The sequence below is a fragment of the Tachyglossus aculeatus genome, chromosome 3 (genome assembly GCF_015852505.1).
Source record: "Tachyglossus aculeatus isolate mTacAcu1 chromosome 3, mTacAcu1.pri, whole genome shotgun sequence".
Lineage (NCBI taxonomy): Eukaryota > Metazoa > Chordata > Mammalia > Monotremata > Tachyglossidae > Tachyglossus > Tachyglossus aculeatus.
The window spans coordinates 11,064,779-11,136,867 of record NC_052068.1 but is presented as its reverse complement, the minus strand read 5'-3'; the positions used below and the strand labels follow the sequence as shown (position 1 = coordinate 11,136,867).

General features: G+C 47.3%; 2 protein-coding genes across 2 annotated transcripts in view; one reads left to right on the top strand and one right to left on the bottom strand.

Annotated features, from left to right (window-relative positions):
- VENTX (VENT homeobox) overlaps window positions 1–2,596 on the top strand; it is an 11,728-nt gene extending 9,132 nt beyond the window's left edge. The window contains exon 2 of the mRNA XM_038743318.1: window positions 1,798–2,596. Within this exon, the coding sequence (XP_038599246.1) occupies window positions 1,798–2,219 (422 nt within the window). The 3' untranslated portion in view covers window positions 2,220–2,596. The remainder of the gene's footprint in view (window positions 1–1,797) is intronic.
- Window positions 2,597–43,095: 40,499 nt separating this feature from the next.
- On the bottom strand, window positions 43,096–70,161 carry ZNF511 (zinc finger protein 511). The gene is made up of 6 exons (XM_038743956.1): window positions 70,045–70,161; window positions 58,934–59,007; window positions 53,288–53,489; window positions 51,141–51,265; window positions 46,086–46,280; window positions 43,096–43,585 (listed from the first exon to the last, which is right to left on the bottom strand). Exons 1-6 carry the CDS (start codon window positions 70,159–70,161, stop codon window positions 43,507–43,509), a joined length of 792 nt encoding a protein of 263 aa, XP_038599884.1. The 3' UTR covers window positions 43,096–43,506.
- Window positions 70,162–72,089: the final 1,928 nt, after the last annotated feature.

The following is a 72,089-nucleotide window of genomic DNA, read 5'->3' as shown; positions in this document are numbered from 1 at the left end:
CTGGGGCTGGTCGCTTCACATCTCTGGGCCTCGTCTGCAAAACGGGAATTAAGACGGCGAGCCCCACATGGGCCAACCTGATTAGCTCGGATTCCCCCCCAGCGCTTAGTACGGTCCCTGGCACGTAGTAAGCGCTTAAGAAATACCATTTAACAAATTGGACTTTGAGAAGCAGCGTGGCTCAGCAGCAAGAGCCCGGGCTTTGGAGTCAGAGGACATGGGTTCTAATCCCGGCTCTGCCACATGTCTGCTGTGTGACCTTGGGCAAGTCACTTAACTTCTCTGGCGCTCAGTTCCCTCATCTGTAAAATGGGGATGAAGACTGTGAGCCCCACGTGGGACAACCTGATCACCTCGTATCCCCCCAGCGCTTAAAACAGTGCTTCGCACATAGAAAGTGCTTAACAAATACAATTATTATTATTATTATTATCTCCTCGTTTTGTTTCGTTGTCTGTCTCCCCCCTTCTAGACTGTGAGTCCCTTGCTGGGTGGGGATTGTCTCTGTCTGTTGATGAATTGTACTTTAGAAGCAGCGTGGCTCAGTGGAAAGACCCGGGCTTGGGAGCCAGAGGTCGTGGGTTCTAATCCCGCCTCCGCCGCTTGTCAGCTGTGTGACTTTGGGCAAGTCACTTCGCTTCTCCGAGCCTCAGTTCCCTAATCTGTAAAATAGGGATTGAAACTGTGAGCCCCGCGTGGGACAACCTGATCTCCTTGTATCCCCCCCAGCGCTTAGAACAGTGCTTGGCACCTAGTAAGCATTTAACAAATGCCGTCATTATTATTATCTCCTTGTTTTGCACACAGTAAGCGCTCAGTAAATACGATTGATTGATTGATTGATTGATTGATTGATTGATTTCGTCGTCTGTCTCCCCTCTTCTAGACTGTAGTGTAGGGGTTGTCTCTGTTCATTAATTCATTCATTCATTCAATCGTATTTATTGGGCGCTTACTGTGCGCAGAGTACTGGACTAAGCGCTTGGGAAGTCCAAGTCGTCAACAGATAGAGACGGTCCCTACCCAACAACGTGCTCACAGTCTGTTGATGAAGTGTAATAATAATTAATGATGGCATTTATTAAGCGCTTACTATGTGCAAAGCGCTGTTCTAAGCACAGGGGGAGGTTACAAGGTGATCAGGTTGTCCCACGGGGGGGCTCACAGTCTTCATCCCCATTTTACAGAAGAGGGAACTGACGCCCAGAGAAGTGAAGTGACTTGCCCAAAGTCACACAGCTGACAAGCGGCAGAGTCGGGATTTGAACCCATGACCTCTAGAGACGGTCCCTACCCAACACCGGGCTCACAGTCTGTTGATGAAATGTACTAACCTCCCCAGCGCTTAGAACAGTGCTTGGCACATAGTAAGCGCTTAATCAATACCAACGTTATTATTATTATTATTACTTCCCAAGCGCTTAGACCAGCGCTCTGGACGCAGTAAATAGAGAGGAAGGAAGGACCGTTCCCCCCTGAGGGAGGGAGCTAAGGATCCCGGCCAGCGTGGCTCAGTGGAAAGAGCCCGGGCTTTGGAGTCAGACGGCATGGGTTCAAATCCCGGCTCCACCACCTGTCAGCTGTGTGACTTTGGGCAAGTCACTTCACTTCTCTGGGCCTCAGTTACCTCATCTGTAAAATGAGGATTGAAACTGTGAGCCGCCCCCCATGGGACAACCTGATCACCTTGTAACCTCCCCAGCGCTTAGAACAGTGCTTTGCACAAAGTAAGCGCTTAACAAATTCTATAATTATTATTATTATTATTATTATTATTGTTATTTGTGTGCCCCGCAGGAGCCCCCAGCCCCCCGGCCTGCACCCTGCGCAAACACAAGACCAACAGGAAGCCCCGGACGCCCTTCACCACGGCCCAGCTGCTGGCCCTGGAGCGCAAATTCCGGCAGAAGCAGTACCTGTCCATCGCCGAGCGGGCCGAGTTCTCCACCTCCCTCAGCCTCACCGAGACCCAGGTGAAGATCTGGTTCCAGAACCGGCGCGCCAAGGCCAAGCGGCTGCAGGAGGCCGAGCTGGAGAAGCTGAAGCTGGCGGCCAAGCCCCTGCTGCCCTCCTTCGCCCTGCCCTTCCCGCTGGGCGGTCCCCTGCAGGGCTCTCCGGCCCTCTACGGACCGTCCGGGGGCTTCCCCCGGGGCCCTCTGCAGCCCGTGCCAGGCCTCTTCACCACCCCGCTCACCTATGGCATGTACTACCTGTCCTAGGCCAGGGCGCCCTCCGGCCTGGCACCAAGGGATGCCCTTCCTCTCTGCCGGCCTGCCACCCTCGGGCCCCCCCACCACCCAGGCGCCAACGAGGGGGGCCCAGAGGGGCCACCCATCCCGCCTCCACCGCGGGATGCCCTTCCTCTCTGCCATCCTGCCATCCTCGGGACCCCCGGCCCGCCAGGGGCTCCGGGGGGTGCCCAGAAGTGGAGACTGGGGGCCACCCCAAGGACCCCGAGCCCTTCCCACCCACTCTCCTCCCAGCCAAGATCCGTCCTTCTGCTCCAGGGGGCCTGAGGAAAACCAGTCCTTGCTTTAATGATGCTGCCTGAGCCCACTGTTGGGTAGGGACTGTCTCTATATGTTGCCAATTTGTACTTCCCAAGCGCTTAGTACAGTGCTCTGCACATAGTAAGCGCTCAATAAATACGATTGATGATGATGATGACAGGAGTCCCCCTCCCCATCCCGAAGCCGGGGCAGGGGCTCTCTTGCCCTGCAAGGCCCAGAGCAGTGTGGCACAGAGGCGTGGATGGTGGGCCCAGGAGCATGGCTCAATGGAAAAAGCCCGGGCTTTGGCGTCAGAGGTCATGGGTTCAAACCCCAGCTCCGCCAATTGTCAGCGGTGTGACTTTGGGCAAGTTACTTAACTTCTCTGCGCCTCAGTTCCCTCATGTGTAAAATGGGCATGAAAACTGTGAGCCCCGCCCCGTGGGACAACCTGATCACCCTGTAACCTCCTGAGCGCTTAGAAGAGTGCTTTGCACATAGTAAGCGCTTAATAAATGCCATTATGATGATGATGATGATGGGCCCGGGGGCATGGATGACGGGCCTGGGCATGGATGCTGGGCCCGGGCACGGATGCTGGGCCTAGCCACTTTCTGCACGGGACCCTTCGGGCTCCCCAAAAACGGTCAAGTGGAGGCCGGCTGGCCGGCAAGACTCGCCCCTTTTCCCACCGAGGCGACCCCCGGATTCCCCCCCTACGACTCGTACGGTGAATTGAACTCCCATCAACGCCCCCCACCCATCGCCCCATTGCGCCAGCGGCACCTTCCTCGAGCTAAGAAACTCCAGTGGGTTTTGGGGTTTTGGGGTTTTTGTTTTGGGTGTTGTTGTTTTTTGTATCGGGCCAATACAGTGTCGCATTCGACGCCGAAGATCCGTCGGTGGGCGTCTCAAAGATATTTAAAAGATGTATTTTAAACCGTGTGCATATCAGACTTAAACCGTTTACGGAAAGACAGTGTACATAGTTTTTGTACAGCGTCCTCGGATGGACTGGAATGAAACTTCCTATTTTGTACAAAGCAGTCAATAAAAGTATTTTAAATTTAATCCATCGACTCGCTTCTGGCTCCGTTTTCTTCCCGACTTTTCGGAAGCGGTCAAATTCTTATCGTCAACGCTTTGGTTTGGGAGGCAGGGCATCAGTTATTAGATAGATAAATAGATCGATCCCTCCTTATAGTTGACCGGAACCACGAGTTCCTCTGATTTGGGGGTTTCTTACTGATGTCCTGAGCGTGAATTCCATATCATTTTTTAAATGGGTGTTTTTTTTTTCTTTTTTCAATTCCGACAAACAGGGCCCTGTGAGCGGCTGAATTACTGGGAAAGATCCGAGAAGCAGTAAGGCATAGCAGGCTAGTGCCCGGGCCTGGGAGTTAGAGGGTCATGGGTTCTAATCCCGACTCCCCCACGTGTCTGCTGTGTGACCTCGGACAAGTCGCTTCACTTCTCTGGACCTCAGTGGCCTCATCTGTAAAATGGGAATTGAGACCGTGAGCCCCACGGGGGACAGGGATTGTGGCCAACCCGATCTGCTTGTATTCACAACGCTTAGATTAGTGCCTGGCACGAAGTAAGCGCTTAACAAATACTATAATTATTATTACTATTATTTTTCATTCATTCATTCAATCGTATTTATTGAGCGCTTACTGTGTGCAGAGCACTGTACTAAGCGCTTGGGAAGTACAAGTTGGCAACGTATAGAGACGGTCCCTACCCAACAGTGGGCTCACAGTCTATGGTTAGCTTCGCAGCCCCCGTACCCGAAGCTGCTCAATGGGGGTCTCTTCGGGAGCCAGGTGGGGGGTCTCTCCCGGGACCAATCAATCAATCAATCAATCGTATTTATTGAGCGCTTACTGTGTGCAGAACACTGTACTAAGCGCTTGGGAAGTACAAGCTGGCAACATATAGAGACAGTCCCCACCCAACAGTGGGCTCACAGTCTAGAAGGGGGAGACAGAGAGCAAAACCAAACATATTAACAAAATAAAATAAATAGAATAGATATGTACAAGTAAAATAAATAAATAGAGTAATAAGTATGTACAAACATATATACATATATACAGGTGCTGTGGGGAAGGGAAGGAGGTAAGACGGTGGGGGGATGGAGAGCGGGGCGAGGGGGAGAGGAAGGAGGGGGCTCAGTCTGGGAAGGGGAGATGGGGTGGGGGTCTCTCCGTGGAGCTGGGGCGGGGGTCTCTCCAGGGGCTGGGGCGGGGGTCTCTCCGGGGAGCCGGGATGGGGGTCTCTCCAAGGAGCTGGGGTGGGGGTCTCTCCAAGGAGCTGGGTGGGACTCTCTCTAGGGAGCTGGGGTGGGGGTCTCTTCAAGGAACTGGTTGGAGGTCTCTCCGGGGAGATGAGGTGGGGGTCTCTCCGTGGAGCTGGGGCGGGGGTTTCTCCAGGGGTTGAGGCGGGGGTCTCTTCGGGGAGCCGGGTTGGGGGTCTCTCCAAGGAGCTGGACGGGGATTTCTCCGGGGACCCGGGTGGGGGTCTCTCTAGGGAGATGGGGTGGGGGTCTCTCCAAGGAGCTGGTTGGGAGTCTCTCCAGGGAGATGGGGTGGGGGGTCTCTCCAGGGAGAGGGTGGGGGTCTCTCCAGGGAGAGGAGCGGGGGTCTCTCCGGGGAGTTGGGGCGGGGGTCTCTCCAGGGAGATGGGGTGGGGGGTCTCTCCGTGGAGCTGGGGCGGGGGTCTCTCCAGGGGCTGGGGCGGGGGTCTCTCCAGGGGCTGGGGCGGGGGACTCTCCGGGAAGCCGGGATGGGGGTCTCTCCAGGGAGCTGGGGTGGGGGGGTCTCTCCAAGGAGCTGGTTGGGAGTCTCTCCAGGGAGATTGGGTGGGGGTCTCTCCGGGGAGCTGGGGCGGGGGTCTCTCCGGGGAGTTGGGGCGGGGGTCTCTCCAGGGAGATGGGGTGGGGGGTCTCTCCGTGGAGCTGGGGCGGGGGTCTCTCCAGGGGCTGGGGCGGGGGTCTCTCCAGGGGCTGGGGCGGGGGACTCTCCGGGAAGCCGGGATGGGGGGTCTCTCCAGGGAGCTGGGGTGGGGGGGTCTCTCCAAGGAGCTGGTTGGGAGTCTCTCCAGGGAGATTGGGGTGGGGGTCTGTCCCGGGAGCAGGGTGGCGGTCTCTCCGGGGAGCGGGGTGGGGGTCTCTCCGCGGGGGCTCTCCCAGGGGTCCCGGGGGAGGCGGGGTCTGCCTGGGGAAAGGGCGCCCCCTGCCGGGCCGCGGCCGCCCCCCAGCCCCCGGCCCCCCTCCCTCCTTCCCTCCCTCCCTCCTTCCCTCCCTTCTCTCCTTCCCTCCCTTCCCTCCCTCCCTCCCTCCCTCCGTCTCCGGCAGCTGGGAACCACCGCCGCCTAACACGGGACGGGAACAATCGGCATCGGCATCTTCTTCTTCATCAGCATCCTCCTCCTCCTCCTCCTCATCATGGACAGAAGCCGCATGGCCTAGTGACAAGAGCCCGGGCTTGGGAGTCAAAGGTCGTGGGTTCTTATCCCGGCTCTGCCACTTGTCTGCTGGGTGACCCTGGGCAAGTCACTTTTCTTCTCCGGGCCTCAGTTCCCTCATCTGTAAAAAAAAGGGGGATGAAGACTGGGAGCCCCATGGGGGACAGGGACTGGGTCCCACCCGATGATCCTCTATCTACCCCAGTGCTTGGAACACAGTAAGCGCTTAAATACCAGCTTTATCACTGTGATTTGTTAGTACTACTACTAATAATGGCATATATTAAGCGCTTACTGTGTGCAAAGCACTGTTCTAAACGCTGAACACTGTTCTAAGTAGATACAGGATAGATGGAATCAGATCAGATCTCCTCCTCCCCATCCCCCCTGCCCTACCTCCTTCCCCTCCCCACAGCACGTGTATATATGTTTGTACAGATTTATTACTCTATTAATTTTACTTGTACATATTTACTATTCTATTTATTTTGTTAATGATATGCATTTAGCTTTAATTCTATTTGTTCTGACGACTTGACACCTGTCCACATGTTTTGTTTTGTTGTCTGTCTCCCCCTTCTAGACTGTGAGCCCGTTGTTGGGTAGGGACCATCTCTATATGTTGCCAACTTGTACTTACCAAGCACTTAGTACAGTGCCCTGCACACAGTAAGCACTCAATAAATACGACTGAATGAATGAATAAATCAGACACAGACACTGACCCCCCTGGGGCAAGGTTTTAGTCCCCATTGTACAGATGGGGAAACTAAGGCACGGAAACACAACATGACCTACAGGAGAGAGCGTGGGCTAGGGGATCCAAAGAGAGACCCTCGTCCGGCTCCCTGGAGTGACCCTCAACCCAGATCCCTGTGTTTTAATCCCTCCTATGCCACTCGTCTGCTGTGACACTTTGGGCAAGTCATTTCACTTCTCGGTGCCTCAGTTACCCCTTCTGTACAATGGGGACTAAGACTGTGAGCCCCATGTGGGACAGGGACTGTGTCCAATCTGATTAGCTTGTATCTTCCCCAGAGTTTAGAACAATACCTGGCACATAGTAAGCACTTAAAAATATGATGAATATAAATATATATTAATATAAATATAACTTTATATATATATATATATACATAAAAGGAAAATCCTGGCTCTGCCATTTGTCTGCTCTGTGACCTAGGGCAAATCACTTCACTTCTCTGTGCCCCAGTAACCTTGCCTTTAAAATGTGAACCCCACATGGGACATGGACTGGGTCCTATCTGATGGTTTTGTATCTACTCCAGCACTTAATAAGTGCCTATCACATAATAAGTGCTTTAAAATACCATTAAAAATACATAAATAAAAGAAATCCATGTGACTTGACCAAGGTCACACAGCAGGCAGGTAGCAGGGCTGGGGTTAGAAGCCAGGTCTCTTGGTTCCAGCACTGTGTCCGAAAGGACTGGAGTCAATTTCCTTCAAAAAATGTTAAATCCCCATCAGAACATTGAGCTTGATCAGGAATAGTAGAACAGACCTCCGACAGGTGCATAATAGGGACTCCTTTTTCCACTGGGATCAGTTGGCCATAAATCTCAATTTCAATATAGGAAGTGTGTGCCATTACCTTTTAATCTACTTTCATTCATTCAATCAATCAATCATATTTATTGAGTGCTAACTGTGTGCAGAGCACCGTACTAAACGCTTGGGAGAGGACAGTAGAATAATAAACAGACATACTCCCTGCCCACAGTGAGTTTACAGTCTAGAGGGGATTTACAGGAGGAGTTAGTTCAGAGAGGGCTATTTTTTAATTCCTCTGAGTAGCATCCCATGCTCCGGAAAGTTGTCTAATTCCTGCTGCTTAACCACTAACTCATCTAAATATCCATTTTTCCTTTGCTTTCCTATCTGAAAATTATTTTAGTGTCTGTCTACCCTGCTAAATTGTAACCTCCTTGAGGGCAAGGACCGTGTCTACTAATTATTCTACTCTCCCTAGTGCTTAGCATAGTTTCTTTGAACACAATAGGTGTTCAATAAATACTATTGATTGATTGATGATATGTTCATTTCGAATATCGCCCCCATAATCCTTATCAGGATCACTCTAGCACTTTCTAAAGCCCTGTAACCAGTTCCTGAGCAACCTCCTGAAAAGGATGTCTTCCCTTTTCAGCATTCATTCATTCAAACATTTATTGAGTGCTTACTGTGTGCAGAGCACTGTACTAAGCCCTGGGGGGAGTACAATATAACAGTAAACAGACATATTCCCTGCCCACAATGAGCTTACGGTCCAGAGGGAGAGACAGACATTAATACAAATAAATAAATTACAGATATGCACATGTGTCGTGGGGCTGGGGGGGGGATGAATAAATGGAGAAAGTCACGGTGACGCAGAATGAAGTGTGGGAAGAGAAAAAGAGGGTTAGTCAAGGAAGGCCTCTTGGAGGTGATATGTCTTCAGCAAGGCTTTGAAGGGGGAAGAGAGTCATTGTCTGTCGGATTTAAGGAGGGAGGGCATTCCAGGCTAGAAGCGAAAGGTCTTAGGCGAGATAGACGAGATTGAAGTAGAGAAGATTAACATTAGAGTAGCGAAGTGTGCAGGCTGGGTTGTAGTAAGAGAATAACGAGGCGAGCAAATTTCAATAATTACAGGAAGTATTGCCCCTAAAATAGAGTGAGCATGATGTCATAATAAGAATTTCATTTGTTAAGCACTCACTATCTGCCAAGCACTGTACTAAGGAAGATGCAGGATAATTGGGTCCCACATGGGGCTCACAGTCTAAGTAGGAGGGAGAAGAGGGATTGAATCCCCATTTCGCGGATGAGGGAACTGAGGCCCAGAGAAGTTAAGCGACTTGCCCAAGGTCTCGCAGCAGTCAAATGGCCGTGCCGGGATTAGAAGCCAGGGTCTCCGATCCCACGCCTGTGTTCTTTCCACTGGGCCATGCTGCTTTTCTGGGAAGTGGGATCACCAGTGGACACTGGTTCCAGAAAAATGGAAGAAGCTCCTATCTGCTAGACCATCGACAGACCCCTAGTAATCATAATTATGCTCAGTTGAGCTTGGTAACAGAAGAACCGAATGTACCTGTAACTTCCTTTCTGCTGCTAATATATGTCTGTTTGCTGATGCATCGGAGGTGGAACTCTCGATGGGAGGAGAGAAAAGCTTGATTTTGTGCTCAGTGTCCTGTTCCTCATATTAATTTTTGAATGTAAATTCAAATCAGAAATTTACAGGATCTTAAGCTAGAAACTGCAGAGACACGTGAAGTGTTGTCTTTCATTAGCAAGAGGGAGGCAAAACAGAAACCCTGGGCATTTGCTGCTGATTCTCCAACATAAAGTCTCAACTCAAATGTCAGGTAGAAAAATGCCCTGAACTTAAATACTTCAGTTTTCACAAGTGGAAGAAAATCTGCACGCTTGAAAAGTACCATGTTAAAGAATTAAGATTAGATGGTGGAAATAGTTTAAGAATAGGCTCCCCTGTTTTCCTAAACCTTAAATTTATGAAAGCATTTCTGGGACCTTGAGAGTTATTTATTCCTTATGCTGCTCTTTTTCAATGAAGTGGCTCACTCTAAAATCTCAGGGCTTTCCACAAATTTATAGTCAGGCAACTCTATACCTAATATTAAGTTGATTTAAAACATTTGAGCCCCACTTCCCTTTCATACTGACCAGTTCGATCTAAGTATGCAAACACTGTAGTGGGATTTACTAGTTCGCATTACTCATTCAGAATGCCTTTTAGAGTAATTGGTCCTTGTAGATACAATTATGCCTGCAGAAGCAAGTTAACATTATAACATCTGATAGATTTGGACATTTTCTGACTCTAATTTGTGTCTGCTGTCCCTTTTCTGAGCAATCTGACGCAGTTAGGGAGAATAAGGACACGGGAGTTAGATGCCGTTCCTGGACTGGAACTCATTTAATAATTCTGTTTTTGTTAGGGGCTCACTATGTGCTAAGCACTGTGCTAAGCTGGAGTAGATGCAAGATCATCAGGTTGGTCACAGTCCCTGTTCCACATGCGGCTCACACCTTTCCCTTCAATCCACCTAATGCTATTCCTCCCCACCTTCAAAGAGCTTCTGAAAGCTCCTCTCTTTAATAATAATAATAATAATAATAATGATAATAATAATAATAATCTGTGGTATTTGTTAAGCACTTACTATTTTTCAGGCACTAAACTAAGCACTGGGGTAGATACAACATAATCAGGTTAGATACAGTTCCCTATTCCACATAGAGCTCACAATCCTAATCTCTTCCCATAAGCCTTCTTCAACTATCCACACTCTGAATCATATCATCAATCATCACTCATCATCACCATCATTATCATCATCATCATCAGCAATGGTATTTATTGAGCATTTACTGTGTGCAGAGCACTGTATTAACTGTTTGGGAGAGTACTATACAACAGAGTTGTAGACATGTTCCCTGCCCACAATGGGCTTACAGTCTAGAGGGGGAGACAAACATTAATCTAAATAATTTAGAATATATAATTTATAAGTATGTGCATATCAACCTGAAAGCTGCTTCTTGCACTTACATGTCTATTTATACCCATCTTCAGAACTTGGTGTATAAATACATTTCAATCTAGCACTACATTTCTCCCAATTACATTGTTTGCAAACGTTTTTATTACGTCTGACTCCCCCTTAGATTGTAAACTCCTTGTGGGCAGGGACTGTGTCCCATGTTTCAGACATACCCTACGAGTGTTTAGTGAAGTGGGCTGCACTGAGTAGGCACTCAATAAATAGCATTTTCCCTATTACTAATACTACAGTCTAACATTTATTTGCTGTGTGACTTCGGGCAAATCAATGCCCTCTCTGATCATTAATTTCTTCATCTTGAAAGAGGGGAGAATTAGTAAACGCATCTTCTTCCTTGCCTGTTAGTGATCAAATACTCTGAAATAGGCCACCACTACAATCCATTCTTAGCGATCTTTAAGGATCTTTATAGATAATCGCCAGCCCTAGTTTAAACCATTAAATGGTTGTTCATTACCTACAGGTAGGAACCAGCCCACAATCCAGATCCATGAATTTATGATATTTATGTTGGGTTCATAAGAGTAATCACTTTTTACATAAGAAAGAGGGGCTGCGGAAAGAAAATGCAGTTAAAGTGTAATAAGTTTGAATCTACATCTTTGCAATCAACCTTCAATTTTCCATTTGGAATTCAGCTCTCCCCATTTTTGCCCTAAATGTGATTTTTCAATCAATTAATCAATGGTGTTTATCGAGTGCATACTCTGAGCAGAGCACTATACTAAGTGTTTGGGAAAGTACAATACAACATGTATGGTGTAGAGAAGCAGCGTAGCTCAGTGGAAAGAGTTATGGCTGTGGAGTCAGAGGTCATGGGTTCAAATCCCGGCTCTGCCAATTGTCAGCTGTGTGACTTTGGGCAAGTCACTTAACTTCTCTGTGCCTCAGTTCCCTCATCTGTAAAATGGGGATTAAGACTGTGAGCCCCCCGGGGGACAACCTGGTCACCTTGCAACCTCCCCAGTGCTTAGAACAGTGCTTGGCACATAGTAAGCGCTTAATAAATGCCATTATTATTATTATTAGTATGGTGCTAAGTGCTTCATTCATTCAATCGTATTTATTGAGCACTTACTGTGTGCAGAACACTGTACTAAGAGCTTGGAAAGTACAATTCGGCAACAGACAGAGACAATCCCTACCCAACAATGGGCTCACAGTCTAGAAGGGGGAGACAGACAACAAAACAAAACAAGTAGAAGGGCATCGCTAATATAGTGCTCTGCTCACAGTAAGCACTCAATAAATACGACTGAAAGAACACGTCTTTTATTAGGCATGCTCCCTGCCCACAAGGAGCTTGCAGTCTAGAGGGGGAGAGCTCTAGACATTAAAATAAATTATGAATACCGGCATAAATTCTCTGGGGCTGAGGGTGGGGTGAATAAAGAGTACAAATCCAAGTACAAGCATGAGGGTGACGCATAAGGGAAGGAGAAATTTGCTTCGTATTTTGTCCTGAAATAAAGCAGCATGGCCTAGTGGAAAAAGCACAGGACTGAGAGTCAGAGGACCTAGATTGTACCCTCCCAAGCTCTTAGTACAGTGCTTTGCACACAGTAAGCGCTCAATAAATATGATTGAATTAATGAATGAACCTGGGTTCTGCCTCTTGTCTCCTGGGTGACCTTGGACAAGTCACTTGTTTTGATGTGTATATATCCATAACTCTATTGATTTATACTGATGTCTGTTTACTTGTTTTCATTCATTCATTCAATTGTATTTATTGAGCACTTACTGTGTGCAGAGCACTGTACTAAGCATTTGGAAAGTATAAGTCGGCAACATATAGAGACGGTCCCTACCCAACAACAGGCTCACAGTCTAGAAGGGGGAGACAGACAACAAAACAAAACATGTGTCAAATCTAAATAATTTAGAATATATAATTTATAAGTATGCGCATATCAACCTGAAAGCTGCTTCTTGCACTTACATGTCTATTTATACCCATCTTCTGAACTTGGTGTATAAATACATTTCAATCTAGCACTACATTTCTCCCAATTACATTGTTTGCAAACGTTTTTATTACGTCTGACTCCCCCTTAGATTGTAAACTATGTAAACTAGTAAGCGCACACCATTAACAAAACAAATAGAATAGTAAATAAGTACAAGTAAAATAAATAGAGTACTAAATCTGTACAAATATATACAAGTGCTGTGGGGAGGGGAAGGAGGTATGGCGGGAGGGATGGGGAGGAGGAGAGGAAAAAGGGGGCTCAGTCTGGGAAGGCCTCCTGGAGGAGGTGACCTCTCAGTAGGGCTTTGAAGGGAGGAAGAGAGCTAGCTTGGAGGATGTGCGGAGGGAGGGCATTCCAGGCCAGGGAGAGGACGTGGGCCAGGGGTTGACAACAGGACAGGCGAGAACAAGGCACGGTGAGGAGATTAGCCGCAGAGGAGTGGAGGGTGAGGGCTGGGCTGGAGAAGGACAGAAGGGAGGTGAGGTAGGAGGGGGCCAGGGGATGGACAGCCTTGAAGCCGAGTTTTGATGTCTGCCTCCCTGCTTCTAGGCTGTAAGCCTGTTGTGGGCAGGGATTGTCTCTCTTTATTGCCGAATTGTACTTTCCAAGCGCTTAGTACAATGCTCTGCACACCGTATGCACTCAATAAATATGACTGAATGAAGTCACTTAACTTCTTTGTGCCTCAGTTCCCTCATCTGCAAAATGGGAAGTTAATACCTGTTCTCCTTTCTACTTAGACTCTGAGCCCCTTGAGGGATCTGATTATCGTTTTCTATCCCAGTGCTTAGCACAATGCCTGGCACATAATAATAATAATAATAATAATGGCATTTATTAAGCGCTTACTATGTGCAAAGCACTGTTCTAAGCACTGGGGAGGTTACAAGGTGATCAGCTTGTCCCACAAGGGGCTCACAGTCTTAATCCCCATTTTACAGATGAGGTAACTGAGGCCCAGAGAAGTGAAGTGACTTGCCCAAAGTCACACAGCTGACAAGTGGTGGAGCCGGGATTTGAACCCCAGACCTCTGACTCCAAAGCCCGGGCTCTTTCCACTGAGCCACGCTGCTTCTCAAGAGATGCGACGAGGATGGGATACGAACCCACGCATGCAGAGCAAAATGGATTAACAGCCCTCGCCCTGGGGCCATAATAAGCACTCAACAAATACCACAATTATTATTATTTTTATGAAGCTGGGAGAATTTTCTTGGAAAGACTTGGTACTAAATGAGTGATGTGTCTAATCAATACTACTGGATCGTTTGGGGGTAGCTACTTCAAATGCAAGGTTACCTAGCTAGAGATCTCTCCCAACTGCTTAGTATGGTGCTCTGCACACAGTAAGTGCTCAATAAATATGATGGATTGATTAATTGATCCTTCGCCTGTCTCCCTCCAAGCTGCTCTGCCCATGGCAGTACTCAGGGTAGCTCCTTGGGGAATTTTTTAGCAATACAGAAGGTGTGAATTTGTCCTCTGCACACAGTAAGCACTCAATAACTAGGACTGATTGATCTGATTGTGAGAAGCTGCGTGGCTCAGTGGAAGGAGACTGTGAGCCCACTGTTGGGTAGGGACCGTCTCTATATGTTGCCAACTTGTACTTCCCAAGCGCTTAGTACAGTGCTCTGCACACAGCAAGCGCTCAATAAATGCGATTGATTGAAGGAGCCCGGGCTTTGGAGTCAGTGGTCCAAATCGCGGCTCCGTCAATTGTCCGCTGTGTGACTTTGGGCAAGTCACTTCACTTCTCTGGGCCTCAGTTACCTCGTCTGTAAAATGGGGATGAAGACCGTGAGGACCCCTGTGGGACAACCTGATCACCTGGGCTTAAAGGCCTTTGCTGCCATGGTCCCGCCATCGACCTCCGGCCCACATCATCCCCTGGGCCTGGAATGCCCTCCCTCTGCCCATCCGCCAAGCTAGCTCTCTCCCTCCCTTCAAGGCCCTGCTGAGAGCTCACCTCCTCCAGGAGGCCTTCCCAGACTGAGCCCCTTCCTTCCTCTCCCCCTCGTCCCCCTCTCCATTCCCCCCATTTACCTCCTTCCCTTCCCCACAGCACCTGTAGATATGTATATATGTTTGTACATATTTATTACTCTATTTATTTTACTTGTACATATCTACTCTATTTTATTTTGTTAGCATGTTTGGTTTTGTTCTCTGTCTCCCCCTTTTAGACTGTGAGCCCAATGTTGGGTAGGGACTGTCTCTGTATGTTGCCAATTTGTACTTTCCAAGTGCTTAGTACAGTGCTCTGCACATAGTAAGCGCTCAATAAATACGATTGATGATGATGATGATCGTCCTGTCAGGTGGACCTCTCCCTCTGGGGAACTCCTCTCCTCCCTGCTCAGTCCCTTTCTCTCAGGCTCCCCCCCTCCTCGCCCTGGGGCCAGTGACCACCCCACAACCCCTGGGGCAAGCCCTCCCGTCCTCTCCGCCCCAAAGAGCATCTCACCTCGCTCTTCCTCACACTCCACCATCCCTGTCTTCCCCCCTGGCACAGGGCTCCTGGGCATGGCAGCCCACATGATTTCCATGACCGTGTTTCAGATCAGCGTCCATCTGGGGCCCAAAGACTGGCGGCCCCAGAACTGGTACTACAGTTGGTCCTTCGGGTGAGGGGCTGGACATCTGGGTTCCTGGGCCAATCAATCAATCAATCAATCAATCAATCAATCGTATTTATTGAGCGCTTACTGTGTGCAGAGCACTGTACTAAGTGCTTGGGAAGTACAAGCTGGCAACATATAGAGACAGTCCCTACCCAACAGTGGGCTCACAGGAGGGGGGAATGGGGTGGAGGCAAACTGCCAGGGTCTCGGGGGGCCAGGGTGGGCCTGACCGCACCCTACCGCCGTCCCATGTGCTCCAGCCTGGCCTGGCTGTCAAGCGTGGCTCAGCGGAAAGAGCCCGGGCTTTGGAGTCCGAGGTCATGGGTTCAAATCCTGGCTCCTCCAGTTGTCAGCTGTGTGACTTTGGGCAAGTCATTTCACTTCTCTGTGCCTCAGTGACCTCATCTGTAAAATGGGGATTAAGACTGTGAGCCCCATGTGGGGCAACCTGATCACCTTGTATCCTCTACAGAGCTTAGAACACTGCTTTGTACATAGTAAGCGTTTAATAAATGCCATTGTTATTATTATTATTCAAATCCCAGCTCCGCCAATTGTCAGCTGTGTGACTTTGGGCAAGTCACTTCACTTCTCTGTGCCTCAGTTACCTCATCTGTAAAATGGGGATTAAGACTGTGAGCCCCATGTGGGACAACCTGATCACCTTGTAACCTCTACAGCGCTTTGAACACTGCTTTGCACATAGTAAGCGCTTAATAAATGCCATTGTTATTATTATTATTCAAATCCCAGCTCCGCCAATTGTCAGCCGTGTGACTTTGGGCAAGTCACTTCACTTCCCTGTGTCTCAGTTACCTCATCTGTAAAATGGGGATTAAGATTGTGAGCCCCACGTGGGACAACCTGATCACCTGATCACCCCAGCGCTTAGAACAGTGCTTTGCACATAGTAAGCGCTTAACAAATACCATCACTATTATTATTGTAACCTCCCCAGTGCTTAGAACAATACCTTGCACAAAGTAAGCGCTTAATAAATGCCATTATTATTATTGATCGATTCTGGTGTGGCTTTTTCATTCTGAACAAAGCAGCTGGTTTATTATTATCATTAACAATAATAATAATGGTATTTGTTAAGTGCTTACTATGTGCCAGGCACTGTACTAAGCCAAGTTAAATGGGATAGGGACTGTGTCCAACCCGATTTGCTTGTACTGATCCCAGGGCTTTAAGTACAGGGCCTGGCACATAATAAGCGCCTAACACATACCATAATTATAATTATTAATTATTATTTGAATTTGGAGAGGGGAAGCAACATGATGTAGTGGATACAGCATGGGCTTGGGAGTCAGAAGGTCATGGGTTCTAATCCTGACTCCACCACTTGCCTGCTGTGCACTTTTGGGCAAGTGATTTAAGTTCTCTGTGCCTCAGTTACTCCATTTGTAAAAAATGGGGATTAAGCCTAATGTGAGATTGTGTCCAAACTGATTAGCTCATATCTACCCCAGCGCTTAGAACAGTGCTTGGCACATAGTAAGCACTTAACAAGTGCCATCATTAATTATTATTATTTGGGGGTGGGGGCTTCACCGGGAGTGGGAACAGAAGTCCAAGATTAAGAGAAGGGAAAGTGGAAGGACAGAGGAACAGAGAGAAGAAAAGAGAAACAAATTGGCACATAGTAAGCACTCCATAAATACCACTGATTGATGGATTGATTGATTGATTGAGCACTTTCTGTGTGAGAAGCAGTGTGGCTTAGTGAAAAGGGCTTGGGAGTCAGAGGTCGTGGGTTCTAATCCCACCTCTGCCACTTGTCAACTTTGTGACTTTGGGCAAGTCACTTTCATTAATTCATTCATTCAATTGTATTTATTGAGCACTGACTGTGTGCAGAGCACTGTACTAAGTGCTTGGGAAGTACAAGTCGGCAACACATAACTTCTCTGTGCTTGTTACCTCAACCGTAAAATGGGGTTTAAGACTGTGAGCCCCACGTGGGACAACCTCATTACCTTGTATCTACCCTACCCTATCTATCCTTCAAGGCCCTACTGAGAACTCACCTCCTCCAGGAGGCCTTCCCAGACTGAACCCCTTCCTTCCTCTCCCCCCATCCCCCTCTCCATCCCCCCATCTTACCTCCTTCCCTTCCCCACAGCAACTGTATATATTTATATATGTTTGTACATATTTATTACTCTATTTATTTATTTATTTATTTATTTTACTTGTACATATCTATTCTATTTATTTTATTTTGTTAGTGTGTTTGGTTTTGTTCCCTGTCTCCCCCTTTTAGACTGTAAGCCCACTGTTGGGTAGGGACTGTCTCTATATGTTGCCAACGTGTACTTCCCAAGCACTTAGTGTGCTCTGCACACAGTAAGTGCTCAATAAATATGATTGATTGATTGATTGATTACCCTAGCACTTAGAACAGTGCTTGGCACATAGTAAGCACTTAACAAATACCATTAGAGAAGCAGTGTGGCTCATTGGAAAGAGCACGGGCTTTGGAGTAAGAGATCATGGGTTCAAATCCCTGCTGCGCCAATTGTCAGCTGTGTGACTTTGGGCAAGTCACTTAACTTCTCTGTGCCTCAGTGACCTCATCTGTAAAATGGGGATTAAGACTGTGAGCCCCCCCGGGGGACAACCTGATCACCTTGTAACCACCCCACTGCTTAGAACAGGGCTTTGCACATAGTAAGCGCTTAATAAATGTCATTATTATTATTAAAAAGATAAAAAGAGCACTTTTACTAAGGACTTGAGAGAGTACAATACAATAAATATATGTAAGCTATTAATACAGCACAGATTTTGATGGGTTATCAGGCAGGCTAAGAGAAAGTGAGAGAGAGAGAGCGAGAGAGAGACAAAGATAAGACACACACCCCTTCTCTTCCTCTCTTTATTTCTCTCTCTCTCACACACACACACACACGCAATCAATCAATCAATCAACCGTATTTATTGAGCGCTTACTGTGTGTAGAGCACTGTACTAAGCGCTTGGGAAGTACAAGTTGGCAACATCTAGAGACAGTCCCTCCCCAACAGTGGGCTCACAGTCTAGAAGGGGGAGACAGAGAACAAAACCAAACATACTAACAAAATGAAATAAATAGAATAGATATGTACAGGTAAAATAAATAAATAAATAGATAGAGTAATCACACACACACACACACACACACACACACATAAACACACTCACACTCAGACCCCAGAGGCTGCTCTCCTGGGTTTCCGTTGCAGCGGCACTTCAGCATGCAGAGAGACCCCCGAACCCCAGAAGTCTGGAGGACAGCAATAGTGGATACAACATGGGCCCGGGTGTCAGAAGGACCTGGGTTCATTCATTCATTCAATCGTATTTACTGAGCGCTTACTGTGTGCGGAGCACTGTATTAAGCGCTTGGAAAGTTCAATTCGGCAACAGATAGAGCCAATCCCTACCCAACAACGGGCTCACAGTCGAGAAGCAGGAGAAGGACAAAAAAACATAGAAGGGGGAGACAGACAAGAAAACAAAACAAGTAGACAGGCATCAATAGCATAAAAATAATAATAATAATAATAATGGCATTTATTAAGCGCTTACTATGTGCCAAGCACTGTTCTAAGCGCTGTGGAGGTTACAAGGTGATCAGGTTGTCCTACGGGGGGCTCACAGTCTTGATCCCCCTTTTACAGATGAGGGAACTGAGGCACAGAGAAGTTAAGTGACTTGCCCAGAGTCATTCATTCATTCAATTGTATTTATTGAGCGCTTACTGTGTGCAGAGCACTGTACTAAGTGACACAGTGACACACACAGTCACACAGCTGACAGTTGGCGGAGCAGGGATTTGGACCCACAACCTCTGACTCCAAAGCCCGTGCTCTTTCCACTGCGCCACGCTGCTTCTCTAACAGATAAATAGAATGATAGATTATATATGCATCACGAATAAAAGAAATAGAATAATAAATATGTACAAATAATAATAATAATAGTATTTGTTAAGTGCTTACTATGTGCAAAGCACTGTTCCAAGTGCTGGATATACACAAGTGCTGTGAGGCGGGGAAGGGGGTAGGGCAGAGGGAAGAAGTAGGGGTGAAGGGGAGGGGAGGAAGAGCAGATTCTGGGTTCTGATTCCGCCTTCACCACTTGTCTCTATATGTTGCCAATTTGTACTTCCCAAGCGCTTAGTACCGTGCTCTGCACACAGTAAGCGCTCAATAAATACGATTGATTGATTGCGGTTGTGTGACCTTTGGAAAGTCACTTCGCTTCTTTGTGCCTCAGTTCCCTCATCTGTAAAATGGGGATTAGGACTATGAGCCCCATGTGGGACAAGGACTGTGTCCAGCCAGATTGGCTGCTGTCTACCCTAGCGCTTAGCGCAGTGCCCGGCGCATAGTGCCCGTCGCCCCTCCTCCCCCTCTCCATCCCCCCGTTTTACCTCCTTCCCTTCCCCATAGCACCTTTATATATGTATATATGTTGGTGCGTATTTATTATTCTATTTATTTATGTATTTATTTTACCTGTACATATCTATTCTATTTATTTTATTTTGTTACTATGTTTGGTTTTGTTCTCTGTCTCCCCCTTCTAGACTGTGAGCCCACTGTTGGGTAGGGACTGTCTCTATACGTTGCCAACTTGTACTTCCCAAGCGCTTAGTACAGTGCTCTGCACACAGTAAGCGCCCAATAAATGCGATTGATGATGATGATAGTAAGCGCTTAACAAATACCATAAAAATAAATAAAAAAGAGCAGCCGCCGCCGAAGGCCGGAGCCGGCTCCAGCAGAGGTAGGGGCTGCGCTCTCCCCCGTGGCGACCCCCTCGCCCCCCTGCAGCCAGCTGTCCCGCGGCCTGCCCTGAAGTTCCCAGCGGGCCGCGTGTTTGACATGCCTGATCTATATATTATGTAGAGAAGGAATAATTCAGAGACACATTGGGAGGCGGCAGTGGCAGACAGACTGTCTCCTCTCCATCAGAGGCTTGGGGAAGAATGTGATAGGAAGGGGCGAAATCAAAAACAGAGCCAGGCCGAGCCGAGGGGCAGCACAACTGAAGAGCGAGGGCCGGCTTTTGCGAGTAGGTAAAGTTCATTTATAACACCATTGTTGTTATATTACCACGATTGCCGCTACTATCATCAATCGTATTTATTGAGCGCTTACTATGTGCAGAGCACTGTACTAAGCGCTTGGGAAGTACAAATTGGCAACATATAGAGACAGTCCCTACCCAACAGTGGGCTCAAAGTCTAAAAGAGTGGGCTCACAGTCTAAAAGAGTGGGCTCACAGCCTAAAAGTACTACTACTACTACTACTGCAACTTATGTCAGAGAAATGAGAAGCGGCGTGGTTCAGCGGAAAGAGCCCGGGCTTTGGAGTCAGAGGTCATCAGTTCAAATCCCAGCTCTGCCTATTGTCAGCTGGGTGACTTTAGGCAAGTCACTTCACTTCTCTGAGCCTCAGTTACCTCATCTGTAAAAATGGGGATTAAGACTGTGAGCCCCACGTGGGACAACTTGATCACATTGTATCCCCCCCCCCCCAGCACTTAGAACAGTGCTTTGCACATAGTAAGCGCTTACCATATGCCATCATTATTATTTAGGCAAGTCACTTCACTTCTCTGGGCATCAGTTACCTCATCTGTAAAAATGGGGATTAAGACTGTGAGCCCCACGTGGGACAACTTGATCACATTGTATCCCCCCCCCCCAGCACTTAGAACAGTGCTTTGCACATAGTAAGCGCTTACCAAATGCCATCATTATTATTTAGGCAAGTCACTTCACTTCTCTGGGCCTCAGTTCCCTCATCTGTAAAATAGGGATTAAGACGGTGAGCCCCCCGTGGGACAACCTGATCACCTTGTAACCTCCCCAGCGCTTAGAACAGTGCTTTGCGCATAGTAAGCGCTTAATAAATGCCATTATTATTATTATTAGACATCGTCCTTCGCAAGCTAACCGACGACTATGTTTAGATCCTAGGTATGAATGGTCCGGCTCCTCGTTTGTTTAAAAGCGTCTCATTTTTTTCATCTTTTTAAGTGAAGGGACCCAAATCTCTTAAGAGTGGAAAAAGCTCTCTAGATCATCTTTTCTCGGGATTTCTCATCAGTTAGATGTATGCGGAGGCTCTGTGTTGGTTACATTCTGTTCTCGTTGTGTTTGTCATGCGATAGCAGGGTTCCCCCGGCGATGGGGTTATTTGCCTTTCCATCAGGGGGTTCTGATTCAAAGTGACCTCGTGAATGTCGAAAATAGATTCTGAGTTGAAAGGTACGCTGCATCTGGACCTGTTTATATCAGCTGGATGTTCTCCTCAAGTCAGCCCTGGTGAAAGGTGAACCGCAAGGTGCATTTTCATGAAAAATAAAAACTGGTTTTGAAGATTCCAAAGGAGGAAATGGCCTTATCACCACCAACCCCAACAGAAATTTCTTTGAAGACTGTCCAGACCCCGAAGAGAAAAACAAGGACCCGGGCATACAGTTGCACAGCGATGCCTGTGTTTCAGGAGCACAGATTTCCTACTCAATCTGTTCTATTTATTGAGGAGGAGGAGGAGAATTAGCAGTAGAAGTTGCAGTATTAGTAGTACTAGCAGTAGTCGTGGTAATATAATAATAATAACGGTATTATAATAATCTAAGTATAACTAGTAGTAGTAGTAATAATAATAACAATGGTATTTGTTAAGTGCTTACTATGTGCAAAGCACTGTTCTAAGTGCTGGGGAGGATACAAGATGATCAGCTTGTCCCCCGTGGGGCTCACAGTCTTCATCCCCATTTTACAGATGAGGGAACTGAGGCACAGAGAAGTCAAGTGACTTGCCCAAGGTCACACAGCTGACAAGCGGCAGAGCCAGGACTAGAACATAGCAGCATAGCAGAGCATAGCAGTGGTGGCAGTAGTAGAGCTTTAGTTGTAGTTGTAGTAGTAATAATAATAATAATAATGATAATAATAATAATGATGGTATTTGTTAAGCACTTACTATGTGCAAAGCGCTGTTAATCATAATGATAATAATAATAATAATGGCATTTATTAAGCACTTACTATGTGCAAAGCACTGTTCTAAGTGCTGGGGAGGTTACAAAGTGATCAGGTTGTCCCATGGGGGGTTCACAGTCTTAATCCCCATTTTACAGATGAGGTAACTGAGGCCCAGAGAAGTTAAGTGACTTGCCCAAAGTCACACAGCTGACAACTGGTGGAGCCAGGATTTGAACCCATGACCTCTGACTCCAAAGCCTGGGCTCTTTCCACTGAGCCACGCTGCTTCTCTAGTAGTTGGGTTAGATACAAAGTAATCAGGTTGGCCCTTGTGGGACTCATAGTCTTAATCCCCATTTTACAGATGAGGGAACTGAGACACAGCAGAGTTAAGTGACTTGCCCAAGATCACACAGCAGACAAGTGAAGGAGGAGGGATTAGAACCCGTGACCTCTGACTTCCAAGCCTGTGCTCTTTCCACGGGCCACTCTACTTCTCATTCAGTTAATAGTAACTGTAGTTGTTGTAGTTATAGTAGTAGTAGCTCTAGTGAGAGCTGCAGCATGGCTTAGTGGAAAAGAGCCCGGGCTTTGGAGTCAGAGGTCATGGGTTCAAATCCCGGCTCCACCAATTGTCAGCTGTGTGACTTTGGGCAAGTCACTTCACTTCTCTGGGCCTCAGTTCCCTCATCTGTAAAATGGGGATTAAGACTGTGAGCCTCGCGTGGGACACCTGATCACCTTATAACCTCTCCAGCGCTTAGAACAGTGCTTTGCACATAGTAAGTGCTTAATAAATGTCATCATTATTATTAGTAGTAGCTATAGTAACAGTAGAAGTTGTAATATTAGTGGTGGTAGTAGTAATAATAATAATAATGATGGCATTTATCAAGCACTTCCTATGTGCAAAGCACTGTACTAAGCGCTGGGGAGGTTACAAGGTGATCAGGTTGCCCCATGGGGGGGCTCACAGTCTTAATCCCCATTTTACAGATGCAGGAACTGAGGCCCAGAGAAGTGAAGTGACTTGCCCAAAGTCACACAGCTGACAGTAGTAGTTGTTGTAATAATAATGATGGTATTTGTTAAGTGTTCACTATGTGCAAAGCAGTGTTCTAAGCGCTGGGGGGATACAAGATTATCAGCTTGTCCCACGTGGGGCTCACAGTCTTCATCCCCATTTTACAGATGAGGGAACTGAGGCCCAGAGAAGTGAAGTGACTTGCCCAAAGCCACACAGCCGACAGTTGGCAGAGTCAGGATTTGAACCCATGACCTCTGACTCCAAAGTCTGTGCTCTTTCCACACTGCTTCTCCAATAGTAGTTGTAGTAGTTGTATGAGTAGCTGTCCATTCATTCATTCAATCATATTCATTGAGCATTTACTGTGTGCAGAGCACTGTACTAAGCGCTTGGGAAGTACAAGTCGGCAACATATAGAGACGATGTAGCTGTTGTAGTAGTAAGGTATTTATTGAGCGCCAAGTGTACTGCACTATACTAAGAGCTCGGGGAAGTAGAACAGATAGAAGAAACAGTTTCTGCCCACATGTTTACCCTCGAAAGGGGAAGACGGACCCAAAAATATTTATAGGATAATCAGAGTAAATAATTGAGTGAACAGTTGAATAGAAGCAGCGTGGCTCAGTGGAAAGAGCCCGGGCTTTGGAGTCAGAGGTCAAGGGTTCGAATCCTGGCTCCACCACAAGTCTGCTGTGTGACCTTGGGCAAGTCACTTAACTTCTCTGAGCCTCAGTTACCTCATCTGTAAAAACGGGGATTAAGACTGTGAGCCCCACATGGGACAACTTGATCACACTGTATCCCCCCCAGCGCTTAGAACAGTGCTTTGCACATAGTAAGCGCTTAACAAATGCCATCATTATTATTATTATTAAATAAGTGCTGAGGGGGGGTAGAGATCGTTACATAGAGTTGGTTGTTGGGTTAATACAAGTTGGGGTGGTGGGACTTAATCAGGAAAAGTTTATTGGAGCAGATGGGCTCTTTGCAGGGCTTTGATCACGGGAGATCACGGGGAGCAGAACACTCGAGAGAGCAATGCTTGGCACATAGTAAGCGCTTAACAAATACCATTATTATTATTGAGAGAGTACAATACAATTGGAAGGCAAGATCCCTACCCTTTCATTCATTCATTCATTCAATCGTATTTATTGAGCACTTACTGTGTGCATAGCACTGTACTAAACGCTTGGGAAGTACAAGTCGGCAACATATAGAGACGGTGTAGCTGTTGTAGTAGTAAGGTATTTATTGAGCGCCAAGTGTACTGCACTATACTAAGAGCTCGGGGAAGTAGAACAGATAGAAGAAACAGTTTCTGCCCACATGTTTTCCCTCGAAAGGGGAAGACAGACCCAAAAATATTTATAGGGTAATCAGAGTAAATAATTGAGTGAACAGTTGAATAAATAAGTGCCGAGAGGGGGTAGAGATCGTTACATAAGTGCTAGAGTTGGTTGTTGGGTAGATACAAGTTGGGGTGGTGAGACTTAATCAGGAAAAGTTTATTGGAGCAGATGGGCTCTTTGCAGGGCTTTGATCATGGGAGATCACGGGGCGCAGAACACTTGAGAGAGCAGTGCTTGGCACATAGTAAGCGCTTAACAAATACCATTATCATTATTGAGAGAGTACAACACAATTAGAAGACAAGATCCCTACCCTTTCATTCATTCATTCATTCAATCGTATTTATTGAGCACTTACTGTGTTCAGAGCACTGTACTAAGCACTTGGGAAGTACAAGTTGGCAACATATAGAGACGGTGTAGCTGTTGTAGTAGTAAGGTATTTATTGAGCACCAAGTGTACTGCACTATACTAAGAGCTCGGGGAAGTAGAACAGATAGAAGAAACAGTTTCTGCCCACACGTTTACCCTTGAAAGGGGAAGACAGACCCAAAAATATTTATAGGGTAATCAGAGTAAATAATTGAGTGAACAGTTGAATAAATAAGTGCCGAGGTGGGGGCAGAGATCGTTACATAAGTGCTAGAGTTGGTTGTTGGGTTAATACAAATTGGGGTGGTGAGACAATCAGTAAAAGTTTATTGGAGCAGATGGGCTCTTTGCAGGGCTTTGATCACGGGAGATCACGGGGCACAGAACACTTGAGAGAGCAGTGCTTGGCACATAGTAAGCGCTTAACAAATACCATTATCATTATTGAGAGAGTACAATACAATTAGAAGACAAGATCCCTACCCTTTCATTCATTCATTCATTCAATCATATTTATTGAGCACTTACTGTGTGCAGAGCACCGTACTAAGCGCTTGGGAAGTACAAGTGGGCCACATATAGAGACGGTCCCTACCCAACAGTGGGCTCACAGTCTAGAAATTACCCTTAAGGAGTTTAGAGTCTAGCATTTCTTACAGTCTTAACCTTCTGAAGTGAGAGAATATTTCAGATTCCCTATGGAAGATAAGAAATTTCATAGTCCAAGTCCTGACTGAAATATTCAGGGTTACGGTAATGAGACTCACAGTTGGGGGCAGGGAGTGGGGATAGGCTGAAAAGTCGAAGCAAAAATAGACAAAGAATCTAAAATGAGGTAGAAAAAATCCTGAATTTTTAATTTTTCTTTTTTACTGAAACTGTTTTACACCTACATCATTAGACCCATGGCATAGTGGTTAGAACATAGGCTGGGAATCAGAAGGTCATGGGTTCTAATCCTGGCTCCACCACTTGTCTGCTGTGTGACTTTGGGCAAGTCACTTCACTTCCCTGGGCCTCAGTTACCTCCTCTGTAAAATGGGGATGGAGGCTGTGAGCCCCACGCGAGACAGGGACTGGGTCCGATCCGATTTGCTTGTAGCCACCTCCGTGCTTAGTACAGTGTCTGAAAGCAGCATGGCTCAGTGGAAAGAGCCCGGGCTTGGGAGTCAGAGGTCGTGGGTTCTAATCCCACCTCTGCCACTTGTCAGCTGTGCGACTTTGGGCAAGTCACTTCACTTCTCTGTGCCTCAGTTCCCTCATCTGTAAAATGGGGATTAAGACTGTGAGCCCCATGTGGGACAACCTGCTTACCTTGTATCTACCTCAGCGCTTAGAACAGTGCTTGGCACATAGTAAGCGGTTAACAGATGCCATCATTATCATTATTCATAAAGAAGAATCATTTTGAAACTAGTGTAACAAGATAAAGGAGATTTGGGTTTAATATTATCATTATTATTATTTATTATGTTCGTTAAGCACTTAGTCTGTGTCAAGTACTGTTCTAAGCGCGGGGATAGATACAACATAACCAGCATGGCATTATGGACAGAGCCCAGGCCCGGGAGCTAGAAGGTCATGGGTTCTACTCCTGGCTCCATCACTTGTCAGCTGGGTGACTTTGGGCAAGTCACTTGACTTCTCTGGGCCTCAGTTCCCTCATCTGTAAAATGGGGATTGAGACTGTGAGCCCTACGTGGGAAAGGGACTGTGTTTGCTAGTACCCACCCCAGCGCTTAGTACAGTGCCTGGCACAAAGTAAACACTCAAAAAGTACCATCATTATTATTATTATAACCAGATGGGTCCCTGTCCAAGTAGGAGGAAGAACAGGTATTAAATCCTCATTTTACACTATTTCTCCTCTGGGGTTGGAGAGATCTGGGGGGCCAGAATCTGGCTCTCAGATAACTAAATGTTTTAAATTACCATTAAAACAGCTGCTTATGGTGCTATTGTAATTCAATATTATCACGCCGCTTAATCTCCTGTGTATAGAGTTAGGTCAACGTTACCCTTGAACCATATTTTACACAAAACAAAAGCGAATGTTCTCAAGAATAACAACACTGAGCCGGAGTGTTTCCTGAGGTCTCGGCAGAATTAATCTGGAATTCCAAATGCTCCTGCCCTTATCCCACGAGGGAAGGGTGGAAGAGGACAATTGACGTCGCAGGTCATTGAAGTGGTGCGTCGTCATTAAAAATAACTGAGGTATTTATTGAGCACTTAGAGCAGTGCTTGGCACACAGAGAAGCAGCATGGCTCAGTGGAAAGAGCACGAGCTTGGGAATCAGAGGTCATGGGTTCTAATCCCGGCTCTGCCACTTATCTGCTGTGTGACTTTGGGCAAGTCACTTAACTTCTCTGGGCCTCAGTTCCCTCACCTGTAAAATGGGGATGAAGACTGTGAGCTCCACGTGGGACAACCTGATCACCTTGTATCCCCCCCAGTGCTTAGAACAGTGCTTGGCCCATAGTAAGCGGTTAACAAATACCATCATCATTATTATTATAGTAAGCGCTTAAGAAATACCATCATTATTGTTATACAATATAATCAGATAGGACACAGCCCCTGTCCCACATGGGACCCATAGTATAAGGGGAAGACTGTGAGCCCACTGTTGGGTAGGGACTGTCTCTATATGTTGCCAATTTGTACTTCCCAAGCGCTTAGTACAGTGCTCTGCACATAGTAAGCGCTCAATAAATACGATTGATGATGATGATGATGAGAAGAAACTAGGTATTTAATCGTCAGGGGTATCTACTGAGTGCTTACTGTGTGCAGAGCACTGTACTAAGTGCTTGGGTTAATACAATAATAATAATAATGGCATTTATTAAGCACTTACTATGTGCAAAGCACTGTTCTAAGCGCTAGGGAGGTTACAAGGTGATCAGGTTGTCCCACTGGGGGCTCACAATACAACAGAATTGGTAGACACCTGAGTTTGCACAGTGAGTTTGCAGTAATCCCCATTTTGCAGATGAGGAAACGGAGACCCAGAGAAAAGTAATATTAATGGAATTTGTTAAGCACTTACTATGAGCCGAGCGCTGTTCTAAGCACTAGGGTAGTTGCAGGGTGATCAGGTTGTCCCACGTGGGGCTCACAGTCTTCATCCCCATTTTACAGAGGAGGGAACCGAGGCACAGAGAAGTTAAGTGGCTTGCAAACAAGTGGCGGAGCCGGGATTAGAACCCACGTTTTCTGGCTCCAAGCCCCAGGCTCTTTCCACCAAGCAGTGGTCTACCAATCAATCGTATGTATTGAACGCTTACTGTGTGCGGAACCCTGTACTGTACGGGGAAGCAGCGTGGCTCACTGGAAAGAGCCCGGGCTTTGGAGTCAGAGGTCGCGGGTTCAAATCCCGGCTCTGCCAACTGTCAGCTGTGTGACTTTGGGCAAGTCACTTCACTTCTCTGGGCCTCAGTTACCTCATCTGGAAAATGGGGATTAAGACTGTGAGCCCTCCATGGGACAACCTGATCACCTTGTAACCTCCCCAGCGCTTAGAACAGTGCTTTGCACATAGTAAGCGCTTAATAAATGCCATTATTATTATTATTACTAGGTGCTTGGGAGAGTACAGTGTAACAGAGTCGGTAGACAAGTTCCCTGCCCACAGAGAGCTTACAGTCTAGAGGGGGCCCAGAGTAGATAAATGGAGGAGCTGGAATTAGATCCTTAGTCTCCTGACCCTCGTTCATGTGTTCTTTCCTCTGGGCCAAGCTGCTTCTCATACATTACCTGCTTCTCATACAGAAAAGCTGCTTCCCATATCATCATCATCATCATCAATCGTATTTATTGAGCGCTTACTCTGTGCAGAGCACTGTACTAAGCGCTTGGGAAGTACAAATTGGCAACATATAGAGACAGTCAAGCCTACATTACCTGCTTCTCATATGGAAAAGCTGCTTCCCATATGGAGAGAAGCCTACATTACCTGCTTCTTATATGGAAAAGCTGCTTCCCATATGGAGAGAAGCCCTCCCTCCTCACATCAGACAGATGATTGCTCTCCCCCACTTCAAAACCTTACTGAAGGCCCATCTCCTCCAAGAAGCCTTCCCTGACTAAGCCTTCCTCTCCTCTTCTCCCCCTCCCTTCTGCACCGCTTACTTGCTCCTTCGTTTAACCTCCCTTCCATCCCCCCAGCACATATGTATATATCCATAACTGATTTATTTATAATATATTATTATATTTATTAGTATAATAATAATGGTATTTGTTAAGCGCTTACTATGTGCCAAGCACTGTTCTAAGCGCTGGGGTAGATGCAAGGTAACCAGGTTGTCCCACGTGGGGCTAACAGTCTTAATCCTGTATCCTCTATATATGTATATATGTTTGTACATATTTATTACTCTACTTATTTATTTTACTTGTACATATCTATTCTATTTATTTTATTTTGTTAGTATGTTTGGTTTTGTTCTCCGTCTCCCCCTTTTAGACTGTGAGCGCACTGTTGGGTAGGGACTGTCTCTATATGTTGCCAACTTGTACTTCCCAAGAGCTTAGTACAGTGCTCTGCACAAAGTAAGCACTCAATAAATACGATTGATTGATTGATTGATTGATTGATTGATTGATTGATTACAGTCTAGAGGGGGCCCAGAGTAGATAAACGGAGGAGCTGGAATTAGATCCTTAGTCTCCTGACCCTCGTTCATGCGTTCTTTCCTCTGGGCCAAGCTGCTTCTCATACATTACCTGCTTCTCATACAGAAAAGCTGCTTCCCATATGGAGAGAAGCCTACATTACCTGCTTCTCATATGGAAAAGCTGCTTCCCATATGGAGAGAAGCCCTCCCTCCTCACATCAGACAGATAATTGCTCTCCCCCACTCCAAAACCTTACTGAAGGCCCATTTCCTCCAAGAAGCCTTCCCTGACTAAGCCTTCCTCTCCTCTTCTCCCCCTCCCTTCTGCACCGCTTACTTGCTCCTTCATTCAACCTCCCTTCCATCCCCCCAGCACATATGTATATATCCATAATTTATTTATTTATAATATATTATTATATTTATTAGTATAATAATAATAGTATTTGTTAAGCACTTACTACGTGCCAAGCACTGTTCTAAGCGCTGGGGTAGATGCAAGGTAACCAGGTTGTCCCACGTGGGGCTGTCTTAATCCTGTATCCTGTATATATATGTTTGTACATATTTATTACTCTATTTATTTTACTTGTACATATCTATTCTATTTATTTTATTTTGTTAGTATGTTTGGTTTTGTTCTCCGTCTCCCCCTTCTAGAATGTGAGCCTGCTGTTGGGTAGGGACTGTCTCTATATGTTGCCAACTTGTACTTCCCAAGCGCTTAGTACAGTGCTCTGCACAAAGTAAGCGCTCAATAAATACGATTGATTGATTGATTGATTGATTACAGTCTAGAGGGGGCCCAGAGTAGATAAATGGAGGAGCTGGAATTAGATCCTTAGTCTCCTGACCCTCGTTCATGTGTTCTTTCCTCTGGGCGAAGCTGCTTCTCATACATTACCTGCTTCTCATATGGAAAAGCTGCTTCCCATATGGAGAGAAGCCTACATTACCTTCCTCTCATATGGAAAAGCTGCTTCCCATATGGAGAGAAGCCCTCCCTCCTCACATCAGACAGATAACTGCTCTCCCCCACTTCAAAACCTTACTGAAGGCCCATCTCCTCCAAGAAGCCTTCCCTAACTAAGCCTTCCTCTCCTCTTCTCCCCCTCCCTTCTGCACCGCTTACTTGCTCCTTCATTATCCTCCCTTCCATCCCCCAGCACATATGTATATATCCATAATTGATTTATTTATAATATATTATTATATTTATTAGTATAATAATAATGGTATTTGTTACTATGTGCCAAGCACTGTTCTAAGCGCTGGGGTAGATGCAAGGTAACCAGGTTGTCCCACGTGGGGCTAACAGTCTTAATCCTGTATCCTGTATATATGTATATATGTTTGTACGTATTTATTACTCTATTTATTTATTTATTTTACTTGTACATATCTATTCTATTTATTTTATTTTGTTAGTATGTTTGGTTTTGTTCTCTGTCTCCCCCTTTTAGACTGTGAGCCCACTGTTGGGTAGGGACTGTCTCTAGATGTTGCCAACTTGTACTTCCCAAGCGCTTAGTACAGTGCTCTGCACACAGTAAGCGCTCAATAAATACGATTGATTGATTGATTGATTAATCCCCATTTTAACAATGTTGGTATTTGTTAAGCGCTTACTACGTGCCAAGCACTGTTCTTCGTAGATACAGGGTAATCAGGTTGTCCCACGTGGGGCTGACACTCTTCCTCCCCATTTTCCAGATGAGGGAACTGACGCACAGAGAAGTTAAGGAACTTGCCCAAAGTCGCCCAGCAGATAAGTGGCAGAGCAGGGATTAGAACCCACGACCTCTGACTCCCAAGCCTGTGCTCTTTCCACTAAGCCACGCTGCTTCTCTAATAATAATGATGGCATTTGTTAAGTGCCAAACACTGTTCTAAGCACCAGGGTAGATACAAGGTAATCAGGTTGTCCCACGTGGGGCACACAGTCTTCAGCCCCATTTTACGGATGAGGGAACTGAGGCACAGAGAAGTTAAGTGGCTTGCCCAAGGTCACACAGCAGACAAGTGATGGAGCCGGGATATTATATTAATGTCTGTCTCCCCTCTAGGCTGTGAGCTCGCTGCGGGCAGGAACATGTCTGTTTATTAACTTGTACTTTCCAAGCACTTAGTACAGTGCTCTGCACACAGTAAGTGCTCAATAAATATGATTGATTGGTTGATTGATTGTATTGTATTCTCCCAAGCTCTTAGTACAGTGCTTTGCACACAGTAAGTGCTCCATAAATATGATTGAATGAATGAATTGGGAGAGTACAATACAACAGTAAACAGACACATCCCTGGCCCACAACAAGCCTACTCTATCAATCAATCAATGAATCAATCGTATTTATTGAACGCTTACTGTGTGCAGAGCACTGTACTAAGCGCTTGGGAAGTACAAGTTGGCAACATATAGAGACGGTCCCCACCCGGGCCACACTGCAGTTCGGTCAAGAGAGGCAAGGAGAAATCAAAACCAGCTCTAGCTGCCTGGCTTCCCTTCCACCACCGTCGGGTCGTACTGATAATTTAGTGGGGAGAAGAATGGAAAAAAGTTGATCCTTTCACTATCATCATCAATCGTATTTATTGAGCACCTACTGTGTGCAGAGCACTGTACTAAGCGCTTGGGAAGTACAAGTTGGCAACACATAGAGACAGTCCCTACCCAACAGTGGGCTCACAGTCTAAAAGGACTATCCACTATCCACTTCAAGCGCTTAGTATAGTGCTCTACACATAGTAAGCACTCAATAAATACCATTGATTGCTCCTCCGCCTTGCCGTGGAGGGAAAAAGCAGCTTCAGCGGAATCTGAATGCGTCCATCATGGATTTATTAGCACAATTTCACAGGCAGAGATGTAACGTCTTTAGTGTGGAGAATAAGGGGAAAGTGAGCGCTAAGGTTTAGGACCACTCTGTCACGGCTTTAGGCTAACTCACACAACCCATGCAGTTGAAGTGGAAGATTCATTCATTCAATCGTATTTATTGAGCGCTTACTGCGTGCTGAACAGGGCACTAAGGGCTTGGGAAGTCCAAGTCGGCAACATATAGAGACGGTCCCTACCCAAAAACGGGCTCACAGTCTAGAAGGGGGAGACGGACGGCAAAACAAAACATTTAGACAGGTGTCAAAATCGTCAGAACAAATAGAATTAAAGCTATATGTACATCGTTAACAAAATAGAATGGTAAATATGTACAAGTAAAGTAAATAGAGTAATAAATCTGTACAAATATATATACAAGTGCTGTGGGGGGGGAAGGAGGTAGGGCGGGGGGGACGGGGAGGAGGAGAGGGAAAAGGGGGTTCAGTCTGGGAAGGCCTCCTGGAGGAGGTGAGCTTTCAGTAGGGCTTTGAAGGGAGGAAGAGAGCTAGCTTGGCGGACGTGCGGAGGGAGGGCATTCCAGGCCAGTGGGAGGACGTGGGCCGGGGGTCGACGGCGGGACGGGCGAGAACGAGGCCCATCATCATCATCATCAATCGTATTTATTGAGCGCTTACTATGTGCAGAGCACTGTACTAAGCGCTTGGGAAGTACAAATTGGCAACGTATAGAGACAGTCCCTACCCAAGAGTGGGCTCACAGTCTAAAAGGGGGAGACAGAGAACAAAACCAAACATACTAACAAAATAAAATAAATAGAATAGATAGGTACAAATAAAATAAATAAATAAATAAATAAATAGAGTAAAAAATATGTACAAACATATATACATATATACAGGTGCTGTGGGGAAGGGAAGGAAGTAAGATGGGGGGATGGAGAGGGGGACGAGGGGGAGAGGAAGGAAGGAAGGGAGGAAGGAAGGGGCCCAGTTAGCGGCAGAGGAGCGGAGGGTGCGAGGTGAGGTAGTCCAACTTGTACTTCCCAAGTGCTTAGTACAGTGCTCTGCACACAATAAGCGCTCAATACATACGATTGAATGAATGAATGAACGAACAAAGGTAGGAGGGGGCGAGGGGATGGAGAGCCTTGAAGCCGAGAGCGAGGAGTTTCTGCTTGATTCGTAGATGTGGCCGTAACTCTTCTTGCTACCAGCATAAACCACTTTTACGATGACAGAAGCGCTGTTTGAATGATAGTGAATGAGTTTTCGGCCGTAAGGGACAAGCCAGAGTCCTTTCCACAATCTGCTTTGAGGCAGGGACTTCTGTTGGCTTGCCAAACCGACCTTTGGTGATTGATAGAAAGCTTCCCTCCTAGAACCAAATGAGAACAAGGCCCCACGGAAGCTTTCTCTCTTCATGTGCGTCGCCTGCGCTTCTGTTCCACTCCATATAGCGAGCAACATTCCTTCGAAACACGGGGTTAAATTCTTTGATGGGTTTTCCATGTTGTAGCATATATCCTGAGTCAACTTAAATTCTTTTAATGACAAGGAGGGAACCACTGGCGGCCTGGCCTAGTGGCAAGAGCCTGGGCTCGGGAATCGGAGGACGTGGGTTCCAATCCCGGCTCCGCCGCTTGTCCGCTGTGTGGCCCGGGGCAAGTCACTTCACTTCTTTGTGCCTCATCATCATCAATCGTATTTATTGAGTGCTTACTATGTGCAGAGCACTGTACTAAGCGCTTGGGAAGTCCAAGTTGGCAACATATAGAGACGGTCCCTACCCAACAGCGGGCTCGCAGTCTAAAATGGGGAGACGGAGAACAAAACCAAACATACTACCGAAATAAAATACGTAGAATAGATAGGTACAAGTAAAATAAATAAATACAGTAACAAATATGTACAGACATCATCAATCGTATTTATTGAGCGCTTACTATGTGCAGAGCACTGTACTAAGCGCTTGGGAAGTACAAATTGGCAACATATAGAGACAGTCCCTACCCAACAGTGGGCTTGCAGTCTAAAAGGGGGAGACGGAGAACAAAACCAAACATACTACCAAAATGCCTCAGTTACCTCATCTGTAAAATGGGGATTAAGACTGTGACTGTGAGCTCCACGGGGGACAACCTGATTACGTTGTTATCTACCCCGGCGCCTAGAACAGTGCTTGGCACATAGTAAGCGCTTGGGTAGGGACCATGTCTATGTGTTGCCGACTTGTACTTCCCAAGCGCTTAGTACAGTGCTCTGCACACAGTAAGCGCTCAATAAATACGGTTGAATGAACGAATGAACAAATATAATTATTATTAATCATTATTCTCAGTTGCAGTAGCTGGCTACTTAAGACCCTCCATTTTTGGCATTTGGGGAACAGAACCTTGGACCGAGAGGGCAGGGGGCTCCAGCTATAAATTATGATGGCATTTATTAAGCGCTTACTATGTGCAAAGCACTGTTCTAAGCGCTGGGGAGGTTACAAGGTGATCAGGTTGTCCCACAGGGGGGCTCACAGTCTTCACCCCCATTTTACAGATGAGGTCACTGAGGCACAGAGAAGTGAAGGGACTTGCCCAAAGTTACACAGCTGACAATTGGCAGAGTTGGGATTTGAACCCATGACCTCTGACACCAAAGCCCGGGCTGTTTCCACTGAGCCATGCTGCTTCTCTGCTAGCAGCTAGCAAGGAGTAATCAATCAATCAATCAATTGTATTTACTGAGCAGTTATTCTATGCAGAGCAATGTACTAAGTGCTTAGGAGCCCACTGTTGGGTAGGGACCGTCTCTATATGTTGCCAACTTGTACTTCCCAAGTGCTTAGTACAGTGCTCTGCACACAGTAAGCGCTCAATAAATACGATTGATTGATTGATTGACTGATTAGGAGAGTTCACTTGTTGTAGACATCGACCCTGCTCTCAAGGAGCTTACAATTTATTGTGTGTCGAGCACTGTACTATGTGGCTCAGTGGAAAGTGCTTAGTACAGTGCTCTCCACACAGTAAGCGCTTAATAAATACGATTGATGATGGAAAGAGCCCGGGCTTTGGAGTCAGAGGTCATGGGTTCAAATCCCGGCTCCACCAATTGTCAGCTGGGTGACTTTGGGCAAGTCACTTAACTTCTCAGTTACCTCATCTGTAAAATGGGGATTAAGACTGTGAGTCCGCTGTGGGACAATCTGATCACCTTGTAACCTCCCCAGTGTTTAGAACAGAGCTCAGTAAGCGCTCAATAAATACGATTGATTGATTGATTGATTGCACATAGTAAGCACTTAATAAATGCCATTATTATTACTACTACTACTACTACTAATAATAATAATGATGGTAATTGTTGAGCGCTTACTATGTGCCGAGCACTATTCTAAGCGCTGAGGTAGATACAAGGTTATCAAGTTGTCCCACGTGGGGCTCACAGTCTTAATCTCCATTTTACAGATGAGGGAACTGAGGCACAGAGAAGTGAAGTGACTTGCCTGAAGTCACACAGCTGACAAGTGGCGGAGGTGGGATTAGAACCCACAACCTCTGGCTCCCAAGCCCGGGCTCTTTCCACTGAGCCACACTGTGCGTGGGAGAGAACGATAGAATGGATATGAACGCTGCCTTCGAGGACTTTACAGTCTACTGTGTGCCAAGCACTCTACTGAGTGCACGGGAGAGTACAGTAGTAGATGGGAACCCTGCCCTCTAGAAGTTTATAGTCTACCGTGTGCGGAGTGCTGTACTATGTGTGTGGGAGAGTACAACAGAGAGAAGCCCCGTGGCTCAGTGGAAAAAGTACGGGCTTTGGAGTCAGTGGTCATGGGTTCAAATCCAGACTCCGTCAATTAAATAATACTGGCATTTATTAAGTGCTTACTATGTGCAAAGCACTCTTCTAAGCACTGGGGAGTTTACAAGGTGATCAGGTTGTTCCACGGGGGCTCACAGTCTTCATCCCCATTTTACAGATAAGGGAACTGAGGCCCAGAGAAGTGAAGTGACTTGCCCAAAGTCACACAGCTGACAACTGGCGGAGCCGGGATTTGAACCCAGGACCTCTGACTCCAAAGCGCTCTTTCCACTGAGCCACGCTGCTTCTCTAATTGTCAGTTGTCAGCTGTGTGACTTTGGGCAAGCCACTTCACTTCTCTGGGCCTCAGTTCCCTCATCTGTAAAATGGGGATTAAGACTGTGAGCCCTCCATGGGACAACCTGATCACCTTGTAATAATAATAATAATAATAATAATGATGGCATTTGTTAAGCACTTACTTTGTGCAAAGCACTGTTCTAAGCGCTGGGGGGATATAACATGATCAGGTTGTCCCACGTGAGGCTCACAGTCAATCCCTATTTACAGATGAGGTAACTGAGGCTCAGAGAAGTTAAGTGATTTGCCCAAGGTCACACAGCAGACATGTGGTGGAGCCGGGATTTGAACCCATGACCTCTGACTCCAAAGCCCAGGCTCTTTCCACTGAGCCACACTGCTTCTCAGTGCTTAGCCTCCCCAGCGCTTAGAACAGTGCTTGGCACATAGTAAGTGCTTAATAAATGCCATTATTATTATTAGTAGTAGTAGTAGATGACCCCTCCCCTCAAGAAGTTTGCATTCTATTGGCAAGCGTTGTACTAAACGCATGGGAGAAGACAATGTAGTAGACATGAACCTGCCCTCAAGGAGTATATGAGTAGCGCATGGCACAGTGGATAGAGGATGGGCCTGGGAATCAGGTCTTGAGTTCTAATTTCGGCTCCCCCACAGGTCTGCTGTGTGATCTTGGGCAAATCACTTTACTTCTCTGTGCCTCAGCTACCTCATCTGTAAAATGGGGATTGAAACTCTAGACTGTAAGCTCGTTGTCGGCGGGGAATGTGCCTGTTTTTTGTTTGTTTGTTTGTTTTTTGTTGGCATTTGTTAAGCGCTTACTATGTGCAAAGCACTGTTCTAAGCGCTGGGGGGGATACAAAGTAATCAGGTTGTCCCATGTGGGGTTCACAGTCTTAATCCCCATTTTACAGATGAGGTAACTGAGGCTCAGAGAAGTTAAGTGACTTGCCCAAGGTCACACAGCAGACATGTGGCGGAGTCGGGATTCGAACCCATGACCTCTGACTCCAAAACCTGTGCTCTTTCCACTGAGCCATGCTGTTCTATTATTATACTGTACTTTCCCTGGTGCTTGGTACAGTGATCTGCACACAATAATAATAATAATAATAATGATGATGGTATTTGTTAAGCGCTTACTATGTGTGAAGCACTGTTCTAAGCGCTGGAGGGGCTACAAGGTGATCAGGTTGTCCCACTTGGGGCTCACAGTCTTAATCCCCATTTTACAGATGAGGTAACTGAGGCACAGAGAAGTTAATTGGCTTGCCCAAGGTCACACAGCTGACAAGTGGCGGAGCCGGGATTCGAACCCATGACCTCTGACTCCCAAGCCCTCGCTCTTTCCACTGAGCCACGCTGATTCCCCACAAGTTAAACGCTCAATAAGTACCATTAACTTATTATGTTGCCAACTTTAAAAGTTGCCAAGTTAACTTGGCAACTATGTTGCCAAGTTAATAACATTAATTTATTATGTTGCCAACTTGTACTTCCCAAGCGCTTAGTACAGTGCTCTGCACACAGTAAGTGCTCAATAAATACAATTGATTGATTGATTGATTGATTAACTGACTGTACACCTCATGTGAGACAGGGACTGCGTCCAACCCGATTTGCTTGTATCTACCCTAGCACATAGTGAGCACTTAACAAATACCATAATGATTATTACTAGTCTACTCTATGCCAAGCACTGTACTAGACACATGGGAGAGTACCACAGGTGTGAACCCTGCCCTCGAGGAGTTTACAGTCTACTACGCGCCGAGCACCGTACGAAGCGTGTGGGAGAGTATTATTACAACTAGTAGGCATGAACATTGTGGCTCAGTAGAAAGAGCCTGGGCTTGGGAGCCAGAGGTCATGGGTTCTAATCCTGGCTCCGCCACATCAGCTGTGTGACTTTGGGCAAGTCACTTCACTTCTCTGGGGCCTCAGTTCCCTCATCTGTATAATGGGGATTAAGACTGTGAGCCCCAAGTGGGACAACCTGATCACCTTGTATCCCCCCCCTCCCACCGCCAGCGCTTAGAACAGTGCTTCGCACATAGTAAGCGCTTAACAAATGCCACTATTATTATTTTGAACCAAGCCCTCAAGGAGGGAAAAATCAAGTGGGTTCAGAGAGGTCTCTCTCATGGCTGCACATAATAATAATAATAATAATGGCATTTATTAAGCGCTTACTATGTGCAGAGCACTGTTCTAAGCACTGGGGAGGTTACAAGGTGATCAGGTTGTCCCACCGGGGGCTCACAGTCTTCATCCCCATTTTACAGATGAGGTCACTGAGGCCCAGAGAAGTTCAGTGACTTGCCCAAAGTCACCCAGCTGACAATTGGCAGAGCCGGGATTTGAACCCACGACCTCTGACTCCAAAGCCCGGGCCCTTTCCACTGAGCCATGCTGCTTCTCATAGACACATGGGGGGGCTGGAATTTTACACCACGTCATGTGAGAGACTCTCGCGATCAATCAGTGGTATTTCTTGAGCGCTTACTATGTGCCGAGCACTGTACTAAGCGCTTGGGAGAGTACAATAGAACATTCATTCATTCAATCGTATTTATTGAGCGCTTACTGTGTGCAGAGCACTGTACTAAGCACTTGGGACAGAGTTGGTAGCCACATCCCCTACCCACAAGGAGCTTGGAGGGGCAGACAATCAATCATATTTATTGAGCGCTTACTGTGTGCAGAGCACTGTACTAAGCGCTTGGGAAGTACAAGTTGGCAACATATAGAGACAGTCCCTACCCAACATTGTCCTTCCCAAGAGCTTAGTTCAGTGCTCTGCACACAGTAAGCGCTCAATAAATACGATTGAATGAATGAATAGAAATTACAGATATTTAAGTGCGTGCCGAGGGGTTGAGGGAGCCCACTGTTGGGTAGGGACTGTCTCTATATGTTGCCGGCTTGTACTTCCCAAGCGCTTAGTACAGTGCTCTGCACAAAATAAGCGCTCAATAAATACGATTGATTGATTGATTGGAGGGGTGAATAAGGGGAGCAAATCCAAGTGCAGGGGCTGCAGATCCCAAGCACCCCCACCTCCACCACCTTCCCGTCATTCAATCGTATTTATTGAGCGCTTACTGGGTGCAAAGCACTGTACTAAGCACTTCCTTTTTCTCACTAGCCTACCAGCTCCCCTCAAGCAGACTCTTCCCTCTGAGCTTAAGGATTCAGGCATTCGCCAAGGGGATAAATTTCCGTCCATAATGTTGCACTTGATAATTGAATCCCAAACGGTCCTATAAGGTCTGCATTGTTGCTTCAGGCAGCGTGGGCTGGTGGGTAGCTCACGGCCCTGGGAGTCGGAAGGATCTGGGTTTTAGTTCTGCCCCTTGTCTGCTGTGTGGCCTTGGGCAAGTCTCAACTTCTCTGTGCCTCGGTTACGTCATCTGTAAAATGGAGGGTGAAGGCTGGGAGCCCCCTATAGGATGTGGACTGTGTCCGACCTATCTTGCAATTCTAATAATAATAATAAGAAAAATAAGAATAAGAATAATGGCATTTGTTAAGCGCTTACGATGTGCAAAGCACTGTTTAAGCGCTCGGGAGGATACAAGGCGATCAGGTTGTCCCACGTAGGGCTCACAGCCTTAATCCCCATTTTACAGATGAGGGAACTGAGGCACAGAGAAGTTGAGTGACTTGCCCAAGGTCACACAGCTGACAAGCGGTGGAGCCAGGATTAGAACCCATGACCTCTGACTCCCAAGCCCGGGCTCTTTCCGCTGAGCCACGCTGCTTCTCTCAAGATGGGCTTGTCCGGAATGGATGCTCGGATGACAGCAGACTGTGAGCCCACTGTTGGGTAGGGACCGTCTCTATATGTTGCCAACTTGGACTTCCCAAGCGCTTAGTACAGTGCTCTGCACACAGTAAGCGCTCAATAAATACGATTGAATGAATGAATGACAGTTGGACAGTTCGCCAGATGAGGAAAGCTCCCTGCAGGTAAATTTTTCTCGTTTAGTACAGTGCCTGGCACCTAATAAGTCTTAACAAGTACCATAAAATCCCCCTCTCCATCCCCCCGTCTTACCTCCTTCCCTTCCCCACAGCACCTGTATATATGTATATATGTTTGTACATACTTATTACTCCATTTATTTATTTATTTAACTTGTACATATCTATTCTATTTATTTTATTTTGTTAGTATGTTTGGTTTTGTCTCCCCCTTTTAGACTGTGAGCCCACTGTTGGGTAGGGACTGTCTCTATGTGTTGCCAACTTGTACTTCCCAAGCGCTTAGTACAGTGCTCTGCACACAGTAAGCGCTCAATAAATATGATTGAATGAATGAATGAATGAATGACAGTTGGACAGTTCGCCCGATGAGGAAAGCTCCCTGCAGGTAAATTTTTCTCGTTTAGTACAGTGCCTGGCACCAAATAAGTCTTAACAAATACCATAAAATCCCCCTCTCCATCCCCCCATCTTACCTCCTTCCCTTCCCCACAGCACCTGTATATATGTATATATGTTTGTACATATTTATTACTCCATTTATTTATTTAACTTGTACATATCTATTCTATTTTATTTTGTTAGTATGTTTGGTTTTGTCTCCCCCTTTTAGACTGTGAGTCCACTGTTGGGTAGGGACTGTCTCTATATGTTGCCAATTTGTACTTCCCGAGCGCTTAGTACAGTGCTCTGCACACAGTAAGTGCTCAATAAATATGACTGATGATGATAAAAAAGTGGTCACCTGTGTTTACCATCATTAATGGATTTAAGCTACCTTTCCTGCCTGCCCCTCTTCAATCAATCAATCAATCAATCGTATTTATTGAGCGCTATGTGCAGAGCACTGTACTAAGCGCTTGGGAAGTACAAATTGGCAACATATAGAGACAGTCCCTACCCAACAGCGGGCTCTTCAGTAGATTAACCGATTAAAGTCAATCAGTGGTACCTATTGAGCGCTTACTGTGCGCTGAGCACTGTACTAAGTGCTTGGGGGAGTTCACTAGAACAGAGTCGGTAGACTAACTCTACCAATCACCACCTACACCCAAACTACCGACTATTTACTAAACTGGTAATTTAGTCTGTGGAAAAATGGAGCCACCGAATGGTTTTCATTAATATATTTGCCATCCTAGAGGGAAGCAGGCCCCTTTAGGAAAAGGGAAAAATCCATATCTTGCCATAGTCTAAATCTACAAGGGCTTAGACCTACATAAGCTACACAAATGTATCGTTTACAGAGCTTCATAACTCATAAAATTTTATGATGTGAAATCCTGCTAAAATCCCAGGCCATTGGAATCCTTTTGAAATGCTTTGCCTTGGGCTCTGGAGTTGTCTGTGCCCCCCAGAAGTTAGTTTGCTTTCATTCTTTTAGACTGTGAGCCCACTGTTGGGTAGGGACTGTCTCTATATGTTGCCAACTTGTACTTCCCAAGCGCTTAGTACAGTGCTCTGCACACAGAAAGCGCTCAATAAATACGATTGATTGATTGATTGATTCTCTAGTTTGCTTTCATTTCTTCTAGACTGTGAGCCCACTGTTGGGTAGAAACCATCTCTATATGTTGCCAACTTGTACTTCCCAAGTGCTTAGTACAGTGCTCTGCACACAGTAAGCGCTCAATAAATACAATTGATCGATTCTCTAGTTTGCTTTCATTTCTTCTAGACTGTGAGCCCACTGTTGGGTAGGGACCGTCTCTATATGTTGCCAACTTGTACTTCCCAAGCGCTTAGTACAGTGCTCTGCACACAGTAAGCGCTCAATAAATACGATTGATTGATTGATTCTCTCTCTCTCTTCCTCTATTAAGGACTAACAACTTCCCATAATTTTGTCACCACAAAAGACCCTTTCCTATTCCAAGGCGTGCAGGACTTGTGCATTTTGGAGCAGAGTTAATCCATCAGGAATTGAGAAGCAGCGTGGCTCAGTGGAAAGAGCTTGGGAGTCAGGGGTCATGGGTTCTAATCCCAGCTCCACCGCTTGTCAGCTGTGTGACTTTGGGCAAGCCACTGAACTTCTCTGTGCCTCAGTGACCTCATCTGTAAAATGGGGATTAAGACTGTGAGCCCCACAAGGGACAACCTGATCACCTTGTATCCTCCCCAGCGCTTAGAACAGTGCTTTGCATGTAGTAAGTGCTTAACAAATACCAAAATTATGATTATTATTAATGCAAAGAAACTGTTTTACCATCCAGCAAAGGGTTTGGTCGGGGGAGAAATAATCCCCTAAAGCATATGCAATTTTGTATGTGCAGTTTTAAAAGCCCTGTGAATGAAGGGAAATAAGTGGGCATTACCCTACATGATTTCATCCTGTGAAAAATATCTTTGATGGGGGCGGAGAGCAGGGTTCGGGTGTGGTGCAGAGTGTCGGATCAGGGGATGGTGTTAGCCCAGGAGCTTCTGAAGTTCCTGAGCAGACGAGGTCTTTGTGATTTATCACCCAGTGATGCCACATCTCCAAGCTGTCACCAACACGACAGCCAAACTCGGGAATTATCCTCTGAACAAACAGGAGCATCTCACTTCGACCAGCTCGAGGGATTAAAAAAAAAAGTCTACTGAAATTGAAATCCAGACCAGAAAAACCACACTCAGGTTCAAAACCACCGGCCGTGGCCTGTTGGAAACTGCTATTTGGAATATTTATTTTACATTAAAAAATAAAAAAAACCTTATGTTGACTGTGACCGGTATTTCGCTTTTAGCCAATTTTACCCGCAGCTTTTCCTTTGTACGTAAATAACAGTATAGGAAAGATCCACGTTCGTGGCACTGCAATAAGTTAAACTGACAACGTCCCTCCCCTGCTTCATTTTTCCTTGGCTTTCATCCTCTGTAAATCCAGAAACCCAAGCGGAGACCTCAAGTCTCGGCCAGCTGAAAGCGAGTCCGACTCCACTCGGAGGTGGTCGGCCCTTCTTAAAAAAGATCTGAACGGCTCCGTGTTGAATCTTCTGCGGATGGAGGGTGACCCACCCCACACGGCTTCCGACCGTGGCCTTTTTCAGTCACCCCTCTTGCCGATGGGTCCTTACGGCCGCTTGTTTCTTTTCTTTGTGCTTTTAAATCCTCGGGTGGCACCTTGACCGAAACAAATTGTGGTAGGGATTCTAGAATGAAGAATATATTTTGACAATTAATTTTAACTTCCGGGCTCTTCCTACGTCTAGATCCGACCTGAACCCGGGCAGGAACCTGGGTAGACGTGGATGAGAGAGAGAAAGAGAGAGAGAGATATTGGACATAACGAACACCACAGCCAAAGCTCTCCTGAATTCACAAAGGAGGTAATAATAATAAGGCCCTACTGAGAGCTCACCTCCTCCAGGAGGCCTTCCCAGACTGAGCCCCTTCCTTCCTCTCCCCCTCATCCCCCTCTCCATCCCCCCCATCTTACCTCCTTCCCTTCCCCACAGCACCTGTATATATGTATATATGTTTGTACATATTTATTACTCTATTTATTTATTTATTTTACTGGTACATATCTATTCTATTTATTTTATTTTGTTAATATGTTTGGCTTTGTTCTCTGTCTCCCCCTTTTAGACTGTGAGCCCACTGTTGGGTAGGGACTGTCTTTATGTGTTGCCAACTTGTACTTCCCAAGCGCTTAGTACAGTGCTCTGCACACAGTAAGCACTCAATAAATACGATTGATGATAATGTTGGCATCTGTTAAGCGCTTAATATGTGCCAAGCACTGTTCTAAGCACTGGGGGAGATATAAGGTGATCAGGTTGGCCCACACGTGGCTCACAGTCTTCATCCCTATTTTCCAGATGAGGTAACTGAGGCCCAGAGAAGTGAAGTGACTTGCCCAAGGTCACAGAGCTGACAAGCGGCGGAGCTGGGATTAGAACCCATGACCTCTGACCCCCAAACCTGGGCTCTTGCCACTAAGCCATGCACAACTTGGTTTGTAATCCCCACGACTCTTGTCCTGAGTTTGGGTTGCATGTTCAACTTGCGGCCAACTTGTACTTCCCACGCGCTTAGTACAGTGCTCTGCACACACTAAGCACTCAATAAATACGACTGAATGAATCAATGAATGTTCAATTGTCTGTTTAGACTCCACGTCAATTAGATTGGGCTGTGCTTGTGGTCTGTTGTGTTCTAATAATAATAATAATGATGGTATTTTTAAGTGCTTACTATGTGTGAAGCACTGTTCTAAGCACTGTGGGGGATACAAGGTGATCAGGTTGTCCCACATGGGGCTCACAGTTTTAATCCCCATTTTCCAGATGAGGTTGCTGAGGCACAGAGAAGTTAAGTGACTTGCCCAAAGCCACACAGCTGACAAGCGGCGGAGCCGGAATTAGAACCCGTGACCTCTGGCTCCCAAGCTTGTGCTCTTTCCACTGAGCCACGCTGCTTCTACTCTCCCCAGTGTTTAGTACAGTGTTCTGCACACAGCAAGTGCTCAATACACACCAATGACACTGATTTGCTTTGGAAAATGAAAAAACTAGTTCTTTAAGCTTTCAAATCTCTAAAACCACTTATCGACGCCTGTTCCGGATGGGTTTTTCTAACTCACCGAAGGGCCAACTGGTATCAGTGCCCCAGTTCCCTTTGCAACAAGAACAGCGATCATAATTTAGACTACCAGCATAAAATCACACGTGCATCTCAATCAATAGTATTTATTGAGTGCTCTGTGTGCAGAGCACTGTACTAAGTGCTTGGGAAGCACAAGCTGGCAACATATAGAGATGGTCCCTACCCAACAGTGGGCTCACAGTCTAGAAGGGGGAGACAGAGAATGAAACCAAACATATTAACAAAATAAAATAACTAGAATAGATATGTACAATCAATCAATCGTATTTACTGAGCGCTTACTATGTACAGAGCACTGTACTAAGCGCTTGGGAAGTACAAATTGGCAACATCTAGAGACAGTCCCTACCCAACAGTGGGCTCACAGTCTAAAAGGGGGAGACAGAGAACAAAACCAAACATACTAACAAAATAAAATAAATAGAATAGATATGTACAAGTAAAATAAATAGAGTAATAAATATGTACAAACATATATACATATATACAGGTAACATAGAGTAATAAATACATACAAACATATATACATATATACAGCTGCTGTGGGGAAGGGAAGGAGGTAAGGTGGGGGAGATGGAGAGGGGGAGGAGGGGGAGAGGAAGGAGGGGGCTCAGTCTGGGAAGGCCTCCTGGAGGAGGTGAGCTCTCAGTAGGGCCTTGAAGGGAGGAAGAGAGCTAGCTTGGCGGATGGGCAGAGGGAGGGCATTCCAGGCCAGGGGGAGGACATTGGTCGGCTGTGTGCGAGCCCGCTGTTGGGTAGGGATTGTCTCTATGTGTTGCCGACTTGTACTTCCCAAGCGCTTAGTACAGTGCTCTGCACACAGTAAGTGCTCAATAAATACGATTGATTGATGTGCGTGCACACAGGCCCACAAGCTTATGCTTGCCCACCGGTGTGACTTTAGTGCCCTCACAGTACCCCCGGCCGCTCTTAAGCAATAACCCCGTTTCGGAAGGCGTTAGAAGCCGCCGGCCTGGCTGGGGATGAAGCCTTTGCTGAAAGAAGGGAGAGGAGGCAGGCACCTACCAACCTACTACCTACCGGGAGCTGTAGGCTGGCTTCTCAGGGAGGGCGGTTGGTGTGGGGCTCTCCTCCATGGCGGGGGCACCCTGCCCACCTTCACCGGGGCACACTTCCATGGCATCCGCGCCCGAAGGCTCTTCGGGACCTCCCGCCGCCTCTACTGACATGGCCGGGACCTCATTCTTCCCGCCGGCTGGGCTCTGCTTCATTTGGCTGGAGAAAGCAACGGCCGATGAGCTGAAGACCCAATCTACAGCCGCAATCAAGTGGGCTCCGTCTCCACAATCTGGTAGACTAGATTATGTTGCCGATTTGTCCTTCCCAAGCGCTTGGCACAGTGCTCTGCACATCGTAAGCGCTCAATAAATACGATTGATTGATTGATTGATTGATAGTAGACTCGCGCAGAAACCGACAGGGAAGCAGCTGGGATAGAGCCCGGGCATCAGGAGGACCTGGGTTCTAATTCCGGCTCCGCTCCTTGTCTGCTGTGGGACCCTGGGCAAGTCACTTCACTCCTCGGTTACCTCACCCGTAAAATGGGGACTGAGACTGTGAGCCCCACGTGGGACAGGGACTGTGTCCAACGTGATTTACTTGTACCCACCCCAGCGCTTAGGACAGTGCCTGGCACAAAGCAAGCGCTTACAAATACCGTAATCATCATCGTCATAGGGGAGAGTCTCAAGGAGGGGTGCAGGATGAAGGGAAACTTAAAGAATTTAGAGAGGCAGAGAAATATTTCTCTAAAAATTTCTCTATTTTATTTTGTTAATATGTTTGGTTTTGTTCTCTGTCTCCCCCTTCTAGACTGTGAGCCCACTGTTGGGTAGGGACCGTCTCTATATGTTGCCAACTTGTACTTCCCAAGCGCTTAGTACAGTGCTCTGCACACAGTAAGCACTCAATAAATACAATTGAATGAATAAATGAATGAATAGAAATACCACAGACTACTGGAAAGAGCCTGGGTGTGCGAATCGGGAACCTGGGTTCTAATCTCGGCTCCGCCGCTTGCCTGTTGGGTGACCTTGGGCAAGCTGCTTAACTTCTATGTGCCTCAGTTTCCTCATCTATAGAATGAGGACTCAATACTTGTTCTCCCTCCCGCTTACGCCGTCAGTCCCATGTGGGACAGGGACTCTGCCTGAAGATCCTGAATTTACCGCAGCACTTAGAACAGTGCTTGACACATAGTAAGTGCTTAACGAGTACCATAATTATCATTATCGTTACTATTTATGATCATTTCTAATGGCACCATCTAAACTTCTGGCGGCTAGAGGGCTGGGAGGAGAGGTTCTGTAAGGGTAGTGGCAGGGAGGGAAAATAATAATAATAACAATAATGAAAATAATAATAATTATAATAATAATAATGATAATGGTAAGCCCTATCTGCCAGGCGCTATATATACTAAGCACTGGGGTGGACACAAGTAAATCGAATTGGACATAGTCCCTGTCCAATGTGGGGTTCACAGCCTCAATCCCCATTTTACAGATGAGGGAACTGAGGCCCAGAAAAGTGAAGTGACTTGCCCAAGGTCACACAGCAGACAAGGGGAAGAGCAGAGATTAGAACCCATGACCTTGCTGCCATTCCTGTGAGCCTGTATATATGTTTGTACATATTTATTACTCTATTTATTTTACCTGTACATATTTATTCTATTTATTTTATTTTGTTAACGTGTTGTTTTGTCGTCCATCTCCCCCTTCTAGACTGTGAGCCCACTGCTGGGTAGGGACCGTCTCTATATGTTGCCAACTTGGACTTCCGAAGCACTTAGTATGGTGCTCTGCACACAGTTAGCGCTCAATAAATACGATTGAATGAATGAATGAATGGGGGACCGTCTCTATATGTTGCCAACTTGTACTTTCCAAGTGCTTAGTACAGTGCTATGCACATGGTAAGCGCTCAATAAGTACGACTGAATGAATGAATGAATGAGGGACCGTCTCTATATGTTGCCAACTTGTACTTTCCAAGCGCTTAGTACAGTGCTCTGCACACGGTAAGTGCTCAATAAATGTGATTGAATCAATGAATGAATGAGGGACTGTCTCTATATGCTGCTGACTCGTACTTCCCAAGCACTTAGTACAGTGCTCTGCACACAGTAAGCGCTCAATAAATACGATTGAATGAATGAATGAATGCGGGACCGTCTCTCCATGTTGCCGACTTGCACTTCCCAAGTGCTTAGTACAGTGCTCTGCACCCGGTAAGCGCTCAATAAATACGATTGAATGAATGAATGAATGAATGAATGAATGAAGAGTCTCTGAAGTGGGATTTCAACTCACTCCTCCTTTCGAAGACCAGACCAGAAGCCCCAACTAGAGAAAGTGACGACTGGAGTCTGTCACCACTTGAGTTGAGTGGAAAGAGCACAGGATTGGGCGTTAGGAGAGCCAAGTTTTAGTCCCAGCTCGGCCCCTGACATGCTGGGTGACCTGGGGCAGGTCACTTAACCTCTCTGGGCATCAGTCTTCTCCTCATCTGTACAATGGGGATAAAAGCCCTGCTCTCCCTCCTAGACGGGGAGACCTGTGTGGGATAGGGACCGTGTTTAATCTTGCCATCCGACACCTAGCCTTGGCTCTTAGAAAGTCCTTAATACATACCATTAATATTAGTAATGATAATAATAATGACAATCATTTTCTTCAGATCTGCCATACCCACTTACAATGAGGTGGAAATACACAACACCAATCAACAGTATTTATTTACTGAGTGCTATGTGCAGAGCACTTGGGAGAGTACGCTACAGCCAAATTAACAGAGACATTCCCTGCCCGTAATGAGCTTACAGTTTAGAGGCGGAAGAAAGACATTTATATGAATAAACAAGTAACTGATGATATATAATAATAATAATAATAATAATGGCATTTATTAAGCGCTTACTATGTGCAAAGCACTGTTCTAAGCGCTGAGGAGGTTACAAGGTGATCAGGTTGTCCCACGGGGGGCTCACAGTCTTAATCCCCATTTTACAGATGAAGAAACTGAGGCCCAGAGAAGTGAAGTGACTTGCCCAAAGTCACACAGCTGACAGTTGGCGGAGCCGGGATGTATGTATAACGATACATACACAAGTGCTGTGGGGTTAGACGGGGCGGAGAGAATATCAGCGTGGCTCAGTGGAAAGATCCCGGGCTTGGGAGCCAGAGGTCACGGGTTCTAATTCTGACTCCGCCACTTGTCAGCTGTGTGACTTTGGGCAAGTCACTTCTCTGGGCCTCAGTTCCCCCATCTGTAAAATGGGGATTAAGACTGTGAGCCCCCCGTGGGACAATCTGATCATCTTGTAACCTCCCCAGCGCTTAGAACAGTGCTTTGCACATAGTAAGCGCTTAACAAATGCCATCATCATCATCATTATTATTATTATTATTATTAATATCAAGTGTCCAAAGGGCACAGACTGAAGAGCACAGATGACGTAGAAAGGAGAGCGAGCTGGGGAAAATAGGGCTTAGTGGGGGAAGGCCTCCTGGAGGAGATGTGCCCTTCGTAATGCTTTGAAGGTGGAGAGAGAGGTGGTTTGGCCTAAATGGAGGGGAGTTCCATGCTAGCGGAGGATGTGGGCAAGGGGTCAATCAATCAATCAATCTTATTCGATTGATTGAGTCGGCAATAAGGCAGACGAGATTGGGGCGCTGGAGGAGCGGCGGGTGCGGGCTGGGCTGTAGCAGGAGATCACTGAGATGAGGTAGGGTGGGGCGAGCTGACAGTGCTTTAAAGCCAACGAGAGAGACTATGCCGAAATATGCTGAAATAAAATGTCCGATTTGCATTCTTCCTTGGGTTTTAAAACATTTCGTGCTGTTAGTGAGAGGCAAAAGATGGTACGCTCATTGTGGGCACGGAATGTGTGTGTTACATTGTTCATTCATTGAATCGTATCTATTGAGCGCTTACTATGTGTAGAGCACTGTACTAAGCCTTTCATTGTCCTCTCCTAAACACTTAGTACAGCGTTCTGCACATAGTAGTCATTCATTCAATCATATTTATTGAGCACTTACTGTGTGCAGAGCACTGTACTAAGCGCTTGGGAAGTACAAGTTGGCAACATATAGAGACGGTCCCTACCCAACAGCGGGCTCACAGTCTAGAAGGGGAAGACAGACAACAAAACATGTGGACAGGTGTCAAGTCAGCAGAATAAATAAAAATAAAGCTAGATACACATCATTAACAAAATAAATAGAATAGTAAGTATGTACAAGTAAATTAAATAAATAAATCTGTACAAACATATATACAGGTGCTGTGGGGAGGGGAAGGAGGTAGGGCGGGGGGATGGGGAGGAGGAGAGGAAAAAGGGGGCTCAGTCTGGGAAGGCCTCCTGGAGGAGGTGAGCTCTCAGTAGGGCTTTGAAGGGAGGAAGAGAGCTAGCTTGGCGGATGTGCGGAGGGATTGGGGGCATTCCAGGCCAGGGGGAGGACGTGGGCCGGGGGTCGATGGCGGGACAGACGAGAACGAGGTACGGTGAGGAGATTAGCGGCGGAGGAGCGGAGGGTGCGGGCTGCGCTGGAGAAGGAGAGAAGGAAGGTGAGGTAGGAGGGGGCCAGGGGATGGAGAGCTTTGAAGTCGAGAGTGAGGAGTTTTAGCTTGATGCATAGGTTGACCGGCAGCCACTGGAGATTTTCGAGGAGGGGAGTAACATGACCAGAGCGTTTCTGCACAAAGATGATCCGGGCAGATGCGTGAAGTATAGACTGAAGTGGGGAGAGGCAGGAGGATGGGAGATCAGAGAGGAGGCTGATGCGGTAATCCAGTCGGGATAGGAAGAGAGACTGAACCAGCAAGGTAGCGGTTTGGATGGAGAGGGAAGGGCGGATCTTGGCGATGTTGCGGAGGTGAGACCGGCAGGTTTTGGTGACGGACTAGATGTGAGGGGTGAACGAGAGAGCGGACTAGTAATAATAATAGTAGTAGTACTAGTAGTAGTAATAGTAAGTGCTCAATCGGCACGATTGCCTGATAAAAGCCGGAGCTGCGTTTCCCACCGCCTGGGTGGTCACGTTCTTTCCCGCCGCGTGACACACGTACCCTCTGGTTTTCTTTGGTCTGTCGAATCGGAAGTCAGAGGGATAGAGGTGAACTTTGACCAGGTGATCCTTTCGGGCTCTACTCGTCTCGAACTTCTCCGCGCAGCCTGCCACCAAGCACTGGTACTGAAAGGGAAACAGCGCACGCTCGGGGACTCAGGACTTCCTCGTGGGACGGGTTCCCCTTACCGGGAGGATTTCACTTCAACGTGGATCCACGCGCTTCGGAACACTTCACTCTATTCCCAGTTCTGCTACCTACGTTCTGCGCAAAGGTCAAGACGCAAGTTCTTTGTGTGCAGGGAACGTGACTACCAACTCTTCTCCAGTGCTTAGTACAGTGCCTGGCACTTAGTAAGCGCTTAAAAAATACGATAATAATAATATACTGTACTCTCCCAAGTGCTTAGTACACCGCTCTCTTAGAAAAGCAGCATGGCTTAGTGGCAAGAGCCCGGGTTTGGGAATCAGAGGACGTGGGTTCTAATCCCACCTCCGCCACCTGTTTGCTGTGTGACCTTGGGCAAGTCACTTAACTTCTCTGGGCCTCAGTTACCTCACCTGTAAAATGGGGAAAAAGTGTGAGCCCCACGTGGGACAACCTGATTGCCCTGTATCTACCCCAGTACTTAGAACAGTGCTTAGCACATAGCGCTTAATAGCATTATTATTATTATTGCTATTATTATTATTATTATTATACAAGTATCACTGTTTGATATCAGATCCCAGCTCCACCATTTGTCTGCTGTGTGCCCTTGGACAAGTCACTTTACTTCTCCGGGCCTCAGTTCCCTCATCCGTAAAATGGGGATTGAGACTGTGAGCCCCACCTGGGACAGGGACTGTGTCCAACCTGATTTGCCTGTATCCACCCCAGTTCTTAGAACAATGCCTGGTGAACAGGAAGTGCTTAATAAATACCACAATTATTATTATTATTATCTTTGGGGATCCAATTTCCAGTACCTGTCACTACCCATACTTTAACCGGAATGGCCTGGTGCTTAGAGCACTGGCCTGGGAGTCTGAGGACCTGGGTTCTAATCCCGGCACCACCACTTTTCTACTGGGTGACCTTGGGTTAGTCCCTTAACTTCTCTGGGCCTCAGTAACCTCACCTGTAAAATGGGGATTGAGACAGTGAGCCCCATGTGGGACAGAGATTGTGTCCAACCTGATTAGCTTGTAGTAAGCAATCATATTTATTGAGCACTTACTGAGTGCACAGCAACGTATTAAGGACTTGGGAAAGTATAACAAAGTTGGTAGACACATTCCCTGCCCACAAAGAGCTTACAGTCTTGAGGGGGAGACAGACATTGACAGAAATGAATTATGGACTGTAGTAATAATAATAATGATGGCATTTATTAAGCACTTACTATGTGCGAAGCACTGTTCTAAGCACTGGGGGGGATACAAGGTGATCAGGTTGTCCCACATGGGGCTCACAGTCTTCATCCCCATTTTACAGATGAGGGAACTGAAGCCCAGAGACGTGAAGTAACTTGCCCCAAGTCACACAGCTGACAATTGGCAGAGCCGGGACTTGAACCCATGACCTCTGACTCCAAAGCCCGGGCTCTTTCCACTGAGCAACGCTGCCTCTCTGTATGGATATGTAGATAAGTACCGTGCTCTGCACACAGTAAGCGCTCAATACATACGATTGAATGAATAACTGCTGTGGGGCTGAGGGAGGGGTGAGAAAAGGAAGCAAGTCCAACCCAATTCACACGTATCTACCCCAGCACTTAGTACAGTGCTTGGCACTTAGCCCATAGCAAATACCATAAACTCCCTCACGTCCCCCCGCCCCCCAAAAAACAAAAAATCAATCCATCAATCGTATTTATTGAGCGCTTACTGTGTGCAGAGCACTGTACTAAGCGCTTGGGAAGGACAAGTTGGCAACATATAGAGACAGTCCGTACCCAACAGTGGGCTCACAGTCTGAAAAACCCCTGTTGCCATTCTCAGGAATGAGAAGGCAAATCTCGACTATAAGCTCCTCGTGGGCAGGGAAACGTGCCTGTCAACTCTGCCCAAGTCCTTAGTACGGTGCCCCGCACACGCAAAGCGTTCCATAAATACCACCCATTGGGCCGAACGACTCAGTTTTCTGAATGTTTTCCGGAGACTCACCATATTCTGTTTCTCAGACAGTATCTGGAAGAGGGCGTCGTGCCACTCGAGGATGTGGGTGTCCAGTAAGTGCCCCGAGGGGAAGGAGCGTTTGCAGAAGGAGCAGACATTTCGGTGCAGGGTGTTGTAGTGATGCTCATAGCCCTCCAAGGTGTCAAACACCTGGCAGCAGCCAGCGGCCGGACAACTGAACTCCGACACCCTAGAAGGAAGACACCAGAACGGGAAGGAGCAGGAATTGCTGCTGTTTCCCTTACGGCATAATTCAATCCTGAGGAGAGAGGAATCTAACCACGGGATCAGATCATCCACAGGTTCTGGGAGAATGCTCCTCCGCTTTCCCCCTTCAATCCCACTCCTCTTTTTTCCTCTCAATCAATCAATCAATCAATCAATCGTATTTATTGAGCGCTTACTGTGTGCCGAGCACTGGACTAAGCGCTTGGGAAGTACAAGTTGGCAACATCTAGAGACGGTCCCTACCCAACAGTGGGCTCACAGTCTAAAAGGGGGAGACAGAGAACAAAACCAAACATACTAACAAAATAAAATAAATAGAATAGATATGTACAAGCAAAATAAATAAATAGAGTAATAAATCTGTACAAACATCTATACATATATACAGGTGCTGTGGGGAAGGGAAGGAGGTAAGATGGGGGGGGATGGAGAGGGGGATGAGGGGGAGAGGAAGGAGGGGCTCTCCTCCTCTTTTTCTCCTACTCCTTTTTCCCTCCAATACCACTCCTCTTTTTTCATCATCAATCATCAATCGTATTTATTGAGCGCTTACTATGTGCAGAGCACTGTACTAAGCGCTTGGGAAGTACAAATTGGCAACATATAGAGACAGTCCCTACCCAACAGTGGGCTCACAGTCTAAAAGGGGGAGACAGAGAACAAAACCAAACATCCCTCCTCCTCCTCCTCCCCACGTCCCCCATCAGAAGCAGCAGGGCTCAGTGGAAAGAGCCCGGGCTTGGGAGCCAGAGGTCACGGGTTCTAATCCCGGCCCCGCCGCTTGTCAGCTGTGTGACTTTGGGCAAGCCACTTCACTTCCCCGGGCCTCAGTTCCCTCATCTATAAAATAGGGACTAAAACTGTGAGCCCCATGTGGGACAACCTGATCACCTTGTATCCCCCCAGTGCTTAGAACAGTGCTTCGCACATAGTAAGTGCTTAACAAATACCATTATTACTATTAGAATGGAGTCCTTCGGGTGCGTCCTAAAGGAACCCAGAGGGAGCCGGGGTCAAATGACCGGGGGCGACGGGAACTCAAAAGCAGCGTGGCCTAACGGATGGAGCATGGGCCCAGGGGTCGGAAGGACCTGGCTTCTACTCCCAGCTCTGCCACTTGTCTGCTGTGTGATCTTCGACAAGTCGCTTCGTTTCTCTGTGCCTCAGTTACCTCATCTGGAAAACGGGGATTGACTGTGAACCCCACGTGGGCCAGGGACTGTGTCCAACAATTACCCTGTATCTATCCCAGCCTTTAGTACAGTGCCTGGCACACAGTAACTGTGTAACAAACACCACAATTATTATTATCATTACCATAAATTGCTCTCCCAAACTGCCAAACCACACCGTGGGAGAACCTCCAAATAATTCAGATGGACTAGGAAAATTCCCCCTCTAGACTGTAAGCTCACCGTGGGCAGGGAATGTGTCTGTTTACTGTTGTGTTGTACTCTCCCAAGCGCTTAGTGCAGTACTCTGCACACAGTAAGCCCAATAAAGTACAGCCCAATAAATATGACTGACTGATAGCTGATAACTGATAGCTGATATGACTGATAGCTCGCTCGCTATCAGCCCTACGTGTCAAGCACCCTAAAGGGAGGGAAGGGATTTGGCAAAAAAAGGGAAAAGATCTGGGACACCTTTCAAGGTCCCAAACTAAGGAATTCCTTCCCCGAGGGGCTTTGGTTCAGTTGGAAAGCCCAGGACCTAGGTCTAACTAGGTATTCTTTCCCAGTGTGAGCCCACTGTTGGGTAGGGACTGTCTCTATATGTTGCCAACTTGTACTTGCCAAGCGCTTAGTACAGTGCTCTGCACACAGTAAGCGCTCAATAAATATGATTGATTGATTGATTGATCTTCTAGACTGTGAGCCCGTTGTTGGGTAGGGCCCGTCTCTATATGTTGCCGACTTGTACTTCCAAAGTGCTTAGTCCAGTGCTCTGTATGCAGTAAGCGCTCAATAAATACGACTGAATGAATGAATGAATCTCCCTAAGGAAGACTCCCCTCTTGGATTTCCTCAGAGTCTTTCTCCCTCTTCCCAATCCCCTTCCTATATTAGTGTTCCAACTTGGAGGGAAAGATGGAAGCAGATGGTCACAAGCCTCTTGGTGGTGCCTCAGTGGGCCAAGCCCCTTCCCCAGGGGCTCGCGTCGTCCCACCCTGCCCTGCTCCATTTTGGCAGGGATGGCAGAAAGGTTGGCAGCAGCAGCATGGCATCAGTGCTTTGCACATAGTAAGCGCTTAATAAATGCCATTATTATTATTATTATTATTATTATTATTATTATTATTATTGTTATTATTATTATCTCCACAGAACGTGAAACACTGGGAAGGTGGCAGCTCTGGTAGACGCTAAGCCACCAGGACCCTGAAATTCTATTCTCCTAACCACAGGACCCCTCAGCTTCTACTTTATTTTGTATTTCTGAGAAGCAGCATGGCTCAGTGGAAAGAGCCCGGGCTTTGGAGTCAGGGGTCATGGGTTCAAATCCCAGCTCTGCCAATTGTCAGCTGTGTGACTCTGGGCAAGTCACTTCACTTCTCTGGGCCTCAGTCACCTCATCTGGAAAATGGGGATTAAGACTGTGAGCCCCCCATGGGACAATCAACCAATCAACCAATCAATCGTATTTATTGAGCGCTTACTGTGTGCAGAGCACTGCACTAAGCGCTTGGGAAGTAACTCTGGGCAAGTCATTTCACTTCTCTGGGCCTCAGTTACCTCATCTGGAAAATGGGGATTAAGACTGTGAGCCCCCCATGGGACAATCAACCAACCAATCAATCAATCAATCGTATTTATTGAGCGCTTACTGTGTGCAGAGCACTGCACTAAGCGCTTGGGAAGTACAAGTTGGCAACATATAGAGACAGTCCAACCTGAGCACGTTGTAACCTCCCCAGCGCTTAGAACAATACTTCGCACATAGTAAGTGCTCAATAAATGCCATTATTATTATTATTATTTAGCCCTGCCTTCTTTTATGTCAATTTTTCAATCAATCAATCATATATCTTGAGTACTTACTGTGGGCAGAGCACCGTACTAAGCGCTTGGGAGAGTACAATATAACAATTTAACAGACATATTTCTTGCTTACAGCAAGTTTACAATCTAGAGAGGGAGACAGACATTAATAGAAATAAATTACGGGTATGCACATAAATGCTCTGGGGCTGGGAAAGGGGATGAATAGAGGAAGCAAGATAGGGCGATGCAGAAGGGAGTGGAAATTAGTCAGGGAGGGCCTCCTGGAGGAGAAGTGCCTTCAATAAGGCTTTGAAGGGGGAGGGAAGAGTAATTGTCTGTTGGATATAGAAAGGGAGGGTGTTCCAGGCCAGAGGAAGGACATGGGCGAGAAGTTGGCAGTGAGACAGACAAGATTAAGGTACCGTGATTTTGTTTGGGGGGCGGGGGGTCTCCTTATGTGCCCATTACCCCTCTCTCACCTTATTCTTAGACTGTAAACCCCTTGTGAGAGCAGGAATCCTGCCTAATTCTCACCCGGGAATTCTTTCCCAACGCTTGATAGTGCTCCGCACAAATAAATACTTCTGTTATATGGTATTCTTCCAAGAGCTTAGTGCGGTCTTCTGCACACAGGAAGCACTCAGTAAATATGCCAGACTGATTATCAGCGCTTAGAACAGTGCTTGGGACACAGTAAGCACTTAACGAACACCATCACTATTATTACTCCGAATACAACATTTTGATTTTGTAGCGACTGCCGTGCTGTATAGAAGCGGCACGGCTCAGAGAAGCAGCATGGCTTTGTGGATAGAGCCCGGGCTTGGGAGTCAGAGGTCGTGGGTGCTAATGCCGCCTCTGCCACTTGTCAGCTGGGTGACCTTGGGCAAGTCACTTAACTTCTCTGAGCCTCAGTGACCTCATCTGTAAAATGGGGATGAAGTCTGTGAGCCCCATGTGGGACAACCTGATTACCTTCTATCTCCCCCAGAGCTTAGAACAGTGCTTGGCACATAGTAAGCACTTAAAACCAACATTATTATTATTATAATTATTATTATTATTATTATTATTATTTCCCAGACATATGGGCCAGTTGGCTCTCTGCTGGTGGCCCGATGGAATAACTCCAGGCTGCTGCTTGATGATGATGATGATTCATTCATTCAATCGTATTTATTGAGCGCTTACTGTGCGCAAAGCACTGTACTAAGCACTTGGGAAGTACAAGTAGGCAACACATGGTGACGGTCCCTACCCAACAACGGGCTCACGGTCTACAAGGGGGAGACAGACAACAAAACAAAACACGTGGACAGGTGTCAAGTCATCAGAATAAATAGAAATAAAGCCAGATGTACATCATTAACAAAATAAATAGAATAGAAATATGTACAAGTAAAATATGATGATGATGCTCTTCACATGAAGTCACTCACTGGTTGGTTGGTCGGTAGGAGAGTGACTTTGGAACCTATTTCTTGAAATCCATCATCATAATGATGGTATTTGTTAAGCGCTTACTATGTGCAAAGCACTGTTCTAAGCTCTGGGGGGATACAAGGTGATCAGATTGTCCCACGTAGGGCTCACAGTCTTAATCCCCATTTTACAGATGAGGGAACTGAGGCCCAGAGAAGTTAAGTGACTTGCCCAAAGTCACACAGCTGACAATTGGCGGAGCCAGGATTTGAACCCATGACCTCTGACTCCAGAACGTGTGCTCTTTCCACTGAGCCACGCTGCTTCTCTGCTTCTCATCATCATTGTCATAATAACGGTATTTGTTAATAATGATAATCGGCATTTGTTAAGCGCTTACTATGTGCAAAGCACTGTTCTAAGCACTGGGGAGGATACAGGGTTATCAGGTTGTCCCACGTGGGGCTCACAGTCTTACTCTCCATTTTACAGATGAGGTAACTGAGGCCCAGAGAAGTTAAGTGACTTGCCCAAGATCACACAGCAGACATGTGGCGCTATGTGCCAGGCACTGTACTAAGCACTGAGGTGGATACAAATCAGGCTGGACGCAGTCCCTGTCCCACCTGGGGCTCTCGGTCTTAATCCTCATTTTACAGACGAGTGAAGTGACTTGCCCAAGGCCACACCGCGCAGACCAGTGGCGGAGCTGGGATTAGAACCCACGACCTTCTGACTCTCAGGCCCGGGCTCTAGCTAGCCTCTACGCGGTGCCACTTCGCCATCTCCGCTACCGTGAAAGGGCAGTTGTAGCCGCAGTAGCAGCGGACAGGGGAATAAAGTCCGGACGGAGGTCGGGACGAGGATGGTTTTCCTTCGGAATTCCCTCGGCCTGACCCCTGGGTCCGGCTGGGCTGGGTCCCGGGCCGGGGGAGGCCGGCACGGAACAGCAACCTCCCAGGGCAGAAAACCGAACCCTTACACACCCTGCTGAACTTACTTGGGTCTTTCGATCACCTCCCCGACTTGGGTGATGACATCTTGGAGGTAGAGGTGTCTCTGAACGTCCCCGTCCTGGGAGGGGAGAGAAATGAGATCAGCAGGAAAGGAGGATGGCTGAAATAGCGCATGGAGCAAGGAAGCATATTTACACATCTGCTGTCTTCATCCGCTATTGTCCCATTCACCGTCTTCTTTCCTCCCTAGCTCACCTCCCAACTTCACTGCGCTCCCAACTCTCCCATTTCTATCCCCTACCTCAGGTTTTTTTCCCCAGCCTGTAACTCTCACCTTCCCTCACACCAAGAGATCCCAGCTCACTCAATACTCAAAAGCCAAAGCTGCGTGGTCTAGTGGATAAAGTACAGGCCTGGGAATCAGAGGACCTGGGTTCCAATCTCGGCTCCCCTACTTATCAGCTGTGTGACTTTGGGCACTTGACTTCTCTGGGCCTCAGTGACCTCATCTGTAAAATGGGGATTAAGACTGTGAGCCCCACGTGGGACAACCTGATCACCTTGTATCTGTCCCAGTGCTTAGAACAGTGCTTGGCACCTAGTAAGTGCTTAATACCACCATTATTATTATTATTACTATTATTATTGTGTACTCTTCCATTAGCAACCTCTGGGGATGGTGATTCCATGACCTCCTCCCTTGAACACACAGTCCAACGTCTTTACCAGGAAGCTCATTCTTCCTTAGAGTCGAACTCCCTCCTACTAGAAATAAAATCTATTTCCTCTTGTTCTGCCAGGAGACCTGACACACAACTGCAAATCCTTTCTTTGCATTAAACCCTTTCAAATCCTGGAGTACAGCTGATCTATCAGTCTTTGCTCAATCCGTGTTTATTTGGTGAGTGCTTACCGGGCGCAATTGCTGTATTAAGCACTTGGGAGAGTTGGTGGACATAATAATAATAATAATAACAATGGTATTTATTAAGCACTTACTATGTGCAAAGCACTGTTCTAAGTGCTGGGGTGGTTAGAAGGTGATCGGGTTGTCCCACGGGGGGCTCACAGTCATAATCCCCATTTTCCAGATGAGGTAACTGAGGCCCAGAGAAGTGAATTGCCAAAGTCACATAGCTGACAATTGGCAGAGCTGGGATTTGAACCCATGACCTCTGACTCCAAAGCCTGTGCTCTTTCCACTGAGCCACGCTGCTTCTTTGTTCCCTGCGTACAAGTTTACAGCCTTGACGGGGAGACAGATGTTAAAATAAATCCCGGGTATATACCTAAGTGCTGTGGGGCTGAAGGTGGGGTGACTAAAGGGCACAAATCCAAGTGCAATGGTGACATAAGAGGGAGAGGGAGTAGGGGAAATTAATCGAGGAAGACCTCTTGGAGGGAGTGTGACTGTAATAAGGCTTTAATGGGAAGCAGCGTGACTCAGTGGAAAGAGCGCGGGCTTTGGAGTTAGGGGTCATGGGTTCGAATCCCGGCTCTGCCACATGTCTGCTGTGTGATCTTGGGCAAGTCACTTAACTTCTCTGAGCCCCAGTTCCCTCATCTGTAAAATGGGGATTAAGACCGTGAGCCCCACGTGGGACAACCTGATCACCTTGTATCCCCCCAGCGCTTAGAACAGTGCTTTGCACATAGTAAGCGCTTAACAAATGCCATTATTATTATTATTATTATTAAAGGTGGGGAAAGTGATCATCTGTTGGATACGAAGGGGAAGGGGGTTCCGGGCCAGACGAAGGACGTGGGTGAGGGGTCAGTGATGACACAGACGAGACTGAGGTATAGTGAAAAGGTTGGAATTAGAGGAGCGGAGTGTGTCGGACTGGTTGTAGTAAGAAATTGGTGAGGTGAGATAGGAGGGGGTGAAGTGTCAGCTGTGTGACCTTGGGCAAGCCACTTAACTTCTCTGTGCCTCAGTTACCTCATCTGTAAAAAAAATGGGGATTGAGATTGTGAGCCCCACATGGGACAACCTGATCACCTTGAATTCCCTCCGGCGCTTAGAACAGTACTTTGCACCTAGGAAGCGCTTAACAAATGCCATCATTATTATTATTATTATTACTTTAAAGCCACTGGTAAGGAGTTTCTCTTCGATGTGGCGGTGGATGGGCAGTCACTGGAGGTTCTTGAGTGGGAAGATGCGGGCTGTTTGTTTTTGTTGATAAATGATCTGGGCAGCAGAGTGAAGTAAGGACTGGAGTAGGGGGAGAAAGGAGGCTGATGCAGTAGTCGAGGCGGGATAGGATAAGCAGGCTAGTGGTTTAGATGGAGTCTGGGCCGATTTTAGCGATGTCGTGAAGGTAAAACTGCCAGGATTTGGTGACGGACTGAATATGCGGGAGGAATGAGAGAGATGAGTTGAGGACAAGGCCAAGGTTACGGGCTTGAGACGGGGAGGATAGTGGTGTTGTCCAGAGTGACGGGAACGGCAGGGGGAGATGGGAAGATAAAAGAGTTCAGTTTTGGACACGCTTAAGCCGTGAGGAACCTAAATTCTGCTCCTCAAGTCACGCTACCCTATTGCCTTTCGGTTTTATTTTGTAAGTTTATCCCTGCCCTTATGTTGTTTTGATGTTGTGTTTCATCTCTCCTAATACCAACTCCCTTCCCCCCTGTTTTGTATCTTTAGACAGCGAGCCCCTTGAGGGTCAGGGATCGTGTTGGTTTCCTTCCTGCGGATTCTCACCCGGCGCTTAGTACAGTGTGCTGCCCTTGGTAACGGTTTAATAAACAGTCCTGCTACCGCTAAAACCCAGCAATCAGCTCTGACACTATTTAGCTCTGAGATTCCCTCTCCCGGTGGCAATTTTGGGGGGCTGGGCCTGCTGAGTCCCTGGGGGAATCCCCGGAAGGGTCACAGTAGAGGGGTTGTCCCCGGGGAGTCATGGGGGGGGGACACGGCCTGGAGAGCTACTAGGGGGTGTCTTTCTTGGGGGGGCATTCCCTGGGGAGCTACTAAGGGGTGTCTCCCTCAGGGAGGGATTTACACTTTGATTTTCACTCTTTACTCACCTCTCCCCCAGGCCCCTAGCACTTATTCACTCATTCAACTGTATTTATTGAGCGCTTACTGTGTGCAGGGCACTGTACAAAGCGCTTGGGAAGTACAATTCAGCATCAGACAGAGAAAATCCCTGCCCAACAACGGGCTCACAGTCTAGGAGGGGGAGTCGGACAACAAAACAAACATGCACAGAGGTGTCAGTACCATCAGAATAAACAGAATTATAGCTATATACACATCGTCCCCCTCTCCATGCCCCCCATCTTACCTCCTTCCCTTCCCCACAGCACCTGTATATATGTTTGTACATATTTATTACTCTATTTATTTATTTTACTTGTACCTATCTATTCTATTTATTTTATTTTGTTAGTACGTTTGGTTTTGTTCTCTGTCTCCCCCTTCTAGACTGTGAGCCCACTGTTGGGTAGGGACTGTCTCTATATGTTGCCAGCTTGTACTTCCCAAGTGCTTAGTACAGTGCTCTGCACATAGTAAGCGCTCAATAAATACGACTGATTGATTGATTGATCGATAAAATAGAGTAATAGATATGTACAAATATACACAAGTGCTGTGGGGAGGGGAAGGGGGAAAGGCAGAGGGAGGAATTGGGGGAGATGGGGAGGGGAGGAGGAGCAGAGGAAAAAGGGGGGACTCAGTCTGGGGAAGGGGGGCTCAGTCTGGGGATATCTACTTATCTACTTATGTAGATATCCGTTACTGTGTGCTCTGCACACCATAAGCGCTCAATAAATACGACAATGAATGAATGAATTTATTTATATTAATGTTTGCCTCCTAGACTGTAAGCTCATTCTGGGTAGGGAATGAACTACTGACTCTGTTATATAATCATATCAACAATGATAATTGTGGTATTTGCTAAGTGCTTACTTTCATGCCAAGCACTGTTCTAAACGCTGGGGTAGATACAAGCTAATCAGGTCGGACCCAGTCCCTGTCCCACCTGGGGCACCCAGTCTTAATCGCCATTTTCCAAATGAGGGAACTGAGGCCCAGAGAAGCGAAGTAACTAGCCCAAGATCACAGAGCACACAATCAATCAATCAATCAATCGTATTTATATGTTGCCAACTTGTACTTCCCAAGCACTTAGTACAGTGCTTTGCACACAGTAAGTGCTCAATAAATACGATTGATTGATTGATTGATTGATTGAGCATTTACTGTGTGCAGAGCACTGTACTAAGTGCTTGGAAGTACAAGTTGGCAACAAGTGATGGAGACAGCCCTGGAACTCAATTTGATCGCATTTATTTCGCGCTGTGTGCAGAGTACTGTACTAAGTGCTTAGGAAAGTACAATACAACCATAAACAGTGACATTCCCAGGCCCCAAGGAGCTCAAAGTTTGGGTCCTTTGGACTATCAAGCCTGTGCTCTATCCACTAGGTCACAGTAATGATGGCATTTATTAAGCGCTTACTACGTCCAAAGCACTGTTCTAAGCGCTGGGGAGGTTACAAGGTGATCATGTTGTCCCATGGGGGCCTTACAGCCTTAATCCCCATTTTCCAGATGAGGTCCTTGAGGCACAGAGAAGTTAAGTGACTTGCCCAAAGTCACACAGCTGACAACTGGTGGAGCCGGGATTTGAACCCATGACCTCTGACTCCAAAGCCCATGCTCGTTCCACTGAGCCACGCTGCTTTTCTACATTCTCCCACGCAGTTAGTAATAACAATAATAATAATAATTATAGTATTTGTGAAGTGCTAACTGTGTGCCAAGTACTGTACTGAGCTCTGGACTGGATAATAATAATGATAATAATTATGGTATTTGTTAGGCGCTTACTATGTGCCAGGCACTGTGCCCTGGAGTGGATACAAGCAAATCAGGTTGGACACAGCCCCTGTCCCACACGGGGCTCACAGTCTCAACCCCCATTTTCCAGATGAGGAAACTGAGCCCAGGGAAGTGAAGTGACTTGCCCAGGGTCACATAGCAGACATGTGGCAGAGCTGGCATTAGAACCCAAGACCTTCTGACTCCCAGGGCTGTTGTCTATAATAATAATAACGACAGTAGTTCTTAAGCACTTACTACAATAATAATAATAATGATGGTATTTATTAAGTGCTTACAATGTGCCAAGCACTGTTCTAAGCACTGAAGAGGTTACAAGGTGATCAGGTTGTCCCCCGGGGGGGCTCACAGTCTTCATCCCCATTTTACAGATGAGGTCACTGAGGCCCAGAGAAGTGAAGTGACTTGCCCAAAGTCACACAGCTGACAATTGGCAGAGCCGGGATTTGAACCCATAAACTTTGACTCCAAAGCCCGGGCTCTTTCCGCTGAGCCACGCTGAAGATAATCAGTCTCTATCCCCATTTTACAAATGAGGGAACTGAGGCACAGAGAAGTGAAGTGACTTGCCCAAGGTCACCCAGCAGACAAGTGGCGCAGCCGGGATTAGAATGGACCGTGAGCGCGTTGTTGGGTGGGGACCGTCTCTGTATGTTGCTGAATTGTACTTCCCAAGCGCTTAGTACAGTGCTCTGCGCACAGTAAGCGCTCAATGATCACGATTGAATGAATGAATAGCACAAGCTCTGCAATCAATCAATCAATCAATCAATCAATCGTATTTATCTGCACATGGTAAGCACTCAATAAACACGATTGAATGAATGAGTGAATAGTACAGGCTCTGCACATGGTAAGCGCTCAATATATATGATTTAATGAATGAATGGACAATACAGGCTCTACACACAGTAAGCATTCAATAACGATTGAATGAATGAATAAATGAATCAATCAAATGAATGAATGAATAGTGCAGCCTCTGCACACAGTAAGCACTCAATATGACTGAATGAATTAATGAATGAACAGTCCAGTGCTCTACACACAGTAAGCGCTCCATAAACACGACTGAATGAATGGTCCAGTGCTCTGCACACAGTTAAGTGCTCAATAAATACAACTGACTGAATGAATGAATGGTCCAGTGTGCAGCACACAGTAAGAGATCGGCAAACACGATTGACTGACTGAATGAATGAATGGTACAGTGCTCTGCACACAGTAAGCGCTCAATAAATAAGATTGAATGAATGAATAGTCCAGTGCTCTGCACGCAGAAAGCGCTCAATTAATATGAAGGAATGAATGACTAGTCCAGTGCTCTGCACACAGTAAGCGCTCAATAAATGTGAATGAATGAATGACCAGTCCAGTGCTCTGCACACAGTAAGCACGCCACAAACACGATTGAATGAATGAATGACCGACCAGTCCAGTGCTCTGCACACAGTAAGCGCTCAATAAGTAGGAATGAATGAATGACTAGTCTAGTGCTCTTCACACAGTAAGCGCTCAATAAATGTGAATGAATGAATGACCAGTCCAGTGCTCTGCACACAGTAAGCACTCCACAAACACGACTGAATGAATGAATGACCGACCAGTCCAGTGCTCTGCACACAGTAAGCGCTCAATAAGTAGGAATGAATGAATGACTAGTCCAGTGCTCTGCACACAGTAAGCGCTCCACAAACACGATTGAATGAATGACCAGTCCAGTGCTCTGCACTCAGCAAGCGCTCCACAAACACGACTGAATGAATGAATGACCAGTCCAGTGCTCTGCACTCAGTAAGTGCTCCACAAACACGAATGAATGAATGGATGAATGACCAGTCCAGTGCTCCGCACACAGTAAACACTCCATAAATACTGTGAGCCCGCTGTTGGGTAGGGACCATCTCTATATGTTGCCAACTTGTACTTCCCAAGCGCTTAGTACAGTGCTCTGCACCCAGTAAGTGCTCAATAAATATGATTGAATGAATAAATTTGGCTGAATGAATGACTAGTCCAGTGCTCCGCACACAGTAAGCGCTCCACAAACATGAATGAATGAATGAATGGAGTGAGTGACTGAATGACCAGTCCAGGGCTCCACACACAGTAAGCGCTTCATAAATACGACTGTATGAATGAATGGATGAATGCCCAGCCCAGCGCTCCGCAAACAGTAAGCGCTCCATAAACACGAATGAATGAATGAATGACCAGCCCAGCGCTCCGCACAGTCAGCACTCCATAAATATGAATGAGTGAATGCCCAGCCCAGGGCTCCGCACACAGTCAGTGCTCCATAAATAGGAATGAATGAGTGAATGAATGCCCAGCCCAGTGCTCCGCACACAGTCAGCGCTCCATAAATATGAATAAATGACTGAGTGAGTGAATGCCCAGCCCAGTGCTCTACACACAGTCAGCACTCCATAAACATGAACGAATGAGTGAATGCCCAGCCCAGCGCTCCGCACACAGTCAGCACTCCATAAATATGAATCAATGAATGAATGAGTGACTGACTGACTGTCCAGCCCAGCGCTCCGCACACAGTAAGAGCTCCATAAACACGAATGAATGAATGAGTGACTGACTGACAGGCCCAGAGCTCCGCACACAGTAAGTGCTCCACAAACACGAATGAATGAATGAATAAATGAGTGACTGAATGCCGAGCCCAGTGCTCCGCACACAGTCAGCGCTCCATAAACACGAATGAATGAATGAATGACTAGCCCAGCGCTCCGCACAGTCGGTGCTCCATAAATATGAATGAATTAGTGACTGAATGCCCAGCCCAGCGCTCCGCACACAGTCAGCGCACCATAAATATGAATGAATGAGTGAGTGAAAGCCCAGCCCAGCGCTCCGCACACAGTCAGCGCTCCATAAACACGAATGAATGAATGACTGAATGCCCAGCCCAGCGCTCCGCACACAGTCAGCGCTCAATAAATATGAATGAATGAATGAGTGAATGCCCAGCCCAGCGCTCCGCACAGTCAGCGCTCCATAAACACGAATGAATGAATGAATGAATGAGCGAGTGAATGCCCAGCCCAGCGCTCTGCACACAGTCAGCGCTCCAAAAATACGAATCAGTGAATGAATAAATGAGTGAGTGAATGCCCAGCCCAGCGCTTCGCACACAGTCAGCACTCCATAAACACGAATGAATGAATGAGTGACTGACTGACAGGCCCAGAGCTCCACACACAGTAAGTGCTCCACAAACACGAATGAATGAATGAGTGAGTGAATGCCCAGCCCAGCGCTCCGCACACAGTCAGCGCTCCATAAACACGAATGAATGAATGAGTGACTGACAGGCCCAGAGCTCCGCACACAGTAAGTGCTCCACAAACACGAATGAATGAATGAATGAGTGAGTGAATGCCCAGCCCAGCGCTCCGCACACAGTCAGCGCTCCAGAAACACGAATGAATGAATGAGTGACTGACTGACAGGCCCAGCGCTCCGCACACAGTAAGCGCTCCATTAGCACGAATGAATGAATGACCACTCCAGCACTCCGCAGTCAGCGCTCCATAAATATGAATGAATGAATGAATGAGTGAATGCCCAGCCCAGCGCTCCGCACACAGTAAGTGCTCCATAAACACGAATGAGTGAATGAGTGAGTGACTGACTGTCCAGCCCAGCGCTCCGCACACAGTCGGCGCTCCATAAACACGAATGAATGAATGCCTGAATGCCCAGCCCAGCGCTCCGCACAGTCGGCGCTCCATAAACATGAATGAATGAGTGAGTGATTGAAGGTCCAGCCCAGCGCTCTGCACACAGTCAGCGCTCCAAAAATACGAATAAATGAATGGATGAGTGAGTGAATGCCCAGCCCAGCGCTCCGCACAGTCAGCGCCCCATAAGCACGAATGAATGAATGAACGCCCAGCCCAGCGCTCCGCACACAGTCGGCGCTCCATAAACACGAATGAATGAATGAGTGAGTGAATGCCCAGCCCTGCGCTCCGCACACAATCAGCGCTCCATTAACACGAATGAATGAATGAATGAACGAGTGAGTGAATGCCCAGCCCAGCGCTCCGCACAGTCAGCGCTTCAAAAGTACGAATGAATGAATGAATGAGTGAATGCCCAGCCCAGCGCTCCGCACACAGTCAGCGCTCCATAAACACAAATGAATGAATGAATGAGTGAAGGCCCAGCCCAGCGCTCCGCACACAGTCAGCGCTCCATAAACATGAATGAATGAATGAGTGACTGAATGCTCAGCCCAGCGCTTCGCACACAGTCAGCGCTCCATAAACACGAATGAATGAATGACTGAGTGAAGGCCCAGCCCAGCGCTCCGCACACAGTCAGCGCTCCATAGACACGAATGGATGAATGAATGAGTGAATGCCCAGCCCAACGCTCCGCACACAGTCAGCGCTCCATAAACACGAATGAATGAATGAATGAATGAATGAAAGCCCAGCCCAGCGCTCCGCACATAGTAAGCGCTCCATAAACACGAATGAATGAATGAATGAACGAGTGAGTGAATGGCCAGCCCAGCGCTTCGCACACAGTCAGCGCTCCATAAACACAAATGAATGAATGAATGAGTGAGTGAAGGCCCAGCCCAGTGCTCCGCACAGTCAGAGCTCCAAAAATACGAATGAATGAATGAATGAGTGAATGCCCAGCCCAGCGCTCCGCACACAGTCAGCGCTCCAAAAGTACGAATGAATGAATGAATGAGTGAAGGCCCAGCCCAGCGCTCCGCACACAGTCGGCGCTCCATAAACACGAATGAATGAATGCCCAGCCCAGCGCTCCGCACACAGTCGGCGCTCCATAAACACGAATGAATGAATGAATGAGTGAGTGAATGCCCAGCCCAGCGCTCCGCACACAGTCGGCGCTCCAAAAATACGAATCAATGAATGAATGAGTGAATGCCCAGCCCAGCGCTCCGCACACAGTCGGCGCTCCAAAAATACGAATGAATGAATGAATGAGTGAATGCCCAGCCCAGCGCTCCGCACATAGTAAGCGCTCCATAAACACGAATGAATGAATGAATGAATGAATGAATGCCCAGCCCAGCGCTCCGCACATAGTAAGCGCTCCATAAACACGAATGAATGAATGAATGAATGAGTGAGTGAATGCCCAGCCCAGCGCTCCGCACACAGTCGGCGCTCCAAAAATACGAATCAATGAATGAATGAGTGAGTGAATGCCCAGCCCAGCGCTCCGCACACAGTCGGCGCTCCATAAACACGAATGAATGAATGAATGAGTGACTGAATCCCCAGCCCAGCGCTCCGCACATAGAAAGCGCTCCATAAACACGAATGAATGAATGAATGAACAAGTGAGTGAATGGCCAGCCCAGCGCTTCGCACACAGTCGGCGCTCCATAAACACGAATGAATGAATGCCCAGCCCAGCGCTCCGCACACAGTCGGCGCTCCATAAACACGAATGAATGAATGAATGAGTGACTGAATGCCCAGCCCAGCGCTCCGCACATAGTAAGCGCTCCATAAACACGAATGAATGAATGAATGAACGAGTGAGTGAATGCCCAGCCCAGCGCTTCGCACACAGTCAGCGCTCCATAAATACAAATGAATGAATGAATGAGTGAATGCCCAGCCCAGCGCTCCGCACACAGTCGGCGCTCCATAAACACGAATGAATGAATGAGTGACTGACTGTCCAGCCCAGCGCTTCGCACACAGTCGGCGCTCCATAAATACGAATGAATGAATGAATGAGAGAATGCCCAGCCCAGCGCTCCGCACACAGTCAGCGCTATAAAAATACGAATGAATGAATGAATGAATGCCCAGCCCAGCGCTCCGCGCACAGTCAGCGCTCCATAAATATGAATGAATGAGTGAATGCCCAGCCCAGCGCTCCGCACACAGTAGGCGCTCCATAAACACGAATGAATGAATGAGTGACTGACTGACTGTCCAGCCCAGCGCTCCGCACACAGTAAGCGCTCCATAAACACGAATGAATGAATGAGTGACTGACTGACTGTCCAGCCCAGCGCTCCGCACACAGTCAGCGCTCCATAAACACGAATGAATGAATGAGTGAATGGGTGACTGTCCAGCCCAGCGCTTCGCACACAGTAAGCGCTCCACAAACTGACGAAGACGATGAGTGACTGACGGGCGGGCGGGCGCAGGCCCGGGCCGTCCCCACCAGGCGGCGCTGCTGCGCGAGCAGCGGGGCCGCGCTCGGTGCCCGGATGTGCCCCTCCCCTCCCTCCCTCCCTCCCTCCCTGCCGCGGGCGCGCGCGCGCTGTCACCTCGAAGATGGGGTGGTGTCGGGGGAAGCGGAGGCGTCGCGGCGCGAAGCGGAAGGGTCCGGTCCGCGCCCCCGCCCCAAAGCCCACCGCCACCGGCAGCGGCAGCGGCCCCGACATTGGGGCGGGGCAGGGCTCGTCCCCTCAGGCCCGGCGCGCATGCGCCCGGCGACGGGGCGGGACTTCCGGTCCGCGCCGGAGCCGCCGCGCGCGCGCGCGCGCGCGTGCGCACTGAGGAGACGCTGAGCGTCCCGCAGCGCCACCCACCGGCGGCGCCTCCGCACAGCCCGGGGCCCCCGACGGGCTGCCCCACGGCCTCCGTCATCAATCAATCAATCAATCGTATTTATTGAGCGCTCACTGTGTGCAGAGCACTGTGCTAAGCGCTTGGGAAGGACAAGTGGGCAACATCTGGAGACGGCCCCTACCCAACAGTGGGCTCACAGTCTAGAATCAATCAATCGGATTTATTGAGCGCTCACTGTGTGCAGAGCACTGTACTGAGCGCTTGGGAAGGACAAGTGGGCAACATCTAGAGACGCTCCCTACCCAACAGTGGGCTCACAGTCTAGAATCAATCAATCAATCAATCGTATTTATTGAGCGCTTACTGGGTGCGGAGCACTGTACTAAGCGCTTGGGAAGGACAAGTTGGCAACATCTAGAGACGGTCCCTACCCAACAGAGGGTTCACAGTCTAGAGGGAGGAGATGGAGAACAAAACAAAACATATTAACAAAATAAAATAGAGTAGATATGTACAAGTAAAACGAATAGAGTAATAAATATGTACAAACATATATACATAAATACAGGTGGGGAAGGGAAGGAGGTAAGGCGGGGGGATGGAGACTTTAGACTGTTAGACTGTGAGCCCACTGTTGGGTAGGGACTGTCTCTATATGTTGCCAACTTGTACTTCCCAAGCGCTTAGTACAGCGCTCTGCACACAGTAAGCGCTCAATAAGTACGATTGATGATGATGGAGAGGAAGGAGGGGGCTCAGTCTGGGAAGGCCTCCTGGAGGAGGTGAGCTCTCAGTAGGGCCTTGAAGGGAGGAAGAGAGCTAGCTTGGTGGATGGGCAGAGGGAGGGCATTCCAGGCCCGGGGGATGACGTGGGCCGGGGGTCAATGGCGGGACAGGCGAGAGCGAGGTACGGTGAGGAGATTAGCGGTGGAGGAGCGGAGGGTGCGGGCTGGGCTGTGGAAGGAGGGAAGGGAGGTGAGGTAGGAGGGGGCGAGGGGATGGACAGCCTTGAAGCCCAGGGTGAGGAGTTTCTGCCTGATGCACAGATTGATCGGTAGCCACTCGAGATTTTTGAGGAGGGGAGTAACATGCCCAGAGCGTTTCTGGACAAAGACAATCTGGGTAGCGGCGTGAAGTATGATTGAAGTGGGGAGAGACAGGAGGATGGGAGATCGGGGAAGAGGCTGATACAGTAGTCTAGACGGGATAGGATGAGAGCTTGAATGAGCAGGGTAGCGGTTTGGATGGAGAGGAAAGGGCGGATCTTGGCAATGTTGCGGAGCTGAGACCGGCAGGTTTTGGTGACGGCTTGGATGTGAGGGGTGAATGAGAGAGCGGAGTCGAGGATGACACCAAGGTTGCGGGCTTGTGAGACGGGAAGGATGGTAGTGCCGTCAACAGAGATGGGAAAGTCAGGGAGAGGACAAGGTTTGGGAGGGAAGACAAGGAGCTCAGTCTCCGACATGTTGAGCTTTAGGTGGCGGGCGGACATCCAGATGGAGATGTCCTGAAGGCAGGAGGAGACGTGAGCCTGGAGAGAGGGGGAGAGAGCAGGGGCAGAGATGTAGATCTGGGTGTCATCAGCGTAGAGATGATAGTTGAAGCCGTGGGAGCGAATGAGGTCACCGAGGGAGTGAGTGTAGATCGAGAACAGAAGGGGATCGAGAACTGACCCTTGGAGAACCCCCACAGTAAGGGGATGGGAGGGGGAGGAGGAGCCTGCAAAAGAGACTAAGAACGACCGGAGAGATAAGAGGAGAACCAGGAGAGGACGGAGTCTGTGAAGCCAAGGTCAGATAGC

What these genes read in the sequence shown, in the direction of transcription:
- ZNF511 (XM_038743956.1), bottom strand. Translation starts at nt 70,161, where the DNA reads ATGTCGGGGCCGCTGCCGCTGCCGGTGGCGGTGGGCTTTGGGGCGGGG. An exon ending in GAGGTGATCGAAAGACCCAA is followed by an intron (nt 53,490 to 58,933) that starts GTAAGTTCAGCA and finishes TCTTCCTTCTAG; the next exon opens with GGTGTCGGAGTTCAGTTGTC. An exon ending in AAGCCAGCCTACAGCTCCCG is followed by an intron (nt 43,586 to 46,085) that starts GTAGGTAGTAGG and finishes TCTTCATTCTAG; the next exon opens with AATCCCTACCACAATTTGTT.